Source organism: Megalopta genalis, unplaced genomic scaffold, assembly GCF_051020955.1.
Source record: "Megalopta genalis isolate 19385.01 unplaced genomic scaffold, iyMegGena1_principal scaffold0039, whole genome shotgun sequence".
In the NCBI taxonomy this organism is placed as follows: Eukaryota; Metazoa; Arthropoda; class Insecta; order Hymenoptera; family Halictidae; genus Megalopta; species Megalopta genalis.
Window position 1 is genome coordinate 1,725,151 of NW_027476108.1, and position 72,089 is coordinate 1,797,239.

The 72,089-nt window shown below is 34.9% G+C and overlaps 2 protein-coding genes across 2 annotated transcripts; both read right to left on the minus strand.

The window, feature by feature from the left end:
* Positions 1-28,010: 28,010 nt before the first annotated feature.
* LOC143261193 (uncharacterized) lies at positions 28,011-28,382 on the minus strand. The gene has a single exon (XM_076527772.1). The coding sequence runs from the start codon at positions 28,380-28,382 to the stop codon at positions 28,011-28,013; it is 372 nt and encodes a 123-aa protein (XP_076383887.1).
* A 30,148-nt stretch (positions 28,383-58,530) lies between these two features.
* Positions 58,531-61,828, minus strand: LOC143261194 (uncharacterized). The gene is made up of 3 exons (XM_076527773.1): positions 61,497-61,828; positions 60,128-60,684; positions 58,531-58,672 (listed from the first exon to the last, which is right to left on the minus strand). Exons 1-2 carry the CDS (start codon positions 61,806-61,808, stop codon positions 60,130-60,132), a joined length of 867 nt encoding a protein of 288 aa, XP_076383888.1. The 5' UTR covers positions 61,809-61,828; the 3' UTR covers positions 58,531-58,672; positions 60,128-60,129.
* Between the last annotated feature and the right edge of the window lie 10,261 nt (positions 61,829-72,089).

Below are 72,089 nucleotides of genomic sequence, written 5' to 3' on the forward strand. Positions count from 1 at the left end.
TAGTATCCTTTTGTCATTGTTCGTCCTTGCTGATTAGGACGTTCTGTCCTTTAGCAAAGACAGTATAAATAGCCTGCCGATGTCAACGGAAACACTTATTCTGCGATCAGTGCAGCAACAACCAGCAATCAGCAAACAGCAGTGATCAGTGCGAAGACTTCGGCGAATTTTCTCAGTTAATTTTCCCAGTGAAGTATAGTGACAATTTCTTAGTGAACTAAAATGGCATGGTACGTACATTTTTGCTATATTTTTCCGCGAACATTCTTCAGTCACTTGTTTTGACTAATGTTTTCCGTGTGTCGGGTATAAGAAAGAACAATTTATTTTTACGAATTTAAATATTTATAAATAAAATATATTTTTCATCGAGACACGAATCAACCTCTAGTTTGGCCGGATACGGAGAATTCTCCCTAATTGATGCTCGGATAGTGCACGAAGATGGACAAGTCGGGAAGAGGAGATACGATTATTCAAATTTTTGAAAATTGAAATCTTCAAAATTAGAACATTTAAATACTAGATAATTTAAAAAATGTACATTTAGAAATCGGAGAACTTAAAAATCGTGAATTTGTAAATCAAAGAATTTAGAGATTGAAATCTTAAAAATTAGATCATATAGAAATCAGCTAACTTCGAAATTGTAAATTTATAAATCAGAGAATTTAAAAACCGTCAATTTGAAAATCGGACGATTCAGAAATTGGAATCTTAAAAATCAGAAAGTACAGAAACCAGATAATTTCGAAATTATGAATTTAGAAGTATGCGCATTGAAACATCGTGCCATTCGAAACGGTTGGTTCGAGAAATTGCAAGTTTCTCGGAACGGAAAAATGTGTTTAATCCTGGCGTATAAATATTTCCAATTTATTCGCTTATAAAAACGAGTCGTCTACAAAGTTGTCGATTCACCGATAACTATAAAAACGAGCCGCGAGGCTCGAGTAATCGTGTCTCCTCTTCCCAGATTGTCCATTTCTGTGCGTAATCCGAGCGTCAGTTAGGGAGACATTACTGTATCTCCAAACGTTTCTGCAAACTTGATTCGATTAAAGCTTCCGTCGTTTAATATACCGTTTAATATTACTATACCACACGCCATCAGAAGCTGCAAGATACGTGCATACTAATTAATTGTTTCTTTTCGTTCAGTTCCAGAACTAATACTGAATCCTGCATTGAGTGGGGCTCCATAGAAGGTGGAGAAATCAAGTTCGAGTCTCTGACGGAGAATACTTTGGAGGGAGCATTAGAAGTAATAAGGAAAAGCTTTTTCCCCAACGAGAGCATCTGCAAAGGCATAAATCTGTTATCGGATCCTTGTAGCGTCAAAGCGCTCGAGGAGGTGTGTTTGGCAGTTACTAGAGACGGTGTCAGCCTTGTTGCAATCGAAGTCAAGACTCAGAAAGTTGTTGGTGTCGTTCTCAATAAAATTAAGAAAATAAAGAGAGATGAAATTGACCCGCGGTGGTTGTGGGGGCAACCACCGTACGATCGACTTCCCCCGATCATCAGGCATCCTCCTGAAATGACTTGGCTTGAGAGCTTCAGAGAAGATTGTGAACATCACACGGCCAATGCCTACCTAGATTTGATGATTGCTATAAACGACCAGATAAATTTATTCGAATATTATGATGTTGATTGTATTATGGAGTGTATGTTCCTGGCTACGCTGCCGGAGATGCAGCAGCAAAATATTGGCGAGAGCTTAGTGTGCTTGTCCGTGGATGTTGCCAATGCGCTGGGTAGTGGAGAAGATGTGAAAGTACCATTAGCCGATACTGGAGGTGATAGTATAATCCGTCATTACCTGGGCGTACCGAAGTTAGTGACTGCCGTCATGACTTGCAATTACGCGCAGATCATCGCGAGGAGGTGCCGCTTTAAGGTCTTTAAAAGGATCAATTACAGGAACTTTGGCTGGGATAACGTACCGTTCCGCGAGAGAATCGGGGATGAGCATCATGACTTCACTGTAGTAGTTAAGAAAATAAAGAACTTGTACGATTCTTAAAGAAGATATCGCGATATCAAGAAAATTATATTTTATTTAGTATTTACGTGTGTTTAGCACGATTACGATAATATTATTTTGACCGAAGTTGTCAATTATTATCCTCGAAATTATCTTTGGAATTATTAATTTTGAACTTATCATCTTCGAAATTGTTATCTTCGACATTGTGATCATCTTCGAAATTATTATCTTCGAAATTATTATCTTCGAAGTGATCCTAGAAATAATTATCTTTGAAATTGTTATCCTAGAAATTATTATCTTTGAAATTGTTATCCTAGAAATTATTATCTTTGAAATTGTTATTCTATAAAGTGTTATCTCCGAAATTGTTATCTTTGGAAATATAGATCTCGAAATTATTATCCTTGAAATTATTATCCTTGAAATTATTATCCTTCAAATTATTATCTTTAGAATTATCATCGAAATGATTAAAATAACACCAATTGACCAAAATATATTCGCTATGCATTGCTATTGGAATCTCGTCGATTTATCAATCGACTTATCAATGAAAAGTGTACAAATAAAACAATGAAATTTATACTTTTCTGCCTGGTTACTCGTCGTTTAAGCCACTTCATGAAGGAACGGAGATCAGGCACTCGCGCATTTGCATCAACATTTGCATTGTTGCGGCGCAACGCCGACGTAAAATAAATAAAGCAAATCGCCGAGAATTCCGGAATTCATAAAGTTCGCACGGAATCGCAGTTATTCTTTTCTGATTATTATTCATGGTCGTGATGAATAAGTCGCGTCCGTTCCTTCGGAACCAACATCTTTTTCTGTGAAATATCAGCGGAACGATGCCGCCGTAGAAACAAATTGGAAATATTTATACGCCGGGATTAAACACATTCTTCCTTTCCGAGAAACTTGCAGTTTCTCGATCCAGCCGTTTTGAAAGGTACGATGTTTCAATGCGCATACTTCTAAATTCACAATTTCGAAATTATCTGGTTTCTGTAGTTTCCGATTTTTAAGATTTCAATTTCTGAATTGTCCGATTTATAAATTCACGATTTTTAAGTCTTCTGATATCTAAATTAACAACTTTGAAATCATTTGGTTTCTAAATTTCCTGATTTTTAAGATTTCAATTTATAAATTCTTCGATTTTTATGTTATTTGATTTTTAAGATTGCAATTTATAAATTCTTTGATTTTTAAATTCACAATTTTTATGTCATTTGATTTTTAAATTTAGAATTTTGAAGTCATCTGATTCCTAAATGTTTTAATTTTTGAGATTCCGATTTCTAAATTCTTCGATTTTCGAATTTGTAATTTTTAATTTTTCAGATTATGGTACCTAAATGTTTCGATTTTTGAAATGCGATATCTTGATTGTTATTTCGGAACAGTTTGTATTCCAATCGGCGATCTATGGATTATTGTAGAGTGGTTTAAACGACGCCGTTATTAACACTGTCCGGACGTTTGTCGTTTTCACGTTCGAACTAGCCAGCGGTTAATCGAACCTTGGTAATGTCCCGCGTACACGCGGAATTAGAAACGTATAATTCCAATCCAATTCGCCTGCCACGTTGAATTTCATTTACACCGGCGCGACGGCGGTTTTGGTGCGTCCGATTTGATTAGAAGTAACAATTCGGTTGACTGCAGTTTGTTTAGACGATTTAGATTCAATGGATTCAATCCGCGAAGCCGCTCCAAAGGGAAACCGAACGGTTCGCACGATTAGCACTTTTCTTTTCGTTATTAGCTATTGTTATTATCTTGTGTTATTATCCACAGCTTGGTTGTGTTAAATACAAATTGTCTACGTCGATCGCGACATACAAATACAATACTCTAAAATATGACCGAATTTGGCTTCCGATGATTCCACCATTTTGCATTTGAATAATGATGTTTCGTCATAAATTTATAAAATTCTATTGCCATTATTAACAATTGATCTTACTTTTCGTAGATTATTATTAAAAGAACAGGATTTGGAACGACTTTATCGCCTAATAAATGCTCTATGACGAAAGCTAACCCAAAATCGACAATTACTGTTTAGCAACGTACGCTTTCAAAATATGCAAATATCATAATTATACAAAGTTCTCGCTATTAATAATTGTGGCTTGTTAACAATTGTTGTTGTGATAAAATTGTTCGTAATTCATTGTAAATATATTGTCAACAATTGTTGCTGTAACAAAATTGTTCATAATTCATTGTAAATATAATGTTAATAATTTGTATCATTTGTCGTAGACAAATCTATACAAATTCTTGAGCAATTAATAAATTCTCAGTCTGCTTCATTGATAACAAATTTTGCAGTATGTTTTCAATTTCTTTAAAAATAAATATTGACGCAACGATAAAGAAATGTTCAGAATTTTATGAATATAATACGATGATAAATAAAAAGGGAAGTTTGTAAATACGGATATGTAGTTACAATAGAGGAATAATCAAAGTGGTGCACACATCCGATTGACTGCTGCGTTCTCACTGTAATTTCCGATCCGCGTCGCGATCTAATGGATTAACAGAAGCTTGCGGTCTCGTGTTAAAACGGATATTAACAGACTGCAACTAAAATAATCAATTAAACCCCTTTAACAGAATTGCATGCAGACGTGAATCCTATTAGCGGCTTTGCTCAGCCTCTAATACATTCGTTATGTAACAGAGTTGCAATCATTGTAGAGAGGATAGCGAATTACATGTTTTTGAAAATCCATTGCTTGAATTTTGAATAATTTCCGTACACAGAAAATGGCATCAAATGGTATAAAATAGCATAAAATTGCCTAAAATTGCATAAAATGGGATAAAGTAGCATAAAATGGTGTAAAATGGCAGAAAATGGCAAGGAAAGCTAGTAGATCACTGTTTTTGGTCCCAATGGAAAGAGGAGACTTCATTCTATCAGATCATAGTCATTTCAATCGCTATGAAAAGTTTAAATTATGAGAGAAATGTGAATTTGAAAATAACCAAAAAATTACCATCTCTACTTAGAATGGGGGGTCTTAAAGATACAAAGGCACTAATACTGAATAATCCAAACGGCGCGAAAGCTAAGATTTCACCCTTTGAAATGTATCTAAGGACACCATTTTATAGTTTTTTTTGTTAACAAAGTTACGATATTTTGAATTTCAGGATTTCATTCGGAAGAGAATCCAAGGTGCTATACGATGGCAAACAAAAATCATAGATCAATATTTTCGGGCTCATTCGAAAGGGGAGACTTCGTTCGTTAAAATAATTGTGAACTAAACAATTTTTTGAACCACTCAGACGTATGCGAATATGAGAAATCGACAAGACGGAAACATTTGTATTTACAGTGCAGGGTATTAACGAAATAAAATTTATTAAACAGAAGAATTAAGATGCTACGAAACTGGAAACTTGGACTTTTAAAATGAGTCGAAGAACACCACCCTAAAAAATGTTCGCCTAGAATTCCACGACCTCAGAAATCACACTAACCTTGGACACTTTTTTTCAAAACTGCCATGAATTGGCAACAAAATATCGCAGATCAATGTTCTTGGACTCGTTGGAAAGGGAATACTTCGTTCCACAGAATCACGGTGATTTCGTACGCCGGAGAAACGTTTCGAACATATTAGAAGCACGCGAATTTGAAAAACGACCAACAATGTTCCATTTTCGCTTATCGCTCGAGTTCCATCGAACCATTTTTCGTTTCGTGCGATTTATGGTGTAGTGCCGGCAGTGCACAGAGCCAAAAATATTCGCGCCGAATCGGAAATGTGATTATCATGTTCGCGCGACCCCCAGCCGCCGAAATTCAATTGGTCCAGCAAGTTTCGGTTGATCCAGCAAATCAGAACTTGGTGAAATATCGTTGGCGCACTTGTAACAATGACACGGAGTCACTACAGCTTCAGATGATCGCGATTAGGGCAAATTTCGCAAGAGTTAGACGATTACGCTAGTTCTGGCTCGTCGTCGACGGATAATAAAACGGATAATAAGAGCACGCGTTGCGACGGATAATTTACGATTTTTCGATGATTTTTAGCGCTGGTTGACAAGAATCGCCGGTACGAATGTCGGACAATTTTATTTCATAATTTTAATTGCTCCTGGACAAAATATTCTCCTTTTTATTTTCTGCACTGTGAAACTGCCCCTTTAACAACGACATCCTGATGTTATTCTATTTTCTTGTATATTCATCAAATTTATCAGATATTAAAATAATGTGTATAATAAAACGTGAACTCTTTATCCCCTTTTCCTATTTTCTTTTAGAGCGGAACAGCCCTTTTTTAATTGCGATATGTAGATGTTACCTTATTTTTTTATATGTTTAAAAAAAATGATATTAAATGATATGTTATTAAGGAATTTTCAATAATAGCAAAATGTCGAAGAATTTTCAGAGTTGTTCAATACTGTTGATAATCAAATTTCATCAATTTATTTTGTCAATTGATTATACAAAAACTTGGAATATACAAGCGAATATTTACGCTAATTTTACGCACAAAATTCTCGACATATGTAAATAACAATCTCAATCGCCTCTCACTTCTCATTCATCATCCGATCATTGAATACATTGATCACGCATCATTCGTTTCCGCATTTATACTAATTATACAATTTTAATAAAAATAATCCCGAAAATATTAAATAAATAATTAAAAATTATTTCAATTATTTTTTTCATTCTTAACACACTCAATACATAGCTTTCTTATTATTAAATAAATGAATTTCCTTATATATCAGGTATGGAATTGTTATGTGTACAGTAAATTCTCCCTAATTGATGCTCAGCTTAGAAACAAAAATGGATAATTTGGGAAGAGAAGATACGATTAATCGAGCCTTGCAACTGGTTTTTATAGTTGCTGACAATCGGTATCTATAAAAAGGAGCTGCAAGGCTCGAATAACCGTATCTCCTCTTTCCAAATTGCCCATTTTTCTTTAGAAGCCGAAAGAAAATTGGGAAGAATTTAATATACAATGTACTATGAATGTATATGGAAACGTGGAAATATCTAAAAAATATGGGTGATACGAACAATGTTTTAAAACGAATATTATAAGATATCGATGATCAGATTCGATGCTTTGTACATGCTATTCAACAAAACTATTTGTTTATACTATTCGTTATTTCTCGATATAATCATCGATTTTTCAAGTTCCATCGTATAGATATTAATCAGTGAGGTATGTAAACACTTTTACAATACAATTCGAAAAGTCGTCGACTAGAACAACCGTGCCTGGGTTAAAGATTCGTTCTCGATGATCGCAAAGGATCGCATCTTAATGTCGATATTTACATCGATTTTTAAGTGAAAAAGAAAGAACTTTTATCATTAAATATATATATATATAATAATATAATGCGTGCCATAAACTCGAGGACCGGTCGTAAAAGTATCAAAGTCGAGATCCTGGGTCTGGCCCCTTGAAAGTCCTTATAATTTTACAACCGGTCCTAAGAACCGACCGTTCATGTCACGTATTTGGGTATGCTAGAATTTCTGATTTTAATTTCTGCTTGCCCCCTCCCCCATCGGACAATGTTCTGCCCATCATCAGCACGGCATTCTAGTCTATTGATTACGGGTGAATAATGGTGGGGGAGATTAACCAAGAAATTCTTATTTGTATTCTCTTCGATCGTGAATGGCCGTAACGGTACCTTAAGGGGTGAACGTTTCCTCTGCCCAATCCGCTGGAAGGTCCGCGGACTGTACGCATTCTTGTAAATGAACAAGAAAACAATGTACGCAACAATCTACGTTTTCTTGGCTAATGACCGTGCCCGGCCGCTCGGTCTCCCGTGCAATTTACCGTACGGTGCAGTAAATCCACCCTAATTGACGCTCAGATTGTGCACGAATTCTGTTTACACAGCTATACATATATCGATTTACCAGTGAAATTCATGATGTTCGAAATAAAAATCGAGCCGTCGAAAAATTTTCGGTGTTGTTAATTATAATTGTTCAATATTGTTGATAATCATATTTTATCGATTTATAATAGTAAATACTATAAATTATAACAATAGTAAATTCTAGCCGGACTACATAGCTTATGTGTTAATTTTATAGTAATTAATACGAATGTTAATTTCAGCAATGCTAATGCGAAAATTGACAGCAATTTCAATTTCGATGATATTAAATAATATGTTATTAAGGAATTTTCAATAAAAACAAAATGTCGAAGAAATTTCAGAATTGTTGTATACTGTTGATAATCAAATTTCATAAATTTATATTGTCAATTGATTATACAAAAGATTAAAATATACACGCGAATATTTACGCTAATTTCACGCTCAAGATTCTATATATGTAAATAACAATTTCAATCGCCTCTCACTTCTCATTCATCATCCGATCATCGAATACATTGATTTTCACTGCTCACGCATCATTCGATTCCGCAGTTATACCAATTATACAATTTTAATAAAAATAACCCCGAAAATATTAAATAAATAATTAAAAATTATTTCAATTATTTTTTTCATTCTTGATACATTAAATACATAGCTTTCTTATTATTAAATAAATGAATTTCCTTATATATCAAGTATGGAATTGTTATGTGTACAGTAAATTCTCCCCAATTGATGCTCAGCCTTAGAAACAAAAATGGACAATTTGGGAAGAGGAGATACAATTATTCGAGCTTTGCGGTTCGTTTTTACAGTTAACGATTGCCACCAACTATAAAAACGAGCCGCAAGGCAACGAAAGCATTCTTTTTGAAAGAAAATTGCTGCTATATTTTTAGACATAATCATTTCAAATTTATATTTATTTATATGTAAAATAAAATTTGTATTCTAAATATTTCTATGGAATTTTCAATGAAATAATCATCAATTATTAATAAATTGATAATGAAACAAAAATTGAGACAATCTTCAACGAAAAATTTTAATTCTGACCAACGATGCCCTAAAATATTGGTAGCGAAATATATTTCTTGAAATGAGGGACTCGACGAAAACTCGCCTGCGACTCGACTTTTGGTGAACAGATGCGGACGATATATAATACTGTAAAATACTAAAATGTATAAGGGAGAGTAACGTTTTCACGAAAATACTGCTTCGCACGGATAGATCGATATTGTCTACAATTCATCATCGGGAGGACAAGCGCAATACAAATTGATTCATTCGGAAATCTTAATCGTTTCTCATTGGTTTATTTTGAAAATGGTGTTTTTTTTATTTTAAAAAATTTAATTTATTAATTGTATAATATTAATAATTATAATTATACATTTATTATTTAGATAACGATAAGTTATGTACATGCTAAAAATTTCACTGAAATCGGTTGACCTTCGTACGAGCTGTAAATAATTAATGATCGCAAAAATCGCACTTTTTATCAAGAAGTGTGAGAAATTTGCAATTTTTACAATCTTTTAACGTTTGTAACTTACCATTGCGTTAAACGATTTCAATGAAATTTTCAGCATGCGTATAACTTACCGAGATCAACAAGACGCATTTTTTACATTTTCGTTAGATTTCATAATATAAACATCCTCTTTTATTTTTAAATAATTAACCTTCATATTTCAAAAGAAGTATTCGAAATTTATAGATTTTATCATTATTAATAAATATAATTAACTAATGATATATATTGAAATTATTTATAAATATTTTATTAAACATTCATTAGTTAAATATCTCGAAGTTCGAAAAATCGGCAAAATCGGCAAAATTAGCCTAAAAGTGATCAAAAATAGCTTCCTCAGATAAGAAAGTTAAACAACGAGAGACTTTTACTTTGTTTTGTCATTCCAAGCATGTAATAGCAAAATTGTAACATTGTCTATTATACAGGTCCCTCTATGATCTAAAAAAAAATTCAAATCGTCTACTCTAATTTTAAAAAAGTTAAAATTGCGCCTTGAGAAGTGTTCGAATGTCAGTGGGACTCACTGTATACATATAGCTGATGGCCGGTCTCGGCAACCAAGGGTTGTATTCGCGAGGCATTTTCACGCCCGGCATCTTTTTCGCCGGCATTGTTCGTCCTTGACGAATACGAGTTCTCTGTTCTTCAGCAAGGGCGAAATAAAGAGCCCTCCCAAGCATTGGCGGATTAATGCGTACTGGTGCCCGAGGCGCGATACAAAATTGAAATCCCTAATATGCTATGACACGCTATGACAAATAGAGCGATTATTAAAAAAAGTTTTATTTGAAAATAAAAACTTTATTTATGGCATTGAGAAATTAATTTCAATAACAGCTTTTCTGGACTTTTGCTAGTGCACAGTCGAATGCATGTGTAGATTTCAGCTAGCGACTTGCGTTCATTTGTCGCATATGCATTGCATTTATATCATTTTACTACATGAAATAATATCACGTTGTTCGTTTCAACAGACAGCTGTTATATTATGTATAAAAAAATAAAATACTACTAATTTATCAATATGTAATTTAACCAAAGTAATACATGTTTGCTGGCTTTAAATGGACTTACATCATTTTCATAATTAATCAATTGTAATAATCATTTAATTTCAATTATGAAATTTTAAATATCATTCGAAATATATTTTCTATTAATCCATATAATTTTGTTTATTAATAATTACAATAAATAAAATAGGAGTCTCGTTTCTTATTTTGAACGTTAAATATATTTATATATTGTTAAACTTAAAATAAGATATTGTTATTATTTATTTACTCTCTTTATGTGGCGGTGTTTTGAAATAGTCATGATGCACAGGCGTTACATAATGTAATAACTGTTTCATATCCTTATATTTTTCGTATGTAACAGATCTCTCGGCATCGCTGTACAAAGATGACATTTGAAAACATTAATTCCACTTGGATATCTCCCGCATCACTATACCTGCAGGAAAATTCTTCATACCATCGAATGCCCCCTTTCATGCTAAACAACTTTTGTAGGAACATGTTTTCGATAACTTCACCCTGTAAATATATCCAATAACAAAGGTACTGTAAATAACCAGGCCCTAATTAGTCCCCGTAGGTTCTGCTTTCCCTTGCAAATCATAATTTTTATCAAGGCTCGGTGCGAGCCTGTTTACGATGGTTCCTTCAATTGACTCATTTCCACTAGCTCGGCCTAATCCGCCGCTGTTCTTTTTCTTTTAATTTAACCGAACGAACCGATCCTTGTAAAATCCGTATGACACGACCGGTCATCGCAGGTACATGTGCTTACCTGATAGCCGGCCGCGGTGGCTAATGGTTTTCCACGGGAGACGTTTTCATACCTGGCGCATTTTTTTCGGGTAGTATCCTTTTGTCATTGTTCGTCTTTGCTGATTAGGACGTTCTGTCCTTTAGCAAGGACAGTATAAATACCCTGCCGATGTCAACGGAAACACTCATTCTGTGATCAGTGCAGCAGTGATCAGTGCGAAGACCTCGGCGAATTTTCTCAGTTAATTTTCCCAGTGAAGTATAGTGAGAATTTCTTAGTGAACTAAAATGGAATGGTACGTACATTTTTGCTATATTCTTCCGCGAACATTCTTCAGTCACTTGTTTTGACTAATGTTTTCCGTGTGTCGGGTATAAGAAAGACAATTTATTTTTACGAATTTAAATATTTATAAATAAAATATATTTTTCATCGAGATATGAGTCAACCTCTATTTTGGCCGGATACGGAGAATTCTCCCTAATTGACGCTCGGATAGTGCACGAAGATGGACAAGTCGGGAAGAGGAGATACGATTATTCAAATTTGTAAATTGAAATCTTGAAAATTAGAAAATTTAAATACTAGATAATTTAAAAAATGTACATTTATATATATATAGAAATCGGAGAACTTAAAAATCGTGAATTTGTAAATCAAAGAATTTAGAAATTAAAATGATAAGATTTAGAAAATTTGGGAAGCAGATGATTTAAAAATTTGTAAATTTAAGAGTCGGAAATCTTAAAAAGCGTAAATGCAGAAATCAAACAATCAGAAATTGAAACGGTAAGAACTAGAACATTTAGAAACCAGTTGATAACAATTAAAATTTCAGAAAACTGAAAAATCGTGAATTTATAAATCAAAGAATTTAGAAATTGAAATCTTAAAAATTTGATCATATAGAAATCAGCTGACTTCGAAATTGTAAATTTATAAATCAGAGAATTTAAAAACCGTCAATTTGATTTGAATTGGAATTGGAATCTTAAAAATCAGAAACTACAGAAACCAGATAATTTCGAAATTATGAATTTAGAAGTATGCGCATTGAAACATCGTGCCATTCGAAACGGATGGATCGAGAAATTGCAAGTTTTTCGGAACGGAAAAATGTGTTTAATCCTGGCGTATAGATATTTCCAATCTATTCGCTTATAAAAACGAGTCGTCTACAAAGTTGTCGATTCACCGATAACTATAAAAACGAGCCGCGAGGCTCGAGTAATCGTGTCTCCTCTTCCCAGATTGTCCATTTCTGTGCGTAATCCGAGCGTCAGTTAGGGAGACATTACTGTATCTCCAAACGTTTCTGCAAACTTGATTCGATTAAAGCTTCCGTCGTTTAATATACCGTTTAATATTACTATACCACACGCCATCAGAAGCTGCAAGATACGTGCATACTAATTAATTGTTTCTTTTCGTTCAGTTCCAGAACTAATACTGAATCCTGCATTGAGTGGGGCTCCATAGAAGGTGGAGAAATCAAGTTCGAGTCTCTGACGGAGAATACTTTGGAGGGAGCATTAGAAGTAATAAGGAAAAGCTTTTTCCCCAACGAGAGCATCTGCAAAGGCATAAATCTGTTATCGGATCCTTGTAGCGTCAAAGCGCTCGAGGAGGTGTGTTTGGCAGTTACTAGAGACGGTGTCAGCCTTGTTGCAATCGAAGTCAAGACTCAGAAAGTTGTTGGTGTCGTTCTCAATAAAATTAAGAAAATAAAGAGAGATGAAATTGACCCGCGGTGGTTGTGGGGGCAACCACCGTACGATCGACTTCCCCCGATCATCAGGCATCCTCCTGAAATGACTTGGCTTGAGAGCTTCAGAGAAGATTGTGAACATCACACGGCCAATGCCTACCTAGATTTGATGATTGCTATAAACGACCAGATAAATTTATTCGAATATTATGATGTTGATTGTATTATGGAGTGTATGTTCCTGGCTACGCTGCCGGAGATGCAGCAGCGAAAAATTGGCGAGGGCTTAGTGTCCGTGTCCGTGGAGGTTGCCAATGCGCTGAATAATGGACAGCAAGTGAAAGTACCGATATCTGACACTGGAATTAATAGCGTGATCCATAATTTTCTGAGCATACCGAAGTTAGTGACTGCAATCATGACTTCCAATTACGCGCAGATCATCGCGAGGAGGTGCCGCTTAAAGGTCTTGGAAAGGATTAATTACAGGGGCTTTCGTTATAATGACGTATCGTTCCGCAAGAGAATAGGGAAGGAGCATCGTGACTTTACTGTTGTAGCCAAGAAAATAAAGAACTAATCGACGGTTCAGAAGATATCGCAATGTCAAGAAAATTATATTTTATTTAGTATTTGCTTGTATTTAACAGGATTTCTATAATTTCGACCGAAATTGTCAATTATTATCTTCGAAAATATCATCTTTGAAATTATTAATTCTGAAATTATCATTTTCGAAATTGTTATCTTCAAAATTGTTATCTTCGACATTGATATCTTCGAAATCATTATCTTCGAAATTACTATCTTCGAAATTATTACCTTCGAAATTATCCCAGAAATTATTCTAGAAATTATTATTTTTGAAATTGTTATCCTAGAAATTACTATCTTTGTAATTGTTATTCTAGAAAGTGTTGTCTCCGAAATTGTTGTCTTTGGAAATATAATTCTCGAAATTATTATCTTTGAAATTATTATCCTTGAAATTATATTGTCATTAAAATTATCATCGAAATGATTGAAATAACACCAATTGGCCAAAATATATTCGCTATGCAATCTCGTCGATGTAACACTTATCAATGAAAAGTGTAGAAACAAAACAATGAAATTTATACTTTTCTGCCAGGTTTCTCGTCGTTTCAGCCACTTCATGAAGGAACGGAGATCAGGCACTCGCGATCGGGCACTAATACTAAATAATCCAAACGGCGCGAAAGCGAAGATTTCACCCTTTGAAATTTATCTAAGAACACCATTCTACAGTTTTTTTTGTTAACAAAGTTACGGTATTTTGAATTTCAGAATTTCATTCGGAAGAGAATCCAAGGTGCTATACGATGGCAAACAAAAATCATAGATCAATACTTTCGGGCTCATTCGAAAGGGGAGACTTCGTTCGTTAAAATAATTGTGATTGCGTTTGCCAAACAATTTTTTGAACCACTCAGATCTATGCGAATATGAGAAATCGACAGGATGGAACCATTTTTATTTACAGTGCAGGGTATTAACGAAATAAAATTTATAAAACAGGAGAATTAAGATGCTACGAAACTGGGAAATTGGACTTCTAAAATGAGTAGAAAAACACCACCCTACGATATTTTTTAACGAAGTTATGGTATTCTGAATTTCGAAAAATGTTCGCCTAGAATTCCACGACCTCAGAAATCACATTAATCTTGTATACTTTTTTTCAAAACTGCTATAAATTTGCAACAAAGTATCGCAGATCAACGTTCTTGGATTCGTTGGAAAGGGAATACTTCGTTCCACAGAATCACGGTGATTTCATACGCCGGAGAAACGTTTCGAACTTATCAGAAGCACGCGAATTTGAAAAATGACCAACAAAGTTTCATTTTCGCTTATCGCTCGAGTTCCATCGAACCATTTTTCGTTTCGTGCGATTTATGGTGTAGTGCCGGCCGTGCGTAGAGCCAAAAATATTCGCGCTGAGTCGGAAATGTGATTATCATGTTCGCGCGACCTTTACGAAGGCGGCTGGCCACCCCCGGCCGCCGAAATTCAATTGGTCCAGCAAGTTTCGGTTGATCCAGCGAATCAGAATTTGGTGAAATATCGTTGGCGCACTTGTAACAATGACACGGAGTCACTACAGCTTCAGATGATCGCGATTAGGGCAAATTTCGCAGGAGTTAAACGATTACGCTGATTCTGGCTCGTGAGCACGCGTCGCGACGGATAATTTACGATTTCTCGATGATTTTTATGTTGAAATTATGAATGTCGGACAATTTTATTTCATAATTTTAATTGCTCCTGAACAAAAAATTTTCATCCCCTTTTTATTTTCTGCACGGTGAAACTGCCCCTTTAACAACGACATCCTGATGTTATCCCATTTTCTTGTATATTTTGCAAATTTATCAGGTATTAAAATAATGCGTATAATAAAATTTGAACTTTTTATCCCCTTTACCTATTTTTTTTAGAGCGGAACAGCCCCTTTTTAATTGCGATATGTAAATGTTACCCTATTTTTGTATATGTTATCAAAATTCTCATGACATTAAAAAGCTGTTTATAACATAAATTAAATTTTTCATGCCTTCCTTACTTTCTTCAGGGTGAAACTACCGCCTTAATAACGATGTCTAGATATTACCTATCTCCATGTTTATTTCTAAAATTTTACCGTATATTAATAAAATATTTGCAGTGAAAATTAAATGTTTCATCCCTTTTTATTTTTCGTAGTACGAAACTACCCCCTGAACGAATGTGGTATCTTGTAGATGTTTCCCTCTCTGCATAATTATTTCTACAATTTTATTGGATATTAAGAAATTACTTCCAGCGAAAATTAGATTTTGCACCCCTTTTTATTTTCTTTGAGATAGAACATCCATATTTTTAAAATTGCACCAGATATTAAAAAAATTTAAGATAAAAATTTAAAGATATTAAAAAATTGAATTTCTTTCCTTCGTTTATATTTTTAAGGGTAAAACTATCCCCTCCTTGCTCGAATGATATATATTCGATATGTACTAAATGTTCAAAAATATGTTACAATAAAAATTGAATATGTTGTCATTTAAAACAACGCAGTCATATAATGTAACAAATATAAATTTTCTGTCTCGTGTAGAATTTATTAACGACAGAGTATGCTAATCAACATGACAATGAAAGAAATCGTATTTCAAGGGGTTAATTACGTCGGAGAATCTGTAAAATTTTTTCTCCGAGGAATTTATAAATAGCCCGAGGCTATACGAATATTAAAAACTTTATAATGAAGGGATCGGAATAGTTGAATTTTGTGGAAGGGTAATTATTCCTCAGACGAAGTTTGGTTGTTGACAAGAACAGCGATTCTTCGAACGAAATTTAAAATAAAAATTGAAATATCATAAGAATTTTATATTGTTCAACATTGTTGATAATCATATTTTATCAATTTATAATGGTAAATAATATAAATTATAACAATAGTAAGTTCTAGCCAGACCACATAGCTTATGTTAATTTTATAGCAATTACAATTTAAACGACACCAGTTAATGTTAGATTAATACGAATTTTAATTTCAGCAATGCTAATGCGAAAATTTACAGCAATTTGAATTTCGATGATATTAAATGATATGTTATTAAGGAATTTCAATAAAAGCAAAATGTCGAAGAATTTTCAGAGTTGTTGTATACTGTTGATAATCAAATTTCATCAATTTATATTGTCAATTGATTGTACAAAAAATTAAAATATACACGCGAATATTTACGCTAATTTCACGCACTATATTCTCGACATATGTAAATAACAATCTCAATCGCCTCTCACTTCTCAATCATCAGCCGATCATTGAATACATTGATTTTCACTTCTCTCGCATCATTCGATTCCGCAGTTATATCAATTATACAATTTTAATAAAAATAATCCCGAAAATATTATATAACTAATTAAAAATTGTTTCAATTATTGTTTTCATTCGTGATACACTAAATACGTAGCTTTCTCGTTATTAAATAAATGAATTTCCTTGTATATCAATTATGGAATTTATATACATCCATATTTCGGTTTCGTGAAATACTAAATAGAATTGATTCTCATATTATACAATAATTGAATTTTCGAACGTGATAATTATGGCATGGAACTCTTGGGAATTATAGCTGTGTTTGATTATTGAAGCACATTAGCGAGCCGAGAGATGACCAAGCAATATTAATTATAATTTCGAAAGTTTTCTTTTCGAAAGAAAATTACTGCTATATTTTTAGACACAATTTTTTTAACTTTATATTTATGTATATATGTACAAGAAAACTTTAATTCTGAAGATTTCTACTTAATTACCAATGAAATAATTATCAATTATGAATGATTTGAAAATTAAATAAACATTGAGACAATCTTTAACAAAAATGTACGTGTACATATCCATTTATTACTAATGATTTTATTCTCCACGATCTTCATGAAACTTCTTTGAAAATAGGTTTTAATAATTATTTCATATAAGTTCGTAACTAAAATAAATATTATAATTAAAATAAATATATTTATTTATGGAAAATGTTTTCTGTTCTTGATTTTCACGTAACTTCAACCAATGTAATATTTAATTATCATTACACATAAATTCAATTTAAATGAATGTTGAAATAATCGTAAGAATAATACGCGGTTGTATTTGTTTATAGAAGGTGATTTTCTCTCGTTAATTTTCATCGAACTGCAGAGGAAATAATAATAATTATTATTATTATTATGAACAAATTTCATTAAAATGGTTCCCAATTATTAAAAGGAGAATACGTTCGATAATGAATTTCTCCTGACGAATTGCACAGAGATTATTACAACAACAAATGTATATTTTATATAGACATGTAAAATCAGTGGCCTAATCGAAGCTTATCAAACATTCACGAAACCAGTACGAAATAATCCTTGCGCTGATAGCTGGCTCATTATCAATCCATCAAATCCATAATCCCCTATGCAACAAATACGACGTGAACTCGAAAGTCGATCATTCTCTTTCTCGTCGATCAATACCGTTGAGAGTTTCGCAAAATTTTCCGCGAAATCTCGCATCAAACATAATTCCGCTATTCGAGTTTAGTTAAATGTGAATTCGAGCCGAATGATTTCGCACGATCCATCAAATGATAAATGTCGTCGACTGTAGAAATACTATACATTAAAAAATCACAGCAGAAGCTCAATGATTGTAAGAATCGTTGTAATACATGGCAGAATTCCGATACATGCAAAATACAATTAAGAAGATAATGATAGAAATATTAGAAACTTGACGAAATACAATAATCAAATATAAAGATAGTAAAATGTAGAAACTATATAAATTCAGTAATCAAATGTAGATATATTCAAATATGGATACTATTTATTATATATTACTATATATATTATATTTATTATATTATTATATTATAATATAGATTATTAATATACAACAAATATAGAATTTACTGAATTTTTGAATTCATGTAGCTTCTACATTTTAGTATTTTTATATTTGGCTATATGTATAAACAATATAAATAGAGTATACGTAATAAATAAAGAAATATTAAAAATATAAAAACTGCACGAATGTAATAATCAAATATAGAAATACTAAAGCCATAGAAACCACTAAAATGCAACTGGCGAATATAGAAATACTAAAATATAGAAACTACGTAAATGGAATAGTCAAATACACAAGAACTAAAAATTTAAAAATTATGAAAGATGCAAAATAGGGGAAAACTATAAAAAAAGACCGGTGTAAGTTGTGATTACGAAAAATATAGAGTCTACAGAAAATGCAATAGTCAAATCTACAAGTACTAGAAATTTAAAAATTGTAAGATATGTAAACTGGCGGAAAACTATAAAAAATACCCGCTGTAAATCGTGGTAGTACTAATATAAATGACAAATAAAATTAATAACTAATTACCAATGATCAAATATAGAAATACCAAAAATTTTAGAAAGTGTAGAAGATATAAAATAGGCGGGGAATATAACAAACAATATTATAAATGATAAAATTATCGTTATCATCATTTTACACTTTTAAACATTACACGAAGCAAAATTGTGTAACTTAACAAAAAAAAAATTATTGTGTGTGTATTATACTATTTTCTATATTTAATATACATATAATTGGGTTGATGGTTTTCATCAATCATCTTCTCCTAATAGCATGTAATTACAGTCGCATTACAATATTCATCATACTCCAATCACAATCACAAATGGCGAGTTCTAATTACATTACAGCCAATATCGTATAATATTATATGTACATAGTCACCTTGTCACCGTCCACTCACCACAAACCACATCCAGTCTCTCACGAAATCAATATTAGCTTATAAGAAATTTATATTTCGACAACAGGAAACAATAATACCTCTCATCATATTAGTTTATGTCAATTTAACAGCAATTTGAATTTTAACGACACTAATTAATGTTAGAATAATATGAATTTTAAGTTCGAGAATATAATATTTTAATATATATAATAACATATATAATAATAATTTAATAATATTTTTTGTAGAGAACTTCAACTCTCATGATATTAAATAATATTTTTTGTTCAGGTATTAAAGCTCCAATAATATTGAACGGAATTATAATAACATCGATACGAATTTTATATTAAATTTATGGGATATATGATGCTCAATGTTATATTTTCATATGATATTGTTTAAAATTGTCTCATATTGTTCTTTTTAACAATGTTTGTTATATTGCGTACAATGATTATTTATTGATATCACATTTATGAGGAATTTAGATATCAATAATTACTATCGCATAAATAACGATAACTAGATTGTTGCATCATTAAAATATTTGAATAATACAACGAGGAACTCAAATTTCCATGATTTTAAATAATGTTTAATTTATTAGGAATTCCAGGATCAATAACATTATACACAATGTAATCGTACTAAACCATTCTTATTAGGTTAATGCATAATTTAATACGGTAATAATGTATTAAATGCTGCAGCAATAAAAAAATATAAAAAATGTAAATTTGATAATATTATTAATTATATATATTTTATATATAAATATATATATATATATATAATTAATAAAATATTATTAAATTAACATTTTTTATATTTTATAATATATAATTATAATTATGTATATATATATATATACTATATAATATACAGTATAATATATATATGGTATATAAATATATATATATATTATACTGTATATTATACTAAATTATTATATCGTGTATTATATAGTATAATTAAATACATTTATACTGTATATCATACTAAAAACTGTACATTATATATAATATAATGTAATACATTAAATACTATTTCTAGTATTTTACATAATTGCCAAAAGCTGAGTAATTAAATTATATTACGTTCGCTATCAGCATAGTTATATTTATTGTATTTATTGCATTAAATACATTGTATCATCTTACGCGACATGATGAAAATGCCGCCAAAGTGAAGGCATCAATTCTCTAAATATCATGCTGTGTGCTATAATTTTAAATAATTATATTCAGAACATTAATATGACGTTCTTTATGCTGCGGGCGAACGTGTTAAGCAATGATCCAAACTCCACGGGTTGAAATGACCTCGACGGTCTATAAACCAAAAATAATATTCTTCCTAATTGATCGCATTTTTTAATTCGAATCTTAACCGTTAGAAGCGATAAGCAATTTCAATGCGTTCCTTTTAACGCTGCCAAAAACCTGTTCCCAGTCACGTCCCACCAAAATTGATATTCCCCGCCGTCGCCACAAATTTCCAATAAACTCGCCGCACCAACAGCGCCGCCGAAACCGAAGAAGGAAAACTCGATCGACACTCGCGTGTTTCCCGGTAACGAATCGTCGCTTTCGCCACTCCAACCACGAGTGCAAACACTACGTGGCTGCATCACCGACACCTTTAGGTGCTGGATCGGGGTGGGGTGGGGGGTCGTCGTTGGTGTTCGCTAAAGGTTGCCTCTGTGTTGTAAATAAACGGCGCGATCCGATCGTACTGAAGATAGAAGCCAATCATCCAGCAGGATTTCTGGTTTCCTTTAGTTCCGTCCCCCTCCACCGCTTTCTTCCGTACCTTATGGAGCATAGCTGTACTACCCCCCCCCCCCCAAAAAAAATTTGCCGGAAAGCGATATTCGGAGTACGTATAGACTAACGGTCGTAAGACGTTGCCCGCGACCATCGAAACCGTCTTCCGACGGTTAATCCGATACATGGAGTTGCGAAATTTCAGCGACACGGTTGTTTTTATGTTTCTGGTCTCCTGACTTCTGCGAACGGCGGATTACGATCGCCGGATATCCATCTCGGTGGACGTAGAATAAAGCAGACCCGATTTTCTGAAGCTTCGCAGATTATGGTATTCGGAAATAAAAGAATTTCGTAGCTTGCTTTCAAGAGCCTTTTAGAGTGTAACGTACGGAGAATCTTCCCACGAATTTTTTATATTCCCTCCTGAAGGCATACGCCAGGCTGGCGCCAGCCAGCCGGGGATTCATTTGTATATCGCGAGTCGAGTACCTCCGAGAGAGTACGACGACGAACATTTCTGGAGTCGGACCACATAGGATCATCCCCACTACCATTTTTCCACAGAAAAACTGACTATATAAAGGGCCCAAACGCGACCGGGAATTGGGCTAGTTTCGAGTCATTCGTCGACGCGGAAACATTAGTAACATCGAGTTTCAATTCTTCTTCCGCGAAAACTTACTTACAGTTGTAAAACCCAACGCGTAATAATTTAGTTTTTACCAGTTTTCTTTGGTTTCAAGTTTAATCATTTCCACCTCCTGTTTCAAACCAGTAGTTGGTATAACCCACCAAGATATATCTTAACCGCTCGAGGTATATCTTTATTTCTTTTCTAACCCTAATATCAATTTCTCCAAACACCTTATCCTAATTTTAAAGGTAGCTACCCGTGTCGAAATAAACATCGGCTGGTCTACGCACCTCATCCAAAAATTCCAATTACATGCAACCTCCGGCCACCCAAACTGCCTGGCCCTCGGCTCGTAACAAGAGCATGATAAGACGAGTAGTATTGTGGTCATTTAATCCTGAGATAGTAGCGTCTGAAAGCAGAGGAACTTAAATATTTTTGATAAATTATTTTCGTTTAATTTTAAATAGAATCGTACGTGTTTTGATGAAGGGCGAAGAAACGAATCCAACAAGTATAATGATTGAATACTTTCGATTGTTTAACCTCGATATGTTTGCGTTTGAAAGTTGATTACTTAATGTTTCGGACACGATATTGTTACAAGAATTATATCTCTTTTTTAATGTTTATGATAATATTGTTACGGCGACTTGTCCAAATCAAGTGGCTGTAATGTGAAACAGCCCTGTTGTGAACACCTCCTTAAAGAATAATAGAAGAGAGGGGTTGCCACGGAGGTGTGTTATCAACGGACAATCGAAGAGTCGGGATCGGACCGTCGAGCGGTCCAAAGATCTCAAACATAATTGAATTGAGTTGTATTATAGTTTATGTACTTTATTGTAAATAAAATGCCGCGACGCGAAAGAAATGCAGTAATTCGCAACAATATTATTGAATCAATTGTTTTCTCATATAATAAAGCACTCCTTAAAGTAAGTAGAAACATAAATTTTGTTTATTTATTGCACATGTCCTTTTGTATAATAAGCGATAAACAAGATAGTGACGAAATTTAACGTCACAAAAATAATCGGACAGTCCGTAGGTATAAGTGAACTAGTTTTTATCGATGGTATTATGGATAAAATGAAATATTTGGACATTTTTTAAAGAAAATTTAATTACAAGTGTTATAAATATGGGTGTACGTACAGTTTTAAGTTTTATTAGGACAGTGATCCTAAACACAAGGTCAGAATTGTACAGGAATATTTGTTAAACAATTGTCCAAAAGTACTGCATCCTTCTCCTCAATCGCCTGATTTAAATCCAATTAAAAATTTATGGGATCAATTGGACCACAAAATTCGTACAATACTTACAAAGACAACAACAAAGATAAAACAACGTTTGTTAGACGAATGGAAACGAATTTCGTCGGATTATTTAAATAAAGTCATCTGTAACATGCCCAAGCGATTACATGAAGTAATAAAACAAAAGGGTCAACCGACAAAATATTAATATTATGATAACGTGATTAAAAAGATTTTCATTTTATATAAAATTAATGTAATTCATTCACTGTCCGAATATTTTTGTGACGTTAAATTTCCTCACAATCTTGTTCATCGCTTATTATACAAAAGAACATGTGCAATAAATAAACAAAATTTATGTTTCTACTTACTTTGTATGAGAAAACAATTGATTCAATAATACTATCATAAACAATAAAAAGGAGCAATTGTTCTTGTATCAATATCGTGTCCGGATATTAATGCGAGTCACTGTATATATTCATTATACTCGTTGCATTTGTCTTTCGATGCTCTACAAGAATATCGGTAACAATATACAGAGTGTTGTATAAAAGTGTGCTGGAAACAGGAGTAGACCTCAGGAGTAGTATCTTTTTTTCAGATACAAATATCAAGCGGATTACGAAAAAAAACCGAAAAAATGGACGTCGGATCTGTTGTACATACGAAAACCACACAATGGAGCGATAGAAAAAGACATATCCCTAGTTAACAATACATATGTAACAATAATTTAAACAATATTTATAATTGATTATGTTTTTCTTATTACATTGTCTATAATCATATTGTTCATAACTGATAATATTCTTTATTACTACTTTAGACAATATATTTGTACTACGTGACCTATAATATTATTTAAAAAAAATTGGTTAAGTAAACATTTTTATCACAATTAAATACAAAAATTACTTAACACGAAGATCGTCGTATGAAATTTTATATTCCAATCATATAATTGTAGTCAAAAATCGTAGGCAAATATTGTAGCTAAAATAGAAAAATATTGACATCCACAAAAAATAAGTACTTGGTCAATGAAAATATATAAAGTAAAATGTACAACTAAAATGTTTAGAATAAAATGTTCAAACAAACTGTTCGATAAACATGCTTAAAATAAAATGTTCAACTAAAATGTGTAAAATAAAGTATTCACAACCAATATGTTTAAAATGAAGTGTTCAAAATAAAATGTTCAACTAAAATTAACATCTACGAAAAATAAGTTCGAAACAATGCTTGTGTACGTCGATAGCGTCTGGTGTCGCATTTCGTATCGACAGCGCATTCAAATTCAGGAAACCTCGAAAACATGAAAACACCGATTTTCATAAAAGTCGCACGAAGTTGTGGATTGTGGCCAACTCTTTGAGCGAAAAGTGCGACGTGTGGCGTCGGGTGTCATCTGTCGAAGGAACGTGCAAACGTCGGAATACAAAAATTCTCCCCTCCACACCCTCGCCGATCCCATCGCACACTCTAACCGCCATTTCTGGCGCGGCTCCTATCGGGTCCCTTATTTCGTCGACGAAAAAATGGGGAGGTGGGTGAACTGGAAGAATGCAGTCTCAAGCCTCCGCGACCTAACCCAGTGGAATGAATTGGAGGATCGTGCCCCGACCGTGAAAATCGACGCCAGAAAAATATTTTCCTGGCCTTCGTGCTCCGGGCAACGAACGATGCCGATCTTTTGCGTAAGCCGCTTCCAGATATCTCGCAGAGTCGCTGAGATCGCTCGGTCCCCGAAAAATTCCGTTGGAAAAGTCGTTCGCCCATCGATAGCAAAGATTTCTCGCAGACGGAAGTGGTCACGATTTTTTTTCTTGCGGATTTTAGGGTCGAAGGTTTAGGTTAGGTGGACGGGTTTTTATGGAGCTTGGTGGATGGCGTATGAAATGGAGGGTTCGGGGTGTAGTGAAAAAAAAAGATTGCAAATTGAATTGATATTTTATATTGCTAGTAATAATAAAATTATTTATTTCATTAAAAAATCATTCAAATAATTCGACAAATTATTTATTTATTATTGCAAATGATAAAAAAAATATTTATTATGCAAATAAAATGTTATTTTTCATTTGGGTTTTAGAGAGGGACGAAAAGATTTAGAATACTATTTGCGCTGATATACATATGTATACTTAGTGAATAAATTTAGGATAATGTAAATTAAAGGGTTGGAACTTGAGTTCCAATATATCAATTACTAAAGAATTGAATTTGTATTACAAAGTTTCAATTATTTAAATCTCAAAATTTTAATTTTTTAATTTTAATTTAAATATTAAGTTACACTTCTGCTTATGTCTACATGCTCCTATGTATTCAATAAATAGATTTTGGCTAGATTTTCTTTCTAATGTAAATTAAGGGTTGTTGACCAAGGTGATAACTACTGAAGGGGTGAATTCGGAGTGCATAGTTAATATTTAAAATAATTTCGAAATATTGATGAGTATTGATTTATTTTTGTCAATAGATTTAAGCTAGAACTCCATTTCCTTATAAATTTAAAGGTCCAGGGTTAATGACTGACGTGTATTAGTTACTGCTGAAGTAAATTTGGGGTGTAAGGTGAGTATTTTAAATTACTGTGAAATATTCACGAATGCTGATTTCAGTCAATAAAGGTCCGGCTTCCCTTTTCGATCTGAATGGAATGGTCGAGGGTTAATGACCGATTGATCGTGGGCAAAGTGAACATTTACAATCATTCCGGAATATTTCTGCATGCCGACGTATTTTTATAAAATCGACTTAGACCAGGTTTGCTAATACATTTCTATTAAATACGTTAAATAAATTTAAGTTAGCTTTCCTTTATTTTCTGAATCAGGGCGCCGAGGCTTGATGATAAAGATATCAACTATTGAAAGGGTGATTTTGAGGTGCAAAATTGACAGTTAAGATTATTCTAAGACACTCCCTGCGCTCTGATAATATTTTCTTGTCTACACGTATTCTGTAAGCAAGGGTTCGAGGTTCCCCTCTTGTACACAAGTTACCCAAAGGGGTGAGTTTGGGGTGCAAAGTTGGCAGTTTGTATTATTTTGGAAAGTTTGTTGATACTAATATTATTTCTGTCATGTAAATTTCGGCTGGGTTCTCCTCTTTTTAATGTAAATCAGCTGGTTGCGGGGCGGTGTTGTACATCTAATTTACAGAAGGGACGAATTTTGGGGTGGAAAATTCACATAATTTTCGGAAGCTCGCAGATACTTACATATCTTTATTATGTAAGTTCATGTTGTACTTCCCTTTTAATATAAATCGGGGGATTGAGGGTTGAAGCTTCAAATGTTGATTGCCGAAAGGGTGAATTAGGGGTAGAAAGACTACGGTCTAAACTATTCCAAGATATTTCTTCGTTCTTAGAAAAATTAATTGACTAAATGTGTCGTAAATTAGCTTCCCAATATGCGTGCAAGGGTTGAGTGCGGTATGTTTAAGGCATCAGTTACTAGAAGGGTGAATTTAGGGTGCGAGGGTTTACGTAGTTTCCGAGGAGGTCGTAGACTCTATTTTTATGCGGGTACGTTTATGTGGTAGCCAGTAATTTTCATGACGTTGTAATGACCAGAACTATAATTCTAGGCAATCATAGGTCTGTTGAAGCTGGTGATACTTCTGATTCTAACCGCATTCCTGTTCTCTCTCGCTGCCGTAACACGGTTGATGGAGCTGACTCTCATCGTAATGTATCCGGTGCCCATTTTCGTGCTCAGACTGTTTTCGAGAGTAGTCGTGAGTACATGTATAAAGGCAAATCTTACTTTCTGAAACATTCGCTCTTCCCATAAATCATCTTAATATTATGCTAATTTCTTAACATAACATTGGCTATTAACTTTTTAGTTTATCTAACAAGTAACTTACGTGGTCAGCATTAGTAAAATTAAGAAACTATTAATCACTGTCTCGAAACCATTTTTATGCAAAATAATCGAATATTCTTGGTAGTTGATTGTGATAATTTTTCAGCATTTTGCTAGTGGTTTTTCGGTTGATTTAGTAACTTCTGCGGTCGTCGTTAAAAAATTTAATATAAATTATATTATTCATAATCACTAAACCATTTTTATGCAAACTTCTGGTCAAAATATTTTAAAAGTTGATGGACAATTTTGTCGTGCCTCGCTAGTGACTTTTCAGTTTACCTAGTAACTTCTGTGATCGACGTTAATAAAGTAAATAATAAAATGAATTGCACACTACGAACGTGGTCCAAAAGTATCAATAACGTCGGGGTAATTATACATACTCGATCAGCAACAAGCGGTCCGAAAGCGTTCGTTGCTCGCTTTTTATTTAAACATTCGCGCTGGTGTCGACCCCGTGTATTTTCTCGCGGCATAAGCGCCCAGGAAAATGGAAAACTGTCATCATGACTGAGGGAAGTCTGGTGAAATATTAGGTTATTACGCGATTTGGTAATCCCATATTGTCCCAGAATCCGTCGCGCGAGTAATTCGGTGAAATTAGATCAGCCATTATGCCGATCCGCAAAATTCCATCTTAAGAGAGATATTTCGGGCATTCGAAGGGATCATTAAACTCTCTAATTGTAAGTCGGCTTCATCAAAAACATCACTGACTTCTAATTTTTCTGAAATTTTAATTTCTATAATATTTTCAGACGCGTTTATAAATTCATTTCAAAAGGACATTCTATTTAAGCGTTTCTAATAAAATGTTTCACTAAAATGTTTAATTAAAATGATCATCTAAAATAATCACACACACACACACAACTAAAATGTTTACAATTAAATGTTTGAAATGAATCATTCGTCTAAAATGTTTGAAAAAAGATTATCAATGAAAATGATGAACTGAAATGTTTAAAATTAAATGTTGAACTAAAATGTTTGAAATAAAACATTCAACTGAAACGTTAAAAATAAAATTATCAATTGAAATGTACAACTAAAATGTTTAAAACAAGATACCAAAGAAAATGTACAACTGAAATGTTTAAAATTAAATGTTCAACAAAAATGTTTATTTAAAATGTTTAAAAGAAAATTTTAAACTAAACTGTTTAGAATAAAGTTGTCAATTGAAACGTTTAAGTCTCCATCAGGTGCCTGCCCCTGGTGTCCGGTCTGGGCATACCCCACTCCACCGCCTTCGCGTTGAGGTCCCCCCCGACGACGCATCCCCCCTCCAGCTCGCGGATGGCGTCCTCCAGGGCCCCGACCTTATCGCGAAATTCCGCGATGCGATCATTGGGGGAAAGATATACGCTAATCAGCGTCAGGCCCTCGCCCTTCACCCAGACGTATCCCGCCCCTGCACCGCACGTCTGCACCCGGAATCTGGACGGGTCCGGAATCCAGATGGCAGCAGTTCCTGTCACATCGGAAAACCACGCAGGGCCCTCTCGAGATCTGTACGGCTCGCTGAGCAGAAGAATATCGATCTTCCGCTCGAGCCGCATTTGCTCAAGGAGGGCATTCGCGACTCTACTCCGGTGCAAGTTGGCTTGGAGAACTCTAGCCATTCCCGGAGAGTCTCGCCTTCGCCGCCGTCAGGGCGTCGCGGTACGTCTTACAGGCGCTGGATCCTGTCACATGCCCCAGCCTGGCAATGTCCACCCCGCGTTCCGCGCAGATAACGCACTTGGGGGTCGCCTTGCACGACGTTGCTTGATGGCCCTTGGTGCCACAGCGGAAGCACGCGTCCCTCCTGTCGACTCCTTTGCACCACCGCGCAAGGTGCCCGAACGCCAGGCACCTAAAGCACTTGGCGACTGCAGCTCTTCGCCGGGGGTGGCATCTAACCAAGCCGATCCGGACGGGGCCACTGCTGAGCAATTTGCTCGCTGCCCCCTCGCCCAGCTCGACGATGGCAAGTCACTGGCCCCTTGTATTGGCCTTAGTGACGATCACCTTGGCGTCACCACTGGCCTCTCCCAGGACCTCTCTTAGGGCATTAGTAACCTCTTCGCTAGTTGTGAGGCAGTCTAGATCCCTAATTTCCACCGTAGTCCGGGGCTCGATCCTCCTCACGGAGCCCTCCTGCCCGATTGCGCTTTTGATCGCCTCACTGAAGGCGACTTTCTCCTCCTGCTTCGTCTTCGCGTCGAGCTCGAGGATCATATCTCCTGTGCGGGCCTGCCGAACACTCTTTACTTGCACCCCGGTCAGTTCTGGGGCGACCAGGGACCGGAGTCTTCCAAGTACTTCGGCATAGGTCTTCCCTTCTGCCGGTCGTACTATCACTGCGGCCGTTCTCAGCCGCCGGGGCCGTTTCTTCCTCTTCTTCTTCTTCCTTTCCCTCCCTGCTGTTATCGCCCCCTCCTCATGCTTCCTGCAGGAGGCACACACCGTGACCGAGGGCAATTTCGGCCCGGCAGAGACGGGGTGAGACTTCAGCTTTTTTTCCCTCCGTTTTTTTTTGAGACGACGCTCCATGGCCCATCTTCTTCTCCTTTGCTCTTCTTCTCTGGCGGCGATGGCTGAGAAGAAGGACTTTCCCGGATCTTACGGGGGCGCTTCCCCGACTCCTTGTCTTGCTCCCGCGCAGGCTGAGCTAGAAGCGCAGCCTCCATGGCGTCGAGCAGCTCGACGCACCTCGGTAGCCCGCTCTTAATCGGCATGGCCACATTTCTCTGTTTTGTGGTCGCCGTTTCCATCTCGACCATGATGTCGCGGCATTTGCCAAGCAAATCGCGTAGCGAGCTCCGCAAGACATCAAGATATTGCAGTTCCGCCGCTATCCTCGTCAGTTCGACGGGAGCCGAGCGGTCCACTCCTGCAGCACTGCGGTCGTTGGATAACGACGTCTAAAAAACCACTAGCAAAATGCTGAAAAATTATCACAATCAACTACCAAGAATATTCGATTATTTTGCATAAAAATGGTTTCGAGACAGTGATTAATAGTTTCTTAATTTTACTAATGCTGACCACGTAAGTTACTTGTTAGATAAACTAAAAAGTTAATAGCCAATGTTATGTTAAGAAATTAGCATAATATTAAGATGATTTATGGGAAGAGCGAATGTTTCAGAAAGTAAGATTTGCCTTTATACATGTACTCACGACTACTCTCGAAAACAGTCTGAGCACGAAAATGGGCACCGGATACATTACGATGAGAGTCAGCTCCATCAACCGTGTTACGGCAGCGAGAGAGAACAGGAATGCGGTTAGAATCAGAAGTATCACCAGCTTCAACAGACCTATGATTGCCTAGAATTATAGTTCTGGTCATTACAACGTCATGAAAATTACTGGCTACCACATAAACGTACCCGCATAAAAATAGAGTCTACGACCTCCTCGGAAACTACGTAAACCCTCGCACCCTAAATTCACCCTTCTAGTAACTGATGCCTTAAACATACCGCACTCAACCCTTGCACGCATATTGGGAAGCTAATTTACGACACATTTAGTCAATTAATTTTTCTAAGAACGAAGAAATATCTTGGAATAGTTTAGACCGTAGTCTTTCTACCCCTAATTCACCCTTTCGGCAATCAACATTTGAAGCTTCAACCCTCAATCCCCCGATTTATATTAAAAGGGAAGTACAACATGAACTTACATAATAAAGATATGTAAGTATCTGCGAGCTTCCGAAAATTATGTGAATTTTCCACCCCAAAATTCGTCCCTTCTGTAAATTAGATGTACAACACCGCCCCGCAACCAGCTGATTTACATTAAAAAGAGGAGAACCCAGCCGAAATTTACATGACAGAAATAATATTAGTATCAACAAACTTTCCAAAATAATACAAACTGCCAACTTTGCACCCCAAACTCACCCCTTTGGGTAACTTGTGTACAAGAGGGGAACCTCGAACCCTTGCTTACAGAATACGTGTAGACAAGAAAATATTATCAGAGCGCAGGGAGTGTCTTAGAATAATCTTAACTGTCAATTTTGCACCTCAAAATCACCCTTTCAATAGTTGATATCTTTATCATCAAGCCTCGGCGCCCTGATTCAGAAAATAAAGGAAAGCTAACTTAAATTTATTTAACGTATTTAATAGAAATGTATTAGCAAACCTGGTCTAAGTCGATTTTATAAAAATACGTCGGCATGCAGAAATATTCCGGAATGATTGTAAATGTTCACTTTGCCCACGATCAATCGGTCATTAACCCTCGACCATTCCATTCAGATCGAAAAGGGAAGCCGGACCTTTATTGACTGAAATCAGCATTCGTGAATATTTCACAGTAATTTAAAATACTCACCTTACACCCCAAATTTACTTCAGCAGTAACTAATACACGTCAGTCATTAACCCTGGACCTTTAAATTTATAAGGAAATGGAGTTCTAGCTTAAATCTATTGACAAAAATAAATCAATACTCATCAATATTTCGAAATTATTTTAAATATTAACTATGCACTCCGAATTCACCCCTTCAGTAGTTATCACCTTGGTCAACAACCCTTAATTTACATTAGAAAGAAAATCTAGCCAAAATCTATTTATTGAATACATAGGAGCATGTAGACATAAGCAGAAGTGTAACTTAATATTTAAATTAAAATTAAAAAATTAAAATTTTGAGATTTAAATAATTGAAACTTTGTAATACAAATTCAATTCTTTAGTAATTGATATATTGGAACTCAAGTTCCAACCCTTTAATTTACATTATCCTAAATTTATTCACTAAGTATACATATGTATATCAGCGCAAATAGTATTCTAAATCTTTTCGTCCCTCTCTAAAACCCAAATGAAAAATAACATTTTATTTGCATAATAAATATTTTTTTTATCATTTGCAATAATAAATAAATAATTTGTCGAATTATTTGAATGATTTTTTAATGAAATAAATAATTTTATTATTACTAGCAATATAAAATATCAATTCAATTTGCAATCTTTTTTTTTCACTACACCCCGAACCCTCCATTTCATACGCCATCCACCAAGCTCCATAAAAACCCGTCCACCTAACCTAAACCTTCGACCCTAAAATCCGCAAGAAAAAAAATCGTGACCACTTCCGTCTGCGAGAAATCTTTGCTATCGATGGGCGAACGACTTTTCCAACGGAATTTTTCGGGGACCGAGCGATCTCAGCGACTCTGCGAGATATCTGGAAGCGGCTTACGCAAAAGATCGGCATCGTTCGTTGCCCGGAGCACGAAGGCCAGGAAAATATTTTTCTGGCGTCGATTTTCACGGTCGGGGCACGATCCTCCAATTCATTCCACTGGGTTAGGTCGCGGAGGCTTGAGACTGCATTCTTCCAGTTCACCCACCTCCCCATTTTTTCGTCGACGAAATAAGGGACCCGATAGGAGCCGCGCCAGAAATGGCGGTTAGAGTGTGCGATGGGATCGGCGAGGGTGTGGAGGGGAGAATTTTTGTATTCCGACGTTTGCACGTTCCTTCGACAGATGACACCCGACGCCACACGTCGCACTTTTCGCTCAAAGAGTTGGCCACAATCCACAACTTCGTGCGACTTTTATGAAAATCGGTGTTTTCATGTTTTCGAGGTTTCCTGAATTTGAATGCGCTGTCGATACGAAATGCGACACCAGACGCTATCGACGTACACAAGCATTGTTTCGAACTTATTTTTCGTAGATGTTAATTTTAGTTGAACATTTTATTTTGAACACTTCATTTTAAACATATTGGTTGTGAATACTTTATTTTACACATTTTAGTTGAACATTTTATTTTAAGCATGTTTATCGAACAGTTTGTTTGAACATTTTATTCTAAACATTTTAGTTGTACATTTTACTTTATATATTTTCATTGACCAAGTACTTATTTTTTGTGGATGTCAATATTTTTCTATTTTAGCTACAATATTTGCCTACGATTTTTGACTACAATTATATGATTGGAATATAAAATTTCATACGACGATCTTCGTGTTAAGTAATTTTTGTATTTAATTGTGATAAAAATGTTTACTTAACCAATTTTTTTTAAATAATATTATAGGTCACGTAGTACAAATATATTGTCTAAAGTAGTAATAAAGAATATTATCAGTTATGAACAATATGATTATAGACAATGTAATAAGAAAAACATAATCAATTATAAATATTGTTTAAATTATTGTTACATATGTATTGTTAACTAGGGATATGTCTTTTTCTATCGCTCCATTGTGTGGTTTTCGTATGTACAACAGATCCGACGTCCATTTTTTCGGTTTTTTTTCGTAATCCGCTTGATATTTGTATCTGAAAAAAAGATACTACTCCTGAGGTCTACTCCTGTTTCCAGCACACTTTTATACAACACTCTGTATATTGTTACCGATATTCTTGTAGAGCATCGAAAGACAAATGCAACGAGTATAATGAATATATACAGTGACTCGCATTAATATCCGGACACGATATTGATACAAGAACAATTGCTCCTTTTTATTGTTTATGATAGTATTATTGAATCAATTGTTTTCTCATACAAAGTAAGTAGAAACATAAATTTTGTTTATTTATTGCACATGTTCTTTTGTATAATAAGCGATGAACAAGATTGTGAGGAAATTTAACGTCACAAAAATATTCGGACAGTGAATGAATTACATTAATTTTATATAAAATGAAAATCTTTTTAATCACGTTATCATAATATTAATATTTTGTCGGTTGACCCTTTTGTTTTATTACTTCATGTAATCGCTTGGGCATGTTACAGATGACTTTATTTAAATAATTCGACGAAATTCGTTTCCATTCGTCTAACAAACGTTGTTTTATCTTTGTTGTTGTCTTTGTAAGTATTGTACGAATTTTGTGGTCCAGTTGATCCCATAAATTTTTAATTGGATTTAAATCAGGCGATTGAGGAGAAGGATGCAGTACTTTTGGACAATTGTTTAACAAATATTCCTGTACAATTCTGACCTTGTGTTTAGGATCACTGTCCTAATAAAACTTAAAACTGTACGTACACCCATATTTATAACACTTGTAATTAAATTTTCTTTAAAAAATGTCCAAATATTTCATTTTATCCATAATACCATCGATAAAAACTAGTTCACCTATACCTACGGACTGTCCGATTATTTTTGTGACGTTAAATTTCGTCACTATCTTGTTTATCGCTTATTATACAAAAGGACATGTGCAATAAATAAACAAAATTTATGTTTCTACTTACTTTAAGGAGTGCTTTATTATATGAGAAAACAATTGATTCAATAATATTGTTGCGAATTACTGCATTTCTTTCGCGTCGCGGCATTTTATTTACAATAAAGTACATAAACTATAATACAACTCAATTCAATTATGTTTGAGATCTTTGGACCGCTCGACGGTCCGATCCCGACTCTTCGATTGTCCGTTGATAACACAACTCCGTGGCAACCCCTCTCTTCTATTATTCTTTAAGGAGGTGTTCACAACAGGGCTGTTTCACATTACAGCCACTTGATTTGGACAAGTCGCCGTAACAATATTATCATAAACATTAAAAAAGAGATATAATTCTTGTAACAATATCGTGTCCGAAACATTAAGTAATCAACTTTCAAACGCAAACATATCGAGGTTAAACAATCGAAAGTATTCAATCATTATACTTGTTGGATTCGTTTCTTCGCCCTTCATCAAAACACGTACGATTCTATTTAAAATTAAACGAAAATAATTTATCAAAAATATTTAAGTTCCTCTGCTTTCAGACGCTACTATCTCAGGATTAAATGACCACAATACTACTCGTCTTATCATGCTCTTGTTACGAGCCGAGGGCCAGGCAGTTTGGGTGGCCGGAGGTTGCATGTAATTGGAATTTTTGGATGAGGTGCGTAGACCAGCCGATGTTTATTTCGACACGGGTAGCTACCTTTAAAATTAGGATAAGGTGTTTGGAGAAATTGATATTAGGGTTAGAAAAGAAATAAAGATATACCTCGAGCGGTTAAGATATATCTTGGTGGGTTATACCAACTACTGGTTTGAAACAGGAGGTGGAAATGATTAAACTTGAAACCAAAGAAAACTGGTAAAAACTAAATTATTACGCGTTGGGTTTTACAACTGTAAGTAAGTTTTCGCGGAAGAAGAATTGAAACTCGATGTTACTAATGTTTCCGCGTCGACGAATGACTCGAAACTAGCCCAATTCCCGGTCGCGTTTGGGCCCTTTATATAGTCAGTTTTTCTGTGGAAAAATGGTAGTGGGGATGATCCTATGTGGTCCGACTCCAGAAATGTTCGTCGTCGTACTCTCTCGGAGGTACTCGACTCGCGATATACAAATGAATCCCCGGCTGGCTGGCGCCAGCCTGGCGTATGCCTTCAGGAGGGAATATAAAAAATTCGTGGGAAGATTCTCCGTACGTTACACTCTAAAAGGCTCTTGAAAGCAAGCTACGAAATTCTTTTATTTCCGAATACCATAATCTGCGAAGCTTCAGAAAATCGGGTCTGCTTTATTCTACGTCCACCGAGATGGATATCCGGCGATCGTAATCCGCCGTTCGCAGAAGTCAGGAGACCAGAAACATAAAAACAACCGTGTCGCTGAAATTTCGCAACTCCATGTATCGGATTAACCGTCGGAAGACGGTTTCGATGGTCGCGGGCAACGTCTTACGACCGTTAGTCTATACGTACTCCGAATATCGCTTTCCGGCAAATTTTTTTTGGGGGGGGGGGGATAGTACTGCTATGCTCCATAAGGTACGGAAGAAAGCGGTGGAGGGGGACGGAACTAAAGGAAACCAGAAATCCTGCTGGATGATTGGCTTCTATCTTCAGTACGATCGGGTCGCGCCGTTTATTTACAACACAGAGGCAACCTTTAGCGAACACCAACGACGACCCCCCACCCCACCCCGATCCAGCACCTAAAGGTGTCGGTGATGCAGCCACGTAGTGTTTGCACTCGTGGTTGGAGTGGCGAAAGCGACGATTCGTTACCGGGAAACACGCGAGTGTCGATCGAGTTTTCCTTCTTCGGTTTCGGCGGCGCTGTTGGTGCGGCGAGTTTATTGGAAATTTGTGGCGACGGCGGGGAATATCAATTTTGGTGGGACGTGACTGGGAACAGGTTTTTGGCAGCGTTAAAAGGAACGCATTGAAATTGCGTATCGCTTCTAACGGTTAAGATTCGAATTAAAAAATGCGATCAATTAGGAAGAATATTATTTTTGGTTTATGGACCGTCGAGATCATTTCAACCCGTGGCGTTTGGATCATTGCTTAACACGTTCGCCCGCAGCATAAAGAACGTCATATTAATGTTCTGAATATAATTATTTAAAATTATAGCACATAGCATGATATTTAGAGAATTGATGCCTTCACTTTGGCGGCATTTTCATCATGTCGCGTAAGATGATACAATGTATTTAATGCAATAAATACAATAAATATAACTATGCTGATAGCGAACGTAACATAATTTAATTACTCAGCTTTTGGCAATTATGTAAAATACTAGAAATAGTATTTAATGTATTACATTATATTATATATAATGTACAGTTTTTAGTATGATATACAGTATAAATGTATTTAATTATACTATATAATACACGATATAATAATTTAGTATAATATACAGTATAATATATATATATATATATACATAATTATAATTATATATTATAAAATATAAAAAATGTTAATTTAATAATATTTTATTAATTATATATATATATATATATATATAAAATATATATAATTAATAATATTATCAAATTTACATTTTTTATATTTTTTTATTGCTGCAGCATTTAATACATTATTACCGTATTAAATTAAGCATTAACCTAATAAGAATGGTTTAGTACGATTACATTGTGTATAATGTTATTGATCCTGGAATTCCTAATAAATTAAACATTATTTAAAATCATGGAAATTTGAGTTCCTCGTTGTATTATTCAAATATTTTAATGATGCAACAATCTAGTTATCGTTATTTATGCGATAGTAATTATTGATATCTAAATTCCTCATAAATGTGATATCAATAAATAATCATTGTACGTCATATAACAAACATTGTTAAAAAGAACAATATGAGACAATTTTAAACAATATCATATGAAAATATAACATTGAGCATCATATATCCCATAAATTTAATATAAAATTCGTATCGATGTTATTATAATTCCGTTCAATATTATTGGAGCTTTAATACCTGAACAAAAAATATTATTTAATATCATGAGAGTTGAAGTTCTCTACAAAAAATATTATTAAATTATTGTTATATATGTTATTATATATATTAAAATATTATATTCTCGAACTTAAAATTCATATTATCCTAACATTAATTAGTGTCGTTAAAATTCAAATTGCTGTTAAATTGACATAAACTAATATGATGAGAGGTATTATTGTTTCCTGTTGTCGAAATATAAATTTCTTATAAGCTAATATTGATTTCGTGAGAGACTGGATGTGGTTTGTGGTGAGTGGACGGTGACAAGGTGACTATGTACATATAATATTATACGATATTGGCTGTAATGTAATTAGAACTCGCCATTTGTGATTGTGATTGGAGTATGATGAATATTGTAATGCGACTGTAATTACATGCTATTAGGAGAAGATGATTGATTAAAACCATCAACCCAATTATATGTATATTAAATATAGAAAATAGTATAATACACACACAATAATTTTTTTTTTGTTAAGTTACACAATTTTGCTTCGTGTAATGTTTAAAAGTGTAAAATGATGATAACGATAATTTTATCATTTATAATATTGTTTGTTATATTCCCCGCCTATTTTATATCTTCTACACTTTCTAAAATTTTTGGTATTTCTATATTTGATCATTGGTAATTAGTTATTAATTTTATTTGTCATTTATATTAGTACTACCACGATTTACAGCGGGTATTTTTTATAGTTTTCCGCCAGTTTACATATCTTACAATTTTTAAATTTCTAGTACTTGTATATTTGACTATTGCATTTTCTGTAGACTCTATATTTTTCGTAATCACAACTTACACTGGTCTTTTTTTATAGTTTTCCCCTATTTTGCATCTTTCATAATTTTTAAATTTTTAGTTCTTGTGTATTTGACTATTCCATTTACGTAGTTTCTATATTTTAGTATTTCTATATTCGCCAGTTGCATTTTAGTGGTTTCTATGGCTTTAGTATTTCTATATTTGATTATTACATTCGTGCAGTTTTTATATTTTTAATATTTCTTTATTTATTACGTATACTCTATTTATATTGTTTATACATATAGCCAAATATAAAAATACTAAAATGTAGAAGCTACATGAATTCAAAAATTCAGTAAATTCTATATTTGTTGTATATTAATAATCTATATTATAATATAATAATATAATAAATATAATATATATAGTAATATATAATAAATAGTATCCATATTTGAATATATCTACATTTGATTACTGAATTTATATAGTTTCTACATTTTACTATCTTTATATTTGATTATTGTATTTCGTCAAGTTTCTAATATTTCTATCATTATCTTCTTAATTGTATTTTGCATGTATCGGAATTCTGCCATGTATTACAACGATTCTTACAATCATTGAGCTTCTGCTGTGATTTTTTAATGTATAGTATTTCTACAGTCGACGACATTTATCATTTGATGGATCGTGCGAAATCATTCGGCTCGAATTCACATTTAACTAAACTCGAATAGCGGAATTATGTTTGATGCGAGATTTTCGCGGAAAATTTTGCGAAACTCTCAACGGTATTGATCGACGAGAAAGAGAATGATCGACTTTCGAGTTCACGTCGTATTTGTTGCATAGGGGATTATGGATTTGATGGATTGATAATGAGCCAGCTATCAGCGCAAGGATTATTTCGTACTGGTTTCGTGAATGTTTGATAAGCTTCGATTAGGCCACTGATTTTACATGTCTATATAAAATATACATTTGTTGTTGTAATAATCTCTGTGCAATTCGTCAGGAGAAATTCATTATCGAACGTATTCTCCTTTTAATAATTGGGAACCATTTTAATGAAATTTGTTCATAATAATAATAATTATTATTATTATTTCCTCTGCAGTTCGATGAAAATTAACGAGAGAAAATCACCTTCTATAAACAAATACAACCGCGTATTATTCTTACGATTATTTCAACATTCATTTAAATTGAATTTATGTGTAATGATAATTAAATATTACATTGGTTGAAGTTACGTGAAAATCAAGAACAGAAAACATTTTCCATAAATAAATATATTTATTTTAATTATAATATTTATTTTAGTTACGAACTTATATGAAATAATTATTAAAACCTATTTTCAAAGAAGTTTCATGAAGATCGTGGAGAATAAAATCATTAGTAATAAATGGATATGTACACGTACATTTTTGTTAAAGATTGTCTCAATGTTTATTTAATTTTCAAATCATTCATAATTGATAATTATTTCATTGGTAATTAAGTAGAAATCTTCAGAATTAAAGTTTTCTTGTACATATATACATAAATATAAAGTTAAAAAAATTGTGTCTAAAAATATAGCAGTAATTTTCTTTCGAAAAGAAAACTTTCGAAATTATAATTAATATTGCTTGGTCATCTCTCGGCTCGCTAATGTGCTTCAATAATCAAACACAGCTATAATTCCCAAGAGTTCCATGCCATAATTATCACGTTCGAAAATTCAATTATTGTATAATATGAGAATCAATTCTATTTAGTATTTCACGAAACCGAAATATGGATGTATATAAATTCCATAATTGATATACAAGGAAATTCATTTATTTAATAACGAGAAAGCTACGTATTTAGTGTATCACGAATGAAAACAATAATTGAAACAATTTTTAATTAGTTATATAATATTTTCGGGATTATTTTTATTAAAATTGTATAATTGATATAACTGCGGAATCGAATGATGCGAGAGAAGTGATTCAATGATCGGCTGATGATTGAGAAGTGAGAGGCGATTGAAATTGTTATTTACATATATAGAATTTTGAGCGTGAAATTAGCGTAAATATTCGCGTGTATATTTTAATCTTTTGTATAATCAATTGACAATATAAATTTATGAAATTTGATTATCAACAGTATACAACAATTCTGAAATTTCTTCGACATTTTGTTTTTATTGAAAATTCCTTAATAACATATTATTTAATATCATCGAAATTGAAATTGCTGTCAATTTTCGCATTAGCATTGCTGAAATTAACATTCGTATTAATTACTATAAAATTAACACATAAGCTATGTAGTCCGGCTAGAATTTACTATTGTTACAATTTATAGTATTTACTATTATAAATCGATAAAATATGATTATCAACAATATTGAACAGTTATAATTAACAACACCGAAAGTTTTTCGACGGCTCGATTTTTATTTCGAACATCATGAATTTCACTGGTAAATCGATATATGTATAGCTGTGTAAACAGAATTCGTGCACAATCTGAGCGTCAATTAGGGTGGATTTACTGCACCGTACGGTAAATTGCACGGGAGACCGAGCGGCCGGGCACGGTCATTAGCCAAGAAAACGTAGATTGTTGCGTACATTGTTTTCTTGTTCATTTACAAGAATGCGGATTGGGCAGAGGAAACGTTCACCCCTTAAGGTACCGTTACGGCCATTCACGATCGAAGAGAATACAAATAAGAATTTCTTGGTTAATCTCCCCCACCATTATTCACCCGTAATCAATAGACTAGAATGCCGTGCTGATGATGGGCAGAACATTGTCCGATGGGGGAGGGGGCAAGCAGAAATTAAAATCAGAAATTCTAGCATACCCAAATACGTGACATGAACGGTCGGTTCTTAGGACCGGTTGTAAAATTATAAGGACTTTCAAGGGGCCAGACCCAGGATCTCGACTTTGATACTTTTACGACCGGTCCTCGAGTTTATGGCACGCATTATATTATTATATATATATATATATTTAATGATAAAAGTTCTTTCTTTTTCACTTAAAAATCGATGTAAATATCGACATTAAGATGCGATCCTTTGCGATCATCGAGAACGAATCTTTAACCCAGGCACGGTTGTTCTAGTCGACGACTTTTCGAATTGTATTGTAAAAGTGTTTACATACCTCACTGATTAATATCTATACGATGGAACTTGAAAAATCGATGATTATATCGAGAAATAACGAATAGTATAAACAAATAGTTTTGTTGAATAGCATGTACAAAGCATCGAATCTGATCATCGATATCTTATAATATTCGTTTTAAAACATTGTTCGTATCACCCATATTTTTTAGATATTTCCACGTTTCCATATACATTCATAGTACATTGTATATTAAATTCTTCCCAATTTTCTTTCGGCTTCTAAAGAAAAATGGGCAATTTGGAAAGAGGAGATACGGTTATTCGAGCCTTGCAGCTCCTTTTTATAGATACCGATTGTCAGCAACTATAAAAACCAGTTGCAAGGCTCGATTAATCGTATCTTCTCTTCCCAAATTATCCATTTTTGTTTCTAAGCTGAGCATCAATTAGGGAGAATTTACTGTACACATAACAATTCCATACCTGATATATAAGGAAATTCATTTATTTAATAATAAGAAAGCTATGTATTGAGTGTGTTAAGAATGAAAAAAATAATTGAAATAATTTTTAATTATTTATTTAATATTTTCGGGATTATTTTTATTAAAATTGTATAATTAGTATAAATGCGGAAACGAATGATGCGTGATCAATGTATTCAATGATCGGATGATGAATGAGAAGTGAGAGGCGATTGAGATTGTTATTTACATATGTCGAGAATTTTGTGCGTAAAATTAGCGTAAATATTCGCTTGTATATTCCAAGTTTTTGTATAATCAATTGACAAAATAAATTGATGAAATTTGATTATCAACAGTATTGAACAACTCTGAAAATTCTTCGACATTTTGCTATTATTGAAAATTCCTTAATAACATATCATTTAATATCATTTTTTTTAAACATATAAAAAAATAAGGTAACATCTACATATCGCAATTAAAAAAGGGCTGTTCCGCTCTAAAAGAAAATAGGAAAAGGGGATAAAGAGTTCACGTTTTATTATACACATTATTTTAATATCTGATAAATTTGATGAATATACAAGAAAATAGAATAACATCAGGATGTCGTTGTTAAAGGGGCAGTTTCACAGTGCAGAAAATAAAAAGGAGAATATTTTGTCCAGGAGCAATTAAAATTATGAAATAAAATTGTCCGACATTCGTACCGGCGATTCTTGTCAACCAGCGCTAAAAATCATCGAAAAATCGTAAATTATCCGTCGCAACGCGTGCTCTTATTATCCGTTTTATTATCCGTCGACGACGAGCCAGAACTAGCGTAATCGTCTAACTCTTGCGAAATTTGCCCTAATCGCGATCATCTGAAGCTGTAGTGACTCCGTGTCATTGTTACAAGTGCGCCAACGATATTTCACCAAGTTCTGATTTGCTGGATCAACCGAAACTTGCTGGACCAATTGAATTTCGGCGGCTGGGGGTCGCGCGAACATGATAATCACATTTCCGATTCGGCGCGAATATTTTTGGCTCTGTGCACTGCCGGCACTACACCATAAATCGCACGAAACGAAAAATGGTTCGATGGAACTCGAGCGATAAGCGAAAATGGAACATTGTTGGTCGTTTTTCAAATTCGCGTGCTTCTAATATGTTCGAAACGTTTCTCCGGCGTACGAAATCACCGTGATTCTGTGGAACGAAGTATTCCCTTTCCAACGAGTCCAAGAACATTGATCTGCGATATTTTGTTGCCAATTCATGGCAGTTTTGAAAAAAAGTGTCCAAGGTTAGTGTGATTTCTGAGGTCGTGGAATTCTAGGCGAACATTTTTTAGGGTGGTGTTCTTCGACTCATTTTAAAAGTCCAAGTTTCCAGTTTCGTAGCATCTTAATTCTTCTGTTTAATAAATTTTATTTCGTTAATACCCTGCACTGTAAATACAAATGTTTCCGTCTTGTCGATTTCTCATATTCGCATACGTCTGAGTGGTTCAAAAAATTGTTTAGTTCACAATTATTTTAACGAACGAAGTCTCCCCTTTCGAATGAGCCCGAAAATATTGATCTATGATTTTTGTTTGCCATCGTATAGCACCTTGGATTCTCTTCCGAATGAAATCCTGAAATTCAAAATATCGTAACTTTGTTAACAAAAAAAACTATAAAATGGTGTCCTTAGATACATTTCAAAGGGTGAAATCTTAGCTTTCGCGCCGTTTGGATTATTCAGTATTAGTGCCTTTGTATCTTTAAGACCCCCCATTCTAAGTAGAGATGGTAATTTTTTGGTTATTTTCAAATTCACATTTCTCTCATAATTTAAACTTTTCATAGCGATTGAAATGACTATGATCTGATAGAATGAAGTCTCCTCTTTCCATTGGGACCAAAAACAGTGATCTACTAGCTTTCCTTGCCATTTTCTGCCATTTTACACCATTTTATGCTACTTTATCCCATTTTATGCAATTTTAGGCAATTTTATGCTATTTTATACCATTTGATGCCATTTTCTGTGTACGGAAATTATTCAAAATTCAAGCAATGGATTTTCAAAAACATGTAATTCGCTATCCTCTCTACAATGATTGCAACTCTGTTACATAACGAATGTATTAGAGGCTGAGCAAAGCCGCTAATAGGATTCACGTCTGCATGCAATTCTGTTAAAGGGGTTTAATTGATTATTTTAGTTGCAGTCTGTTAATATCCGTTTTAACACGAGACCGCAAGCTTCTGTTAATCCATTAGATCGCGACGCGGATCGGAAATTACAGTGAGAACGCAGCAGTCAATCGGATGTGTGCACCACTTTGATTATTCCTCTATTGTAACTACATATCCGTATTTACAAACTTCCCTTTTTATTTATCATCGTATTATATTCATAAAATTCTGAACATTTCTTTATCGTTGCGTCAATATTTATTTTTAAAGAAATTGAAAACATACTGCAAAATTTGTTATCAATGAAGCAGACTGAGAATTTATTAATTGCTCAAGAATTTGTATAGATTTGTCTACGACAAATGATACAAATTATTAACATTATATTTACAATGAATTATGAACAATTTTGTTACAGCAACAATTGTTGACAATATATTTACAATGAATTACGAACAATTTTATCACAACAACAATTGTTAACAAGCCACAATTATTAATAGCGAGAACTTTGTATAATTATGATATTTGCATATTTTGAAAGCGTACGTTGCTAAACAGTAATTGTCGATTTTGGGTTAGCTTTCGTCATAGAGCATTTATTAGGCGATAAAGTCGTTCCAAATCCTGTTCTTTTAATAATAATCTACGAAAAGTAAGATCAATTGTTAATAATGGCAATAGAATTTTATAAATTTATGACGAAACATCATTATTCAAATGCAAAATGGTGGAATCATCGGAAGCCAAATTCGGTCATATTTTAGAGTATTGTATTTGTATGTCGCGATCGACGTAGACAATTTGTATTTAACACAACCAAGCTGTGGATAATAACACAAGATAATAACAATAGCTAATAACGAAAAGAAAAGTGCTAATCGTGCGAACCGTTCGGTTTCCCTTTGGAGCGGCTTCGCGGATTGAATCCATTGAATCTGAATCGTCTAAACAAACTGCAGTCAACCGAATTGTTACTGCTAATCAAATCGGACGCACCAAAACCGCCGTCGCGCCGGTGTAAATGAAATTCAACGTGGCAGGCGAATTGGATTGGAATTATACGTTTCTAATTCCGCGTGTACGCGGGACATTACCAAGGTTCGATTAACCGCTGGCTAGTTCGAACGTGAAAACGACAAACGTCCGGACAGTGTTAATAACGGCGTCGTTTAAACCACTCTACAATAATCCATAGATCGCCGATTGGAATACAAACTGTTCCGAAATAACAATCAAGATATCGCATTTCAAAAATCGAAACATTTAGGTACCATAATCTGAAAAATTAAAAATTACAAATTCGAAAATCGAAGAATTTAGAAATCGGAATCTCAAAAATTAAAACATTTAGGAATCAGATGACTTCAAAATTCTAAATTTAAAAATCAAATGACATAAAAATTGTGAATTTAAAAATCAAAGAATTTATAAATTGCAATCTTAAAAATCAAATAACATAAAAATCGAAGAATTTATAAATTGAAATCTTAAAAATCAGGAAATTTAGAAACCAAATGATTTCAAAGTTGTTAATTTAGATATCAGAAGACTTAAAAATCGTGAATTTATAAATCGGACAATTCAGAAATTGAAATCTTAAAAATCGGAAACTACAGAAACCAGATAATTTCGAAATTGTGAATTTAGAAGTATGCGCATTGAAACGTCGTACCTTTCAAAACGGCTGGATCGAGAAACTGCAAGTTTCTCGGAAAGGAAGAATGTGTTTAATCCCGGCGTATAAATATTTCCAATTTGTTTCTACGGCGGCATCGTTCCGCTGATATTTCACAGAAAAAGATGTTGGTTCCGAAGGAACGGACGCGACTTATTCATCACGACCATGAATAATAATCAGAAAAGAATAACTGCGATTCCGTGCGAACTTTATGAATTCCGGAATTCTCGGCGATTTGCTTTATTTATTTTACGTCGGCGTTGCGCCGCAACAATGCAAATGTTGATGCAAATGCGCGAGTGCCTGATCTCCGTTCCTTCATGAAGTGGCTTAAACGACGAGTAACCAGGCAGAAAAGTATAAATTTCATTGTTTTATTTGTACACTTTTCATTGATAAGTCGATTGATAAATCGACGAGATTCCAATAGCAATGCATAGCGAATATATTTTGGTCAATTGGTGTTATTTTAATCATTTCGATGATAATTCTAAAGATAATAATTTGAAGGATAATAATTTCAAGGATAATAATTTCAAGGATAATAATTTCAAGGATAATAATTTCGAGATCTATATTTCCAAAGATAACAATTTCGGAGATAACACTTTATAGAATAACAATTTCAAAGATAATAATTTCTAGGATAACAATTTCAAAGATAATTATTTCTAGGATCACTTCGAAGATAATAATTTCGAAGATAATAATTTCGAAGATGATCACAATGTCGAAGATAACAATTTCGAAGATGATAAGTTCAAAATTAATAATTCCAAAGATAATTTCGAGGATAATAATTGACAACTTCGGTCAAAATAATATTATCGTAATCGTGCTAAACACACGTAAATACTAAATAAAATATAATTTTCTTGATATCGCGATATCTTCTTTAAGAATCGTACAAGTTCTTTATTTTCTTAACTACTACAGTGAAGTCATGATGCTCATCCCCGATTCTCTCGCGGAACGGTACGTTATCCCAGCCAAAGTTCCTGTAATTGATCCTTTTAAAGACCTTAAAGCGGCACCTCCTCGCGATGATCTGCGCGTAATTGCAAGTCATGACGGCAGTCACTAACTTCGGTACGCCCAGGTAATGACGGATTATACTATCACCTCCAGTATCGGCTAATGGTACTTTCACATCTTCTCCACTACCCAGCGCATTGGCAACATCCACGGACAAGCACACTAAGCTCTCGCCAATATTTTGCTGCTGCATCTCCGGCAGCGTAGCCAGGAACATACACTCCATAATACAATCAACATCATAATATTCGAATAAATTTATCTGGTCGTTTATAGCAATCATCAAATCTAGGTAGGCATTGGCCGTGTGATGTTCACAATCTTCTCTGAAGCTCTCAAGCCAAGTCATTTCAGGAGGATGCCTGATGATCGGGGGAAGTCGATCGTACGGTGGTTGCCCCCACAACCACCGCGGGTCAATTTCATCTCTTTTTATTTTCTTAATTTTATTGAGAACGACACCAACAACTTTCTGAGTCTTGACTTCGATTGCAACAAGGCTGACACCGTCTCTAGTAACTGCCAAACACACCTCCTCGAGCGCTTTGACGCTACAAGGATCCGATAACAGATTTATGCCTTTGCAGATGCTCTCGTTGGGGAAAAAGCTTTTCCTTATTACTTCTAATGCTCCCTCCAAAGTATTCTCCGTCAGAGACTCGAACTCGATTTCTCCACCATTTATGGAGCCCCACTGAATGCAGGATTCAGTTGTAGTTCTGGAACTGAACGAAAAGAAACAATTAATTAGTATGCACGTATCTTGCAGCTTCTGATGGCGTGTGGTATAGTAATATTAAACGGTATATTAAACGACGGAAGCTTTAATCGAATCAAGTTTGCAGAAACGTTTGGAGATACAGTAATGTCTCCCTAACTGACGCTCGGATTACGCACAGAAATGGACAATCTGGGAAGAGGAGACACGATTACTCGAGCCTCGCGGCTCGTTTTTATAGTTATCGGTGAATCGACAACTTTGTAGACGACTCGTTTTTATAAGCGAATAAATTGGAAATATTTATACGCCAGGATTAAACACATTTTTCCGTTCCGAGAAACTTGCAATTTCTCGATCCAACCGTTTCGAATGGCACGATGTTTCAATGCGCATACTTCTAAATTCATAATTTCGAAATTATCTGGTTTCTGTACTTTCTGATTTTTAAGATTCCAATTTCTGAATCGTCCGATTTTCAAATTGACGGTTTTTAAATTCTCTGATTTATAAATTTACAATTTCGAAGTTAGCTGATTTCTATATGATCTAATTTTTAAGATTTCAATCTCTAAATTCTTTGATTTACAAATTCACGATTTTTAAGTTCTCCGATTTCTAAATGTACATTTTTTAAATTATCTAGTATTTAAATGTTCTAATTTTGAAGATTTCAATTTTCAAAAATTTGAATAATCGTATCTCCTCTTCCCGACTTGTCCATCTTCGTGCACTATCCGAGCATCAATTAGGGAGAATTCTCCGTATCCGGCCAAACTAGAGGTTGATTCGTGTCTCGATGAAAAATATATTTTATTTATAAATATTTAAATTCGTAAAAATAAATTGTTCTTTCTTATACCCGACACACGGAAAACATTAGTCAAAACAAGTGACTGAAGAATGTTCGCGGAAAAATATAGCAAAAATGTACGTACCATGCCATTTTAGTTCACTAAGAAATTGTCACTATACTTCACTGGGAAAATTAACTGAGAAAATTCGCCGAAGTCTTCGCACTGATCACTGCTGTTTGCTGATTGCTGGTTGTTGCTGCACTGATCGCAGAATAAGTGTTTCCGTTGACATCGGCAGGCTATTTATACTGTCTTTGCTAAAGGACAGAACGTCCTAATCAGCAAGGACGAACAATGACAAAAGGATACTACCGGAAAAGATGCGCCAGGTATAAAAACGTCTCCCGTGGAAAACCATTAGCCACCGCTGCCGGCTATCAGGTAAGCACATGTACCTGCGATGACCGGTCGTGTCATACGGATTTTGCAAGGATTGGCTCGTTCGGTTAAATTAAAAAAAAAAAGAGAAGCGGCGGATTAGGCCGAGCCAGTGCAAATGAGTCAATTGAAGGAACCATTGTAAACAGGCTCGCACCGTGCCTTGATGAAAATTATGATTTGCAAGGGAAAGCAGAACCTACCGGGAGTAAACAGGGTCTGGTTATTTACGGTAAATAAATAATAACAATATCTTATTTTAAGTTTAACAATATATAAATATATTTGGCGTTCAAAATAAGAAACGAGACTCCTATTTTATTTATTGTTATTATTAATAAACAAAATTATATGGATTAATAGAAAATATATTTCAAATGATATTTAAAATTTCATAACTGAAATTAAATGATTATTACAATTGACTAATTATGAAAATGATGTAAGTCCATTTAAAGCCAGCAAACATGTATTATTTTGATTAAATTACATATTGATAAATTAGTAGTATTTTATTTTTTTTGTACATAATATAACAGCTGTCTGTTGAAACGAGCGACGTGATATTATTTCATGTAGTAAAATGATATAAATGCAATGCATATGCGACAAATGAACGCAAGTTGCTAGCTGAAATCTACACATGCATTCGACTGTGCACTAGCAAAAGTCCCGAAAAGCTGTTATTGAAATTAATTTCTCAATGCCATAAATAAAGTTTTTATTTTCAAATAAACTTTTTTTAATAATCGCTCTATTTGTCATAGCGTGTCATAGCGTATTGGGGATCTCAATTTTGTATCGCGCCTCGGGCACCAGTACGCATTAATCCGCCAATGCTTCGGAGGACTATTCATTTCGCCCTTGCTGAAGAACAGAGAACCTCGTATTCGTCAAGGGCGAACAATGCCGGCGAAAAAGATGCCGGGCATGAAAATGCCTCGCGAATACAACCCTTGGTCGCCGAGGCTGGCCATCAGCTATATGTATACAGTGACTCCCACTGATATTCGAACACTTTTCAAGGTGCTATTTTAACTTTTTTAAAATTAGAGTAGACGATTTGAATTTTTTTTAGATCATAGAGGGACCTGTATAATAGATAATGTTACAATTTTGCTATTACATAGTTGGAATGTCAAAACGAAGTAAAAAACTCTCGTTGTTTAACTTTCTTATCTAAGGAAGCTACTTTTGATCACTTTTGGGCTAATTTTGCCGATTTTTCGAACTTCGAGATATTTAACTAATAAATGTTCAATAAAATATATATAAATGATTTAAATATACAGGGTGTTCCACAAATTATTCTAACAGCCGAAAATGAGGGGTAGCTGAGGTCATTTGAAGTAACTTTTTCCTTTGCGAAAATGCAATCTGCGTCTTTGTTTACGAGTTATTAACGGAAATCACTGACCAATGGGAGGTGACGGCGCGAAGTTCGAGAGCCCGCAGAAAGAGGCTTTGACAGATGGTCGGGACGGACTCGAGCCGCGTTCGAAGTATTGAACAAATCACGAAGCGAGAACTTTCCGGATTTTTTTTACAGTGATATTTTTAAGAAAAACGCTGTTCACCTTTACTTTAGAACGTCTGAAGAATATTTACTAATTTTTCGGACCCGAAATAGTAAGTAATTTAACCGTGACGGCCGTTTTAATTTTCTAGTGTGCATGACACCTTGTGTGTAACGTATGAAATTTTTAAACATGTGGTGTACAGTGAAGATTAACAAAGTACGTAAATGTGGTCAATGCACTATCCCCCACACATTTCCGTGCATAAAGTGGATTTTACAACTAAATGGGTGAGTATCTTATTGATAATATTCTTCATATTTCTCTAACAAACATATCCCTCACGTCCTTTAACACGATTATTATTTATTAAATTAGCTTTGAGAATCATTCGAGCCATTGCTGCATCAAATAACCGTACTAAAAACCATACAACATAAAAACAACGTTAAATACATAAATAACAATCGACGAATAGAACCTGGGAAATAGAAAAGAACGGACTAAAAATTCTACGAAAACGTTAAAATTTTCCAAAAGAAAGATACGTGGCGATCATATTTCACGGCATATTCTGGCCGCATGACGTACCGCCAAATTTCCAGAAGAATTCATGTTCGTCCCGATGCGCGCATCAACCAAAAAACTAATCTCGTTTCGAATGGAATCGAGCGAATTGTTTCACGTCGGGGAGAATGATTCTCGGCTGGCGGGGCGCGATGAATTTAAAGTTGATTTCGCATAAAACGCGCACAGGGTATCGCGAGAGAGCTGCCCTACTGTCCCATTATTTCCCGGCGGCCATATTGGTTTCATGGGGGTCCACGGGGGTCCACGGGAGCTAGCGGGAAATCGTAAAATCGGTGACGATTGGCCGGCCGCGGCCGGTTCGGTATCAGTGTTTCTATTACGCTCCTGTCCCGGTGTCTTTCGCGGAATCACGTTATTTTAACAGCGACAGTGGGACAAAAGACTGTATCGAACGGTCCTCTCGATTTGTGCACGCGTGCGTGCTGCGCATCGTGGGAAATCTCGTCGTTAAGCGAATAGGTTCGCATCGATGCCGGAAATACAGACGCGACCCGCGTCGTAACCTACCGTTATCTCGATGGACCCTTAAATTATTCGGTTGATTGCTGTTGCCGCACCGCGGACGCGCTGGAACCCCGTTCGAATTTCCCGCCAATCGGCCGTGATCGCCGCGATGGGCGCGCAGAGCTCCAAGAGGTGAGCGAAACCACCCGCTCGAGGACACTTATTAGGCCGCGGTCACGCTTCCGGCCGTGATGATAACCGACGATGAATTTTATCTCGTAGATTCCGATTTCATTTACACGTCGCGAGACGATCTTTTCTCGATCTCGTTGTCGGTTCTTCGAAGATTTCAGTTTGAAACTCGAATTGCTGGGAGATGAGTTTCTTTTTCAGCAGACAAATTATCGCGTTTGAGAATTTTTCCCGGTGTAACTTGTGACGCTAGAGGCACGAATTTTTCGTAGAACGATTCTGTAGACTCTCGCGATCGTAACCGTATATTTTTTTACTATATCATGGAGCAATAAACATTTTTAAATGACGCTCGAAGAATGCCAGACACCGCTGACGTACGATTGATTTTAAAAACTAACCCTTTGCACTCGAATGGCGACTCCGAGGCGCCAACAAAATTTACCGTACCGCTACCAATATTTTAGGGCATCGTTGGTCAGAATTAAAATTTTTCGTTGAAGATGGTCTCAATTTTTATTTCATTTTCAATTCATTAATAATTGATGATTATTTCATTGAAAATTCCATAGAAATCTTTAGAATACAAATTTTATTTTACATATAAATAAATATAAATTTGAAATGATTATGTCTAAAAATATAGCAGCAATTTTCTTCCAAAAAGAATGCTTTCGTGTACTTGCGGCTCGCTTTTATAGCTGGTGACGATCGTTAACTATAAAAACGAGCCGCAAAGCTCGAATAATTGTATCTCTTCTTCCCAAATTGTCCATTTTTGTTTCTAAGCTGAGCATCAATTAAGGAGAATTTACTGTACCTATTACGGAACGCTTTTCAGAGGGTATAATATTATCATCGATTTTACGACGATTAAAAATGTTATTGTTGAATATTTATACTACTGTTCGATGAATTGATGTTTGTAGATAAGATTATACATTTTGGAATATTTATTTAATACTAGATTTTTAGACAAAAAACAGCTGTTTTAAATGAGTTTATAAAAGTAACAATAAGACGTTTATTCTGATTCTCAACAAGTGTTATTGTAACATTTGCCGTAATCGTAAATGAAAAAATTGGTGACACGCCATTTTAACGGGTTCCGTAAATCTAATGTTAATATGAATAAAAAATAGTCGGAATAATGCGGTATAAAAAGTTTCAGAAATAAGTGTTTTATTCCAAAAAATTAAGGTCACCTCCATTTTCTTAAATTGCATCTTATATCTTTTACTTCATATCATTGTAGCTTGTGCCAAGACGAATCCAACGATATGTTACACCATGTCCTACGGACAACCTTGACGCACAAAAAATGCGATCAACGAAGTGATATGTTGTCATTGAAAACTGTGTTACGTCAAGGTCATCCGAAGGTCGTGGTATAACAGGTCATCGAATTCGTCTTGTGCAACTTAAAAAAAAATGAAAGTGACCTTGATTTCTTTACGTAAAATATTTCTTTCCGAAGCTTTTTATATCGCAATCCGTAGCCGGCTAAAAACCGAGTAACATTTGTTCGAAACGTTTATTTGTTAGACCGCCGGAGATGCTGGAAAAAATCGTGGCAACGATTACGTGGAACACCCTGTACACGCTGAAAATTTCATTGAAATCGGTCGATTGAAATTGGCTATAAAACGGTTCCAAGTGGGAAGACAGCCTAAGTCCTCCTCCAGCATCGCCGCGAATCCCGTGGACGTCGCGTCATAAAATAATTAACGGGCGCGCCCGGTTCGGATGGCTCGTCAACTTGCAAAAAGTCCTCTATTAGTGCCCGGTACGCGGCTGAATTTTTCAAAGCGGCGCGCCGCTCGGAAACGGTTCCTCACAGGAGAATCCATCCGATAAAGCCGCGCCGGTGTGCATAAGCGATCAATGATTCAGCGACGCTTTAACCCTGATAGATTTTTCATACGGCCCCCGTAAAAAGCTAAGCTGACCGACCATCAGGAGATTAGAACCTCGAGAATCCTCTTCCTATAACCCCCGGGATTCTTCTCGTCTCTTATGGAGAGGGGGGGAGGAACGGCTGCCGAATCAAACGGGGGGTTGAACGTAGCCAGATACTAATTCTAGGTGGAAAAACCGATATCGCGCTCGCGCGTGGATGGGCCATCGATCGCAAATGGCCTTCTGTCATTCGAAACTCTTTAACAATCGTTCCCGGGAGAGGATCGCGGATGATAGATCGCCGGGTGCTCGGTCTTTGCCGGCTGACAGCGGTCCTACGGTGCTATCTGCTCGATTCCGAAGAGCCTCTCCGTCGCTTTCCGAGGCCAGACAGCCGTGACGCGTTATGAGCCAAGCCAGACTGGTGACACCGCGGTTTTATGGATTGAGATCGAACGTCTCGATCTAGGGACCGCGCTCTTATTGAGAGATTGTGTCGCGTGGGCGTTACGTCCTTAGACCGTATATACATGTATAGTAGTGTCTCTCTTCCTGGCGCGACTTAAGTATGCCACTTCTGACACCGAGATATTGCGCGAACCTGTAATTTATCGATTTTCTCGCTATGCGAGTCGGTGAACACGTGTGCTGCGGCACGCGCCCCGGCTCCTTTGACTCGAATTCCCGGAAGACAGCTCATAATACAATGACATAGATTTTTTTTAATTTTAACATTTTAATACTGATTTTTTTTTAACATATTGCTGATGGATTTCTGATTCAAATGAGACCAAACGTGATATAGTTTGGACAGATATTTCTGTTGCCAATAGAATCAAAGACGATAGACGTTGCGCGTAATGCGCTGCCAAGATGCACGTGGTGTGCGATGGTGAAAAGTTTAGGCAATGATGTTTATTTGATTCTCCCAAAAAATTCAAATTTGTCGCTTTAAATGCTATTTTCCGATGGTTTGGTACAATCGATCAGATGCAAATTGGTGCGCTGCTGTCACAGTTTTCGCAGGTACGAAGGGTGGTCAGAGAGTTCGCGATCGCTGGTACCACCCTGGCTATGGCAATCGGGATGCGTCGCGTAGTCACCGGGTACACCTAAAATACTAAAACTTTCACCTTTTCGCAATAAAATAATTTCGTTCTTTCGGATCTTCTTCCTGAATACGGAAGGAAACCGAAACAGATTTCCAGCCTTGCAATGAGACTGAACAACATTTATTTACTTGATACTTAATCTGTAATTCATTTTATTTTAGTAAATTACGTAATAAATAAAATACGTCGTTATAACAAGGTGGTGTTTTTCCTCTATTTTCTAATAACAAATAATGTAAAAAAAAACATTAATTTGTAAATAATTCATATTCAAATTGGCTGCAAATTTTTACCATTGTATATGAATACATATGTACTTACTTATTTAATTTATCCTTGCTCAAAAGATATAATTTTAATGCCTCCATAAGGTGTTGTATGTAAGGTGGTTCTCTTTTACTGTAAGATGTCAATAACTTAAGGACCGCATGTAATTTATTGTGGTTGTTTGGTTCATTTTGCAGTTCTGTTTTTTCGTTTTCGTTCCTTCTTTCTTCCTCCTCACAGTCTAATAAAAATTGTGTGGCATGTATCAGGGTGCATTGCTCTCCTGTAATTGCACTCATTATCTCTGGCCAATCAGGTTCAAACTCTCCCATGTGTGATTGAATTGAAGGGCCAGCAGGATTATTATTATGTAGCAGTTTATTCCATGCATTTTTTATGTTCTTTATTGTAACTTTGAACCACGAATCCGATAAAATGTCAATACAGGTTTTTAATGTGTAATCGTCATAAAATTCATTTATTCCTTGATCATATGTTAAAACAAGTCGCAAAAGCTTGTGCCGGAAAATTCTTTTTATTTTTCCTATGATCCCTTGATCCATTGGTTCCAGGACAAATGCTGTATTAGATGGTAAATATATAATTTTAAAATCTTCCTCTTCTTGTAGCGAAATTTTGTAGGCTTCGCAATCATTTAACATCATTTTACGTTCTCCGATATTTGTTTTTCCTCCTGATATTGTTTTACTGATGGTTTGAAATGGTTTTCAAATCAATCTGAAAATAACGTTCTACTCATCCGTGCATTTGACTGCGATTTAAAAATTACAGGTAATGAAAGTACATGTTTCAAAGCTCTTAGCTTTTTATATTTATAAATTACAATAGGCATAATGCTATGTGTGCCTAACGCATTTGCACATACGCCAATTGTAATTCTATCTTTCTTCGCCCCATGTCCACTAAGACTTTTTGTTGAATGACACAATGACACAAGAAACGAAGAATAGAAATTGATTGACCAGTGACGCAATGAAAGGGGATGTAAAAGTGACGTAGCACGCAGTGCCGCAGGTAGCAAGAAAGCCTGGACGGGCGACCGAAGCGGTGCGTGCTAATGACCCTATTATAAAAAATGCTGCCGATGAGGCGTGCATTACTCGAAAATGCAGAAATGACTTTATTGCCGGAAAGAAGACGGCTCGAAAAAATCATCAACTTAGAACCTACAATTGTTCCGCGTTAAAAGTATTACAGAAGCTATCTATAGTAATAAAGCATACGTGGCTCGACCGCTCGACACAACACCGTCCCTACCATACAATAGATTCCGAAAATTACCAAACGACTCCATCTGTACTGCAAGCGTCTTTCCACAAACAAATAAGCGACCGTAAAAATAGTATCTAATTATACCGAAAAGCCGTTATTTCCTGCCTGTAATATTTCCTTCAACGCTGCCTACATCTGGTCGCCAAAATTCTCTCACCGTCACGTATTCCCCTTACTTTCTGCACAACACCAATTACCCAATTACCCACTTTTTCCTCAGTCTTATTACCTGCGCCACGGTCAACCTTCGAGACGCGCGGATTCTTCGTGAGATTCACTCGCAGGTACGATTCATACCTGCAAGTGACTGTTACTTCGGGGCGGTCACCTTTTTGTTTTTCCTATGATCCCTTGATCCATTGGTTCCAGATCAGATACTGTATTAGGTGATAAATATATAAATATATAATATAAATATATCAAAACGACTGCCTCTCTTTCTAGATCCGGAAAACTTGAAAAAACATTGAATCCGAGTGTCTCATTGAAAACCTCACGCCCCTAACGAATCTTCTTAAAAAACAAAACAGACAACGAACGGATAGATACTAACCAGACATCAACGCGTAAAAAATTCGGTTAAGACTCCGTCGATAGTCTCACCATCAACTCAATTCATTCTAAGCCAAGTACAGTTAGTCACCCTAGCGTTAAAAATTGTTATGTTATGTTAAAATATAGTGTTATTGATATCAGCCAATGTTAAAACCATTCTTTATCAACTTACCATCCGTATCACTCGAAAGAGTCATAGGAAATCGCGCAGACTCGGTGTCATACACGATTTAATCGGAGACTTACGACCTCCGTAGATCTAACAGTTCACTGTTCGATCTCGCCGGGAACGTTCTTCTCTAGCCAGTATTCTTGTTGGAAGTGCTTTCCATACAAGTCCACCTTCGTCCATATTGTAAACATTTTCCAAACTTATACTTTCTTCCTCTACCATCTTTTCAAAATCGATTATAAAAGCATTTGATGCATCCTGATCAACACTAGCTTTCTCCCTGTCTATGTTTGATAAGCGTATGCCATGTTGTCTCTTAATCTTGTTAACCACCCATGACTCGCTTTAAATCCCGAATATGACGGAAAATTTTCTCTTAATTCCGCCACCTTGTCTAATATAAGAGCATCGGTTATACGGTCTCCTAGTATCCCTCTTTGTACCAACCATGATAATAATTTTTTATTTAGTATATCGTAATAATGTAGCTTTACTATTTTTCTTCGCTGAAGTTCGCGTTTATTTTTGTTTCCAAGCGCATTCATTTTTGTAGCATCCTGTGAATGCGTTGAATTGTTCTAATGCCAATGCCATAATTTTTTCCAATATTTTTAATTGACAGACCTGTTTCTCGAAGATCTTTCAAAGCGTAAAAGCGTTGCTGCACGTTTAATGACGTATATTTTTATGTCGATGCCATAATATTAATAGTAAAGCTATGTGTATGTAATTTAGAGTGTAAAACGATTTTAAAAAACGATATTAATTGTCACAATTTATATATCACTAATTACACTGTCCGACAAGATTGTGACACTCCCTGAACAAGAATCCGAAAACCGAATTGCTCCATCACCCTCAGTTTTTTAAATAAACGAACTTTTGTAAGAACCCAAAATTTTCGACGAAAATGAGGTATTGCATGAAAAGTAAAAACGTTAGAAAGTTCTAATTAGTGTTAAAAGATAGAGGAGAGTTTCCCGAATATAATGGCATGCAATTTATTAATTGTTTTTGGTCCTAAATAACAATAAATTAATGTGAAAATTTAAAAAAGTGTCGACGTGAGCAGTTTCTGCGCAATATTTTTGTATTTTTACGAAAAGTTTTTTGTTCGGCACGAAAACTCTACCCAGGATCGGATTCTGTAGACATTTCTGAAGAAGAAACGGCCCGGTAAAAGCGTCGGAACGATATACATTTCGAGTAGATCGAGAAAATGTTCGACGGCAACATGTACACGACGTTTTGCCGCCATGAGCTTCGCTGCTCGCTTCTCTCTGTCTGACAGGGCCGAAACTACGCGTAATCGACACCGATGGAGAGATCCAATGGGGCATCCACTTTTCGTAAATAATATTTGAATTTTGTTTAGTACTTCAATGTTCTGTTTTTTTTTACATATTTCTGTGGATAATAATCACCAAACTGTGTTATATTTCACACAAAAAATCACACCAGAGTATTTGGAGTTGGTAACTCCTCTATCTTTCAACACCAATTAGAACTTTCTAACGTTTTTACTTTTCTCTTGCAATACCTCATTTTTGTCGAAAATTTTGGGTTTTTACAAAAGTTCGTTTATTTAAAAAACTGAGGGTGATGGAGTAATTCGGTTTACGGATTCTTGTTCAGGGAGTGAAGCTCTACAAGAATTTCATAGTGGCTATAGGAACCCAAAAATCGTGTCGGACAGTGTAAAAGTATGCCAAGTCTGCCCAAAGTATGCCAAATTTATAAAATTATATGCTTATCCATCGCTCGAAATTAATTTATATAAAAGTCACAAAATATATAGGAGCCTACTACCTTTTTTAGCTTAATTTTGCGAAATTGTTTAAATATTTCGTAATAGCGATACCTTCCATTTAATAAATTATTTAAACAACGATGAGAATAGAAACTGAAAAGAATTAATGGCCGGGGAGTGTGTTAAAATCGTATCAAATGTTCGAGTCATTATTAAAAGTACGGCTGTTCGTTGTTTAATCAATGACGTAATTGTAGCAAGTATGAACGTAATGAGATAAATTAAACGGCGTGTAATTATTTCACGTGAAAAGCCGCCGAACCGAAAAGCGTAATTTAAAATAAATAGAGGGACCGAAGATTTAAATATTGGTGAGGAAACTTCCGATGGGGAATTAAATTAGCTCGTAGGAAATTTATTACAGGGAGTTGTTGGCTAATTAGCCGGCTGAACAACGTGATTGTATCATCAAATTTTTCATTTTATTTGATCTCGCAGAGCGTACAGAAGCATTACATCGGAATCTACTTTTAGAGTCCTACAGATCGATCGTCATCGCGTTCGCTGTAGAGTCATCAGAAAATCCAACGTGTATTGCTCATCTGCGATACAGAGAATGAGCCGAAATTAAATTTCGCAATTTCACCAGGCTCGCTGAAATAAATCTACACATTGTTGGAATTATTATTCTCGCATCGGATAACGAATTTTTGCAATGTTAATTTAATTCCCTCTTTTAATGTCCCCGTCTATTTAATATCCTTAATAATTATTATTTAATAATCCCAGAAACTTCAATAAAAATCACTCAGGATTAATGAAATAAAGTTTTGAATTATTTTGTTTCACATGAATTGCTAAAAGTCCACATTTTGAATCCCCTAGGCGCTGTTGCCAGCACATAAACCAATAATTCCCTAGCCTTAAACTGCCACGGATTCGTGAAAGGTCGTTTAATATTTTTTGATTTTGCCCGAACCCCATGAATCATGCGTTTAATTAAACATCTTATAGAAGAAGAGAAGAAATTTTAATTTTGTAGTGTAAGAAATACGTCGTGCTGCAAAAGTATCCAAACGTAACCTCACATTTACTAGATTCAGAGCTAAAAAATCAACTTTTCGTTTGAATAAAGATTAAAATAGATATTTACTGTATAGATGGACTTATAAAAATAACATTTTCACTAGACCACCACTCTGTCCCCAAACATTCTATTTATAAATCAAATCTATAGCTTACCACACACTGAATATCCAGAGACAAGCCAGCAATTTATGAAACACAAAATTTCCTGGACTGAAAAACTGAAAAATCTCAAGCTGAAAAACCATTAATTTACTTAAGCTTCTGTCACGAAGGAATCCCAATATTATAATGTCTGAAACTGTTAAACATAACCTCACATTTTTTACACCTGAAGCTAAAAAGGAAATCAACTTTTCATTTGAATATGGGTCCAAACAATTCTGCTCTACATAGTACAAAATCCCCTAGAATTTAATATCGTAAGTAACCTGCACTGTTATGAATTTATAATCCAATAATTCTCTAGTTTGCCACTTTGCGAATCCCTGTGGATAGCCACCAATTCATAAAACAAGAATTCCCCAAACTGCTAGACTCAGAATTGAAAATTTTTCCTTCTCAACCCTACGAACTATCAATTTACTCAAGCATCTAACTTGAAGGAATCTCGATGCAGAGTGCCGGAAACTGACAAACATAACCACACATTTCCTGAACTTGGATCTAAAAAAGTCAACCCGTCCATTTGAATTAAGTTCCAAATAATTCTGTTCTGCATTGATGCAATTATAAAACAGAATTTCCCCCAGAATTCAACATTGTGAATCTCGTAAAATCAGGTTAACAAATAAACAAAAACTTCCCTAACCTGTTTTACTGTGAATCCCCGAAAGATAGCCACCGATTCATGAAACCGAAATTCCCTAGATTCATAAAATTGCCTGAATTCATATTTCAATAGCACCCCCGCGTTGGTTAACACTCCGAAGTCCCTAAATAATGCTCATTTAACACATTTCCTCACCTACCTCTAAGCTTTTGGGTCCTTGAGGAAACGAAAGTCAGTCATCATCTTGCCAAGGTGCATGGGATGAGTATGAGCCCTCATGTGCATGTGATGCATGTGATCAACAGGCCCTACGGCGGCAGCCCTTATCGCCTGTTGATTGCAGTTGCAGGTCATCCCTTCGCTTTGATGAGTGCAATGAGGCACCTTGACGATAGTTGGCTCAGGAACGACCACCATGGGCTTGGAGGGCACGACAACCAGTTTATTCTTGCAAACTGGGGGCACTGGGACCAGCTTAATGGTCTCGATCACCTGAGTCTGCGGTTCCACGATCCTCTCGGGCTGGGGCTGGGGCTTTACAGTGACCACTTCGGGGACTGGAGTCGGTGCTGGGACCTCGACTCTCCTTTCTACGATCTGCACCTTCGACTCCTGAGGGCAAGGTTGAGATGGCTGGATGATCTGCAGAGTCTGCACCGAAGGGACCACCTGCTGGTGCATCATCTGCTGGGGAACCACCTGTTGGGGAACCACCTGCTGGGGAACCACGAACGACTGCTGGGGCACCACGTATGCCTGAGGATGGAAAACTATTTCATAACACACACAAGCTCCGTCGGTACGAATTTTTAAGAACTATCAATTAGCGTTGAAGTTTGGAGATCGGTACTACGCCAACAGAATTCACAGTGGCGACGAAATCAACGATATGGCGGAATAGCAGAGTTGGACATTATACAAGTAGAATTTCATTTGAACAATTCGAATAAATTTTATGAATATTTTTTCGTACAGTTTGAAAATAAATTTTACGGATAAAATTTTATTCGACTAATCTTTCGAATAAATTATTCAAATATAACTTTATTCAAATAACGAATTCAAATAATGATTTGAATAAAGTTTTATTCAAATAATGATTCGCGAATAAAGTTTCTTTCAAATAATGATTCGAGTAAAGTTTTATTCGAATTATGTTACATTCAAATAATGATTCGAATAAATTCTCGAATAACGTTTCGAAGACATCCTTTGAATCAATTTTTCGAATAAATTCTTCGAATCACCGAGAAATTAAGTGTTACTGTAACCATAAGCGATAAAAAAAACTTCGAACGCATAAGTTCTCCCTTTAAATTATACAAATAATTACAAAGACTTATGACACAAAATGGAGAATTACGTGTACATTTTCATCGATCGAAATTAACAATCGATGAATTATTTACTAAATGAGAGCTCTTACGAAAAACGAACAACTTTTGTCGAAAACTTTAAATCTCTCACGATTCTCAAGAAATAACACAAAATCAAGATACATGCAGATCATAGTGAATTTATGCGTCGAGAGAAGCACGGTAAATTAGAAAGCACGACGCAATTGCTACCTGAGGAGCCTGGAAGACTCCCAGAGACTGCACAGGCTGCGGGGCCTGCTGGAAGCTGTAACTCTGCATCTGTGGCGCCACCTGCGATTGTTGCACCACGCTCAGGCCCTGCATTTTCATCTGCGACCCATCCTGAGACACCTGCTGTCCATTTTGAGCACCTGGACGGATCTCCACGCAGAAGGACGCCTGCTTCTTCAGCCTGTCCTTCTCAGCACCCGCATCCTCCAAATGGAAATCCTTGGGACTGATCGCCGAGGATTCGGCCATCTTGGTCTCCAGTTTGCCAGCTGGCATTGCTTGCACTGCCATCGCAGCTACCAACAAACCGCACAGACATGCTGTTAACGAATTCATCGATGTAGAATCGGTTGAACAATCGTAGCGAACTGAATGCTTGGACGATTTGGCTGGCTTTTAAACCGATTTTTCGGTGTGACGACACCGCTCACGCACTTTTTTCCGGAACGCAATAGTGCTGAGCGTGCCGAATTCCGACGTAGAGCAGCACGGGCGGGGACTGGCTTCGGGAAATGAGGATGAGGGCGAGAATAAGAATAAGAATGAATCTGAGAATGAGACTGAAAATGGGACTGAGAATGGGGCTGAAAATGAGGCTGAGAATGGGATTGAGAATAGGTCTGAGAATGGGTCTGAGAATGGGTCTGAAACCGAGAATGGGACTCAGATTAAGACTGAGTGTAAGACTGTGAATGGGAGTGAGTCTGAGAATGGGGCTAAGAATGAGACTGAGACTTAGACTGAGACTTAGACTGAGGCTGAGAATGAAATTGTATATGCAATAGTCGGAACGATGGTATTTCGAGAGAGCCGCTGTTTCTGTAGTAAATAGGAGAAAGTTGAACAAGGTAATTTTACATTGTGTGTCAAGCTCAAACGTCGGGGAGTGTGATCTTTTTTCCAAGGAGTACGTCCCTCCACTTGCAAAGTACACTTTTCTGTTGAATGAACGCTGCGGTTTTATTTACTTATTGTTAGCTTGCTTCTTTACGACGGCCTGAGGAGGGTTTGTTCAGAAAGTTGAACATGTTAATGTTTACGGTGATATTTTGGAAATGTCAACGCTAGTTATACAGGGTGTTCTATTTAAGACAAGCCTCTTAAATTATCTTGTCAAGGAGTTATTATAATTTTTATCGAGTTTTCATATAATTGTAATTACTAAACTGCGGATCTTTATGCAAAATATCAATTTTCCAACACGGTTGTAAGAAATATCTACATTGTGTAAAAATAAATTGTTTCTTGGAATAGTTTTGATAAGTCGAAAACAGTGTGACACATTTTTGCCATAAATGCATAAAAGTCTGCAGTCTGATAATTACAGTATATTCAGTATAATCGACACGGTATATTCGAATTACAGTATATTCGAATGTATTGGATACTTGTAGTTATTGTAAATCATAATTAAATTACAATTTTTGTTCTGAAGATAATGGTAGTAAATTATAAGAGATACAATTAAATGTGCTATTAAAAGTTGCAACATCAAATGAAGGAAAAGAATTAAGATCATTCAAATACAGTTCCTACACAATTTTTATTGAAATCGTGCCCAAAGTAACTTGAAAATTACAGTAATAATAACATTGAGGTTACCGCAAATTTTTAATAAATATCGATAATTGAAATCAAAGTTCTGATTGAAATTAATTGATTGAAATATCAATGATATTAAATCACAATTAACTTACAATGAAAGTTGCTGTTAAAAGTTATAATATTAAAGAAGCCAAAAAGAAAAGTCATAGTCTTTTATATGATTTTCATTGTAAGTGTGCCCAAGTTAGTAAGATTGAATATTACAATCGTACTAATATATAAAGTGAAATAATATCGAATTTTCAATTAACATTTATAATCACAATTGAGTTACAATTCCAAAAATAAGAAACAAGTATAATAAATCAGATACTGACAAAATTTATCAACGAATCCATTGTCAAAAATTTGCCAATAAAGGCCGGTATAAACAATGTTTAAAAAAACATCCGTCCAATGAAAGCTTCCACAATTTCCACAAAGTCTTCGTTCAAAATACGTCCGAATTCATGAAAGAAACCAATTTAAATAATAAAAATAATAATAATTGCTTATAACGTTGCTAATAATATTTTCTCAACAATTAAATACGGAATCACGGGAATTGGCACGGAATCGCGGTAAAGGTCGCCCGCGTCGCGTTTCAAGGCCCGTATTTAACAAACAACGTTGCAAATAACGATTGCAAAGCCATATTTCGGCAGGCGGTGGTTTCTGCTGGCACAAGTTATTTGCAGCTTCATCGTATTTCGACATCGCGGCGAGCCGAATTTAGGGCACTTTTGACCGTTCTTGCCGGCAACACACTTTCATTATCGTCAGCATATTATGGTTGCGTTCCCTTTATCCCGGCGCGGCGCGGCGCCGTTCGCGCTTGTTTTCATACACCGACAATACGTAACGCACAATACATTATACGGTAGACGCCGGCGATTTAATAATGCCGGCAGAGGAGGAGGCATTCATGGAGTTCTTTCGCAAGTGCTAAATATTCATGGAATATTGACCACGGAGCCGCTTCTGCTCCAATTTCAATTAAAGCGTTCCGCACGTCGAGCACGTTTCACCGCCAACAACCCAATAAAGTAATTATTAATTGCTGGACCAAATCGTAAACGAGCGCTTTTTCTCCAAGAACGTTGATTCTCGTTCGATTTTTAAAGAGATCGCAGTCGCTCGGTGTCCGGGTGCTTCGTACACCCCCCTACAAAAGTATCAGGGGGCTTGCAGAAAATTCGATAGGAAATTGCCTGAATTATTTTAACTTATTCTTAAATTTACTTCTTCTTTATTTCTTCTTTATTTTCCATGTTTGTTTATTTTTAATATTATAATTTATGCTAAATAAATATAGTCCCAATACTTTTGGACGAGGATGTACATTATTTTATAACGCTCAATGTGCTCTAGAAGAATGCACTCTAACGTGCACTGTAGGGTAAGGGTCCCAATTACCGACACATTAAGCATGATTTTTTGTTCATCTGTTGCATATATATATATATTTATGCTTTCTACAAGTATTATTCTACAAGTAAATACTTGTAGAAAGCATAAATTTGATGTGAAATTAATGAAGAATAAAAATAATGCAGATGTCCCAATTACCGACACTTGAAAAAGCTACTTGTACCAATTATTTTGACCCAAACACCGATAAGATATTCATTTTCGAAATTATTTATACAAAAATTAACTGTTAATTCTAACGTATCCAACTTAAGTGAAACTATTAAATTATATTAATTGCATCATTAACACTTTGACTACGTCACCTGTATGCGAGTGACAAAATTATTTAAAATCTAATTTCTATGCTCATTCATAAAAGTTTCTTAATTCTATTAAGATTTGCAATAGATAAGAATGTTGAAATAATAATCGATGTCATATTACTTTGCTTTGCAAGTTTAATTTAATTGATTAATCAATTAAATGATTAATCAAATATATGAAATTTTGAAATGTTTTAGTATTAATAATAAAATGGTTAATATATGAATAATATTAATATTAATAATATTATTAATGAATAACTTTTAAATGATCTAAAAGTATCCCATTCTCGCTGTTTATTTAGGAAAAATTATACGAACGTACGAATATTCTTTTATATAGAAGTGTTTTTCTAAAAATCGGAACAACCAAAACAGAAATTGATCTTCGGTCATTTTTCGAAACGAGAGTAATAAGATCATGGACTTAAAACTTTGTGGACAGATTAGCTGAAGCCGGAATAGTCTGTAAAATTCTTTCCACGCCAGAGGAATGGTTCTGTCGGAAATTATACTGCTTCTTGCAACGCGCTCTCGAAAGATTGCATGGCGGCCATAAAATCAACCTGCTTTGTTCTCCGAACGAGAGGAGAAACAAAAAGATTGTTAATCTGCTGGAGTGTAGCGGTTCCCCGGCGTGGAATATATGAAAAATTCTAAAACAGTACGGTAAAAGAAATGGATAAAGCTGGAAAGGGAAATTTGATTTTTATCAAGAAATGGAGCCGTTGTTTTGTTACTCGAAGTTCTAAGTTTGCGGATGTCAATTCAGTGTTCCGCTCAAATGTTTGTATGCAAAATGGCTGATTGCATTTCGAGGCGAGCAAGTATTTGATTTATTAAAATAGAAATACTTTCAAGAATCGTTTACGCGAATGTCAATTTTATTTTTGGAATGTTTGTTGCGTTAATATATCTTGTCGAAAAATTTAAGTCAAATTTGAATAGTTACGCATAAAATCAATTTTAAAGTATAACAATTAAGACAGCATTTAATTAAAGCATATGTAATGATGCGTATATAGAACAAATAAATAAAGCATAAACAATTATGTTTATACAAAATGAATTTGAAATAAGGCGTCACTAAAATTACATGTAGATATGTATATTTTCGAGAAGACATTAATAATTATGTACATATAGAGTAAATTAGAAATAAAATATGAATAATTGTATAAAATATATCGTATAAAATATACCCTGAATAAAATATAAATAATTACGTATGTGTATATAGAATAAATCGTATAAAAGATATAAATAATTGTGTACATGTAAAAAGAGTTCTAAATGAACTATAAATAATTATGTCTATAAACTATAAATATTGAATAAACTCAAAATAAAACTAGATTATTATACACAAAATAAATGAATTGAATGCAACAAATTTAAATTTTGTAATTTTTAATCTAATATTACTGCACATTAAATCTCGTTGAAATACTCATGTTAGATTTCGATGGTAATATATGAGAAAATTTGCGCGATTAAAATCAATGCAGTCTGCAGCAACAACAGTTAGTATGATATGCATGCCAATGTATTCACGCAGAGCGAAGAGAATCTCAATCCACAGGAAATAAAAACCAAACTCACTTTTGTATTCGAAAAAAGCATTCGATTATCGGCTCTAGCTGAATCATTTATATCCGATAACGAAACGAAAATATGACAACGCAGGAGCGAAGGATTAATATTTTTCCAGAACTTCTGGATAACCCTAATCTCACGGAAAGCTTGCAAATTTTGTATCAAACTTCTCATCATTCATTTTATAAAAGTTATTTAAACATTTTATAAGAATTATAGAAACATTTTCTAAGAATTATAACTACATTTTGTAAGAATTACAACTACATTTTGTAAGAATTATAACTACATTTTATTAATCGAGGAAACATTTTCTAAAAATGATAGAAACATGATAAGAGGTATGGAAGTGAGAGACACAGGTTAATTACTTAACACAACGTGGTTTAATAAACATTAGTACAAAACGTGGCTAGCGTGCACATGGGTCCCACAGACTGTGACCATAAGAAACAAGCAGAGTGGTACGCGGTGGACGCGCCGGTGACGCGTCGGCGACGACCTCGGGGCGGCCAGGATGAGGCACTAAGGGATACGAAGATATCCCTAACAAAACATTTAATAAAGATTATAAAAACATCTTACCAAAATTATAAACGCATTTCACAAAAATCATAAAAAATTTTATATACAAAATTATATATTTGATAATCGTCGTATTTATAGAATATCATTCGTAAACAATTCTATTATAACATTATAATATAATTATTTAGTCTAATCGTATTATAATAACATTACAATTATAAAACATATCTAATTAGATATGTCTAATTATAAAATTCGACAGATTTACTTATTATTCATTTAGTTACTCATTTATTATTAGTGCTGGTTCCTAAATTCAAGAAAACATATAAATTAACAAAGGATTAACAGCGTTTTTATTTTATTTTTATAATGAAAAATCTTTTCGATGATAAAGGAAATTCTCCAATTTTAATTTTTGTAATATGATGTACGAGGACGAGAATTTCCATGAATATTGTAATTATGTAATGTATTATTAAGTGTTTTATTCAGTCACGTGGGAACAGAAATGAGAGATTAATGAAATTAAACGGTTAACATTAAAAGAATGGTATCAATGGAATACTGTTCGAGTCATTGCAATTGGAAATTAGATCGTGAGCAAGTATTTATGCAATATTATATAACAGGCCTGTTTTAGGAAATATTTTAAGACATTCGTCCAGATAAAATATTTAACGAAACATTGATTAGGAAATTAAATATGCTACAATTTTTTTAACGACATTAAATTTAAAAAATTAACTGTTATTGGCAGCCTTTATTATACGAACTGGTGTCACAGTCTAAATCAAGCTTTATACGACATACTATTGTGTTCAATAGTACAGATGTAGTATAATTATATACTATATCTGTATTATTGAATACAAAACAGTGTAATAAAAAAATTTAAGTAACTGTAAAAACACTCGAAACTTCAATGCGAAAGTATGGATTGAAATAAAATTATTATTATTATTGTTATTATTATTAATACTGAATATAATCTTATTTATTACACAAATCAATAAACACTGATTACTATATCTGAAAAATACAATAACGATGCTGCTGAACACTACAGGGTACCCCAAAATCTGCTGTATAACTAATACTAATTATACTGCTTGTATAACTAATACTAAGTAATTGTTCCATTATGCAAACGTCCACGTTGTTATAATTAATTCGCATAACCGAAGTTCTACTGTACAAAATAATTATCCAAATAAAATAGACTTTTAAACAATGTCGTACGCCATTATGGTTGTCGGTTTTGCCGCGTCGACGTTACAATTATTAGAACAAGAAATTGATCAAAAACACCAATTAAACATTTTTCAACGTCGACGTTCAGCGTTCGGACGCGGAAAAAAAATTGATTCTTGGATCTGGAGAAGCGAGGACGGTGTTCGTTTGATCAACAAACTGTTGAGAGATTTCAATACACCGTAGATCGAGCCACAGCTGACCGGGCAGAAGTTGGTTTCGTCGGTCGTTTCCGTTCACCTTAAGCTGTTCTGCGATTCCGCGCAGGGATTCTTTCTTTCATCCGCAACGTACGGATACTTTCTCCACCCTCTGTGTGTCTGTAAAACTAAGTCTCAATCTCGGGTTCTTCCTTTCATCGGAAACCATGAACTTTTCTTATCTCCGCCGGGTTTTGATTGGAACTACGCCGTCGGAACAGAGAGAACAGCTGCGACGTAGCACGTGTCAGATCGTTTCTATTAAGGGGACTTATCCAGTTGTCTATCCAAAAGGAACAGCTACATTTTCGCCGTTCATATTGTTGGGAAAACGATCTCGCATTTACTCGTGTGAGTCTTTTTTATTTTTCAACAGATTTTTAATATTTATGATTTTTACAGAACAAATCGCATTGTTCTCAATCATGTCAATTTTTTCGTTGTTTTTAATTTCAGAGTAGTTTAATTTGTTGCGTAAACCGTAGCGAGACACAGCTCATTTTTTAACATCGATATTGTTGTCTTGTCTTTATTTGTGTGAGTTTTCCTATTATTAAGCGGATTTTTAATATTCACGATTTTTTTAAATTAAATCGCATTGTTCCTAATCATGTCTAGTTTTCTTGCCGTTCTTTACTTCGAAGTAGATTAATTTATTGCATAAACCGTAGCGAGACAGAGCTCATATTTTAACTTCGACATTGCTGGAACAATTATTTTGTCTTTACAAAATGCGAGTTTTTTTATTTTGAGTGGATTTTTAATATTTATGATATTTGAAAAACAAATCGCATTGTTCTTAATCGTGTCAACCTTTTTCGTTGTTTTTCACTTCGTTGATTAATAGTTGCAAGAATTATTTTGTTTTAACTTGTACCAAATTTAAACTTTTACGGTGTTTTTTAATGTTTCTGGTTTTTCATTTTGACGTAGACTAGTTTGTTGCATAAATTATAGTGGAACACAGTCCTTGTTTTAACGTCAACATTGTTGCAAGAGTCATTTCCTGTTTCAATAAGTTTTTTGTAGTTTCTTTAATTTTGTAGATATTTTTAAACATTGCAACTTCTACATTATTGGAATAAATTATTTTGTTCTCAATTGTGTCAATTTTGTAACAGTTTGTTGCATAAATCATAACAGGGCACAACTATTTTTTCAAGTCCCGCATTATTAGAAAAATTATTTTGATTTTATTTACATTAAATTTTGTGTCACTTTCAATCGCTCTAATTGTAATATTATTAATTGGACTTGTCTAATGTTTCAATAATCAGTAATCTCTAAAAGCATATAAAATTAATTCGTATACGATAACAGTTATTGTAAATGAATCTGTATTCTATTTGCATAATAACAATAATATTTAATCAAATTTAACGACTATTACAGTATTCATAACTGACGATAAAAATACATGGAAACAGTAATTACTATTCTATTTAAAGTAGATAAGAATTCATTATTCTGTTGTAATTCTTTTAAATTCAAATTTTAATATATCAGGATTACCAGCTATACATTATTAACCTTTAAATATGATGTTAGTAAAAATAGTTATCATTGTTTGTAGGGTGCACGTCGAGTATACCCAATACTAAAACTCCGCGATTACAAAATCTCTCGGGTTGTAAGGCCAATTACGCTGAGCGACGGAATTAATTAGTATCGCTGTTCGTCTAATTAAAGATGAACAGCTGTTTTATTTTAACTGACACTTACTGAGCGAACAAGACACAAGACACCAATGGCCGATGACTAATGACACAATGACTCATAATTCATGACCAATGACAAAGAGAAGAATCGGTTTCGAGCTTTTATACCGTTTCGTGGACAGAAGACTAGAAATTGATTGACCAGTGACGCGATGAAAGGGGATGTAAAAGTGACGTAGCACGCAGTACCGCAGGTAGCAAGAAACACTGGACGGGCGACGAAGCGGTGCGTGCTAACGACACTGTTATAAAAAATGTTGCCGATGAGGCGTGCATTACTCGAAAATGCAGAAATTACTTTATTGCCGGAAAGAAGACGGCTCGAAAAAATCATAAACTTAGAAACTGCAATTGTTCCGCGTTAAAAGTATTATAGAAGCTATCTATATTAATAAAGCATACGCGGCTCGACCGCTTGACCCAATACCGTCGGGGCATAAGCATACAAAAGATTCCGAAAATTACCAAACGACACCATCTGTACTGCAAGCGTCTTTCCACAAACAAATAAGCGACCGTAACGATGGTATCTAATTATCCGAAATGCCGTTATTTCCTGCCTGTAAGGTAATGAAAGTATATGTTTCAAAGCTCTTAGGTTTTTATATTTATAAATTACAGTAGGCATAATCTTATGTGTGCCTAACGCATTTGCAAATAAGCCAATTGTAGTTCTATCTTTTTTCGCCACATGTCCACTAAGACTTTTTGTTCCGCATTAAAGGTATATAGAAGCTACCTATAGTAATAAAGCATACGTGGCTCGACCGCTCGACACAACACCGTCCTTACCATACAATAGAGTCCGAAAATTACCAAACGACTCTATCTGTACTGCAAGCGTGTTTCTACAAACAAATAAGCGGCCGTAATAATAGTATCTAATTATCCGAAAAGCCGTTATTTCCTGTCTGTAATATTTCCTTCAACGCTGCCTACATCTGGTCGCCAAAATTCTCTCACCGTCACGTATTCCCGTTACCTTCTCCACAACTCCGATTACCCAAGGCAATATCTTTTTCCCCAGTCTTATTACCTGCGACGATCAACCTTCGAGACAGGCGGATTCTTTGCGAGATTCACTCGCACGTACGATTCATACCTGCAAGTGACTATTAGTTCGGGGTGGTCACTTTTTCCCTTGTTCACAATTTTTTAACCGATCATTCTAGATCCGGATAACTTGAAAAAACATTGAATCCGAGTGTCTCATTAAAAACTTCACACCGCTAACAATTCTTCTTAAAAAACAAAACAGACAACGAACGGACAGATAATAACCAGACATCAACGCGTAAAGACTTCGGTCAAGATTCCATCGATAGTCTCACCATCAACTCAATTCATTCTAAGCCAAGTACAGTTAGTCACCCTAGCGTTAAAAATTGTTATGTTATGTTAAAACATAGTGTTATTGATATCAGTCAGTGTTAAAACCATTCTTTATCAATCTACTATCCGTATCACTCGAAAGAGTCATAGGGAATCGCGCAGACTCGGTGTCATACACGATTGAATCGGAGACTTACGACCTCCGTAGATCTAACAGTTCACTGTTCGATCTTATCGGGAAAACGTGAATAAACAGCACTAAAGAAGGCTATGGCTCTACGAAATTGAAAGCCTAATGAGTGACCTTTTGTCGATTGCACGTCGTTCGATTCCCCATTAATAAAATGATTTTTTAGGGATTTCTGCTAGAAATAATCGTTTCTATTATTAAGGTCTTTGTACAATACAATAAAAACTGGTCATGCTGATTAACAATTTAATCATTAACAATTTAACAATTTAACAATCAACTGATTAACAATTTATAACAAATTAATTAAGAACTATAATTCTCTTAAATTCGAAGCTAAATGCACAAGAATTGTCATCGATACGTTTTTAGCCTCCAAATTTCATATTACAAAAAGCAGCCATCATTATTTCACCGGTGAAAAATAATTATCA

What these genes read in the sequence shown, in the direction of transcription:
- LOC143261193 (XM_076527772.1), bottom strand. Translation starts at nt 28,382, where the DNA reads ATGCGGCTCGAGCGGAAGATCGATATTCTTCTGCTCAGCGAGCCGTAC.
- LOC143261194 (XM_076527773.1), bottom strand. Translation starts at nt 61,808, where the DNA reads ATGGCAGTGCAAGCAATGCCAGCTGGCAAACTGGAGACCAAGATGGCC. An exon ending in GAGTCTTCCAGGCTCCTCAG is followed by an intron (nt 60,685 to 61,496) that starts GTAGCAATTGCG and finishes TTCCATCCTCAG; the next exon opens with GCATACGTGGTGCCCCAGCA.